Here is a 71163-nt window from a genome sequence, read left to right on the forward strand (position 1 = left end):
AGAACTTGCTTCAATCCTTTCAAGAGAGGAACTCCATTGGAGTTAGCCTTCCCTACTCCTTTCTTGCTGTGGGTTGCAGCACATCTAATCCTGTCATTGAAGTCACTCTGGAGAATCAGTTTGTTTCATGATATGGTCCAGGATTTTTTCAGGGTGAGAGTAGGAATCCTCTTAGGTATCATCCAAAGCTTCTAGGATTCAGGTGTGGGCACCAATGACCATATAATATTGGTTCAATGTTAGAGTCAGCAAATGGCCATCAGATATAGGTGGAGATGGGTGGTTCCTGAACTAGCTCATTCTTGATGGCAAAAGTAACTTCATAAAACAGTGTTCCTCTTCTGTTTATCTCTCCAAATTTGGTTTATTAAATAGGCCATATTAGAAATATTTGATGCTGCAGTTCTCCAGTGATGCTGTTACTCATCATGCACTAGCTGGGTACTTTTACTATTGAGCACACACCACCAATGGAACTGGATCTCCTTGCTGATATTATTCGTTCAACCCCCCTGAAATAAATTAACAAGTTAATTATCTAATTTGATGGGTGTAGGACACTGAACAAATTACTAATTTCATATTGTTTTGAAAATCATTAATTGAGTGCAAAGTATTTAGAGGCTTATAGATGTTCTTCTCACAAACTTCATGTGGTTTTGGACTGTGATAAAATATAAAACATTTAATGAGTGAATGTTGTTCACATATTGGTGATTATTGCTACAAAACACAGAAAATTTAGCAAATTCTACAGAGATAATTGGTCTTTTTGCACAAAGTGTTTGAGCTATTCTATACATTTTTCATCCATATCTGCTTGTAACTTGTGTCAAGATTAGAAATATGTTTACTCAGGATTTAAAAACTGGGATATACATAGAACCAGAGTTTGAAAATCTGCTTTACCAGATCAGCAGCGAGAGATTGATTGCTTTACTGGATAACATTGTTACGAGTACCAATCTTGGCAGCAGTTGCTCTTCTCTCCATCGCTGGCAGTGCAAAATCAGGCAGTCAAATGACGTGATATTGCTGCATTTCCTCGTGCACTTCTTTCAGGGCCTGGTCCAAGGTCAGTGGTGGTGATCTATGATTTCTGACATACTATGCAAGGATTGGTACAACGAGTTAAGATGGCATAGGTTTAATAATTGGCAACATAGTAAGTTAAAGAGTAAATAAATAAAAAATATTTCCCCTGCATGTACCACCTTCTCCAAGTTGGTTATTTTTTAATGAATGTATCTGAACATGTTCCTGTGATCAAGATAGCTGTTGTATTTTTTGCATTACATCAGTGACTACATAAGTATCTAAATATTTACATATATTTGTGGATGTATTGACGTCATATATAAGATGCTATATAAATGCAAGTCCTTTTCTCAAACTACTGCTCAGCCTTTAGATCCCAACATTTCCCATCAGTGATGCCTTGCAGGCAAGCCACATTATCTGCCTAGATACCAGATTTTGGAATGTATTTCCCATTCTGCTTTTCCCTCTTTCTTTAACATCCAACTCTCTGAATCCTCTTCCTAATATATTTCCTTTGATTTTTTTCGGTGTACTTAAGATTGTGGCTGAAATATATTATTTCCAAATCAAAGGTACTAAACAAATGTAAGACAAAATTATCAGACTTAAAATTAGTCTATATTGTATAATCCATCTCTCCTTCAAATTAAGCAGAAATGATTCTGACTGATTGAGAGGAGGAGGGTGGCCTGCTTGCTTACCTCTTTAGTTTCTTCCAAAGTCGTGTAATGATATTTATCCTGTTCTATTGAAGCAATAATGGTCAAGTAGAGATGTCGATTGACTTGCAGAAACTGGCGAGTGAAAGAGAGCTGCTGTTTGAGCAAGTCATTCAGCGCTAAAGTGGCAGGACTGTATGCAGTCAGTGCTGTGGATTTGACAAGCAGAGGCACATTATACTGCAGTACAATAATCCATAATCATGCAGTCACCACAGGACAGGTAGGTTTCATTTCCAGCACAACTCATTTTATTATTTAAAAAAAATATGATGCTGTGTTCCAACTTGTTGCCCAAAATGTAGTTCATCGGATTATCGAGTCACTGATTAACTGATTATCAAGTCACGGATTAAAATTAAAGTACCAGTGATCAGCCACGAAATGCATCACAGAGTTTCAAATTCCCAAATCAACTTTAGCCTCTTCATCCGTCCCTTTGATTTATCATGCCACCCAATCTACTAGATTGCAGGATGTGTGATGGTGCCACCTGCGGCATTTTCAGCTATCTTTTTATTTAAATTTTTGTGTTTAAAAACAATGAGCGAATCAAACTTGAATTTTTAGATTCCCAGAGGTAGATTTGCATGCTGCACAATATAATTCCACATTTTAAATACAATGTGCCTGGTCTTCATGAAACTGTTTTTGAAGATCATAGCAATCTGAAGTATCATCTGATATTACAACAAATAACTTGTTACACGTTTCTTGATGGATAGAGGAATTGTGATTGAAATCATCGAGAAAATCGTATATTTAAGATGCAAAGTTACAGATAAGGCACTATATTAATTATTTATTAATTTGTCTTTAACAGACATGTGGACAGGACATGGATATGAAAGGATTTGAGGGATATCGCCCAAACATAGGTTGGCGGGATTAGTGCAGATGGGGCATCTTGGTCATCATGGCAAATGGGGCTGAATGGCCTGGTTCCATGCTGTATGATGACTACATTAGTCTCCCACGCAACTGCACTGCTGCAAATTATAAGCAGTTTACATCAAGAGCCTCAATTTGAGAATACTGCAGTTTAATGTGGATAAATGTGAGATTATCCATTTTGGTGGCAAAGACAGGAAGGAAATTATCTAAATGGTGTCAGGTTGGGAAAAGGGGAAGTACAACGGGATCTGGGGGTCCTTGTTCATCAGTCATTGAAAGTAAGCATACAGATACAGCAGGCAGTGAAGAAAGCGAATGGCATGTTGGCCTTTTTAACACGAGGAGTTAAGTATAGGAGCAAAGAGATCCTTCTGCAGTGCACAGGGCCCTAGTGAGACCACATCTGGAGTATTGTGTGCAGTTTTGGTCTCCAAATTTGAAGAAGGACACTCTTGCTATTGAGGGAGTGCAGTGTAGATTCACCAGGTTAATTCCCGGGATGGCGGGACTGTCATATGTTGATAGAATGGAGGGCTGGGCTTGTATACTCTGGAATTTAGAAGGAAGAGGGGGATCTTATTGAAACAAACAAGATTATTAAATGTTTGGACATGCTAGAGGCAGGAAACATGTTCCCGATGTTGGGGAGTCCAGAACCAGGGGCCACAGTTTACGAATAAGGGGTAAGCCATTTAGAATGGAGATGAGGAAAAACTTTTACACAGAGTTGTGAGTTGTGAGTCTGTGGAATTCTCTGCCTCAGAAGGCGGTGGAGGCCGGTTCTCTGGATGCTTTCAAGAGAGAGTTAGATAGAGCTCTTAAAGATAGCAGAGTCAGGGGATATGGGGAATGGGGTACTGATTGTGGATGACCAGCCATGATCACATTGAATGGCGGTGCTGGCTCGAATGGCCGACTGGCCTACTCCTGCACCTATTGTCTATTGTCCCACATATTAGATTTCTAACTTCCCAACCACAGCTTTCATCCCTTTTTCACATCAACTTGCTCAAATGAGTACAGATTTGATCATAATTGTTTTGTACCTCATTAATTCTACTATTCTACATCATTATTCAGCTTCCTGTTTCTCAGTTGGCATAATTTTTTGATGATTAATCTACCTACTCAGATTCTATTTTAAGAAAGTAATATACTTCATCCGATCAGCTTCAGGTGCATAGGTTATTTCAATACACCTTTGCAATTTTACACACCATTACTAAGCATCATTTTCCATTCCAGATTTGCTAGATGTTGCACACTTCTGTTTAGTATTCTAACATAAAGTTACATGCAAAATATTTACCTTCCATTGCCTCAGGGCTGATAACGTGACTGGCAATAGGGGTAGGATCCACATATGCAGCTCCAAGAGATGTTCCAAGTACTGCCAGCCCTTCATCTGTGAAAAGAGTAATGAATTTAAGAGACACAAATCTATCATTATCATAGAACATAGAACAGTACAGTACATGAACAGGACATTTGGCCCACAATGTCTGTGCCAGACATGATGCCAAAATCATCACATCTACCTGCACATAACCCATATCCGTCCATTCCCTGCATATCTATAGGCCTATCCAAAAGGCATGAGACACCACTAGTTTCCTCCTCCCTGATTCTCAGTCTGATGAAACGTCACCTATTTCTTTGCTCCAGAGATGCTGCCTGACCCACTGAGTTACTCCAGCATTTCATATCTATCTATGGTGTAAACCAGCATCTGCAGTTCCTTCTAATGCAATCCTCCCGAATAGTTTCCCTGCCAGTGACGTGAGGCTCACTGGCCTATAATCCCTGGATTCTCCCCTCTTCCCTTCTTAAATAAAGGAACAATATTCCGAATTCTGTATTGAAGATACTCAATAACCAAGTCTTCACAGACAAGAGAAATCTAACGAATTGTGAAAATATTGGTGAAAAAAAAAAATCTGAGTCCTTAAAAACTGATCGCTCATCTCTGAAAAGAATGGCCATTCCTGACAATCTCAAGAAAATGACCATTGTGGCCAACCATAAACCAGGAGACAAATCTGACTTTGGCAACCACAGAAGGTTTTTTAATTCTTTTATTCATTTATTCCATGTAATGTATGATCTGCATCTTTTTGAACAGTCTTCTAACCATCACTAGTAGATCCTCCTAGAAAGGCAGTATGCTCATCTTCATGTTGCTTTCTGTATATCTGGCTGCCATCTTACACTTCTCCTGAGATTCCCTCGGATATAAGCATTGTGTGGGCAATAAATCTAATCTTTGTTGTTTCTGGGCTTAAAAAAAACTCATGACCAAGGTTATTCTCAACCCTCAGGTTTGTACATTTGCTTAGTTTGCAAATGGTTTACAAAGGGTTGTAAATTCCTTCAACGTTTCTGATAAAGAACTTCTGTCATTGAATGTCAACAAGACAAAGGTCTTACAATAACATCCTCTAGGCAAAATGAAATATCTTGTGTCATTTAAAGAGATGGATCTGGAAGATGTGGAACACTTTCTGTACCTCAACAGGCACTGCTCCCTAGACTGGCAACAATTAAAAAATCTAGTAGTGGGTCAACTGCACTGGCGCTGCTTTCAACAAGCTGTGTCAAATGTCTTCAAAAATGTACATCTTTGAGAGTCAATGAAGGTCTTGGGTTATGTGAGTTTGATGCGGACTGACTATTTTGCTGCAGAGAAACTTGAACCATCTACCCATAACAAATTAAACCTTTGAGAGCTACCACCAATGTGGCTGAATCAAATCCTGGATTTAAATGAGAAGATCACCTGCAAAGACCCTGTGTAAAACTGTGTTCATCAGCAATGAAGCCTTGCTTTTGAAAAAATAAGGTCTGGTGGATTACTGTGTCCAGATGCCCAAGATCCTCTCCCCTTCCATGTTCCCCTCAGCTCTATCCATATATCAATTGCCAGGCTTTGCCCTGCCCCCACCTCTTTTCCAGCTTTCTGTAAATGAAAATAAAAATATTCATAGACTAACCTCTGTGCCACGTGTAGTGAAATCCAGATGGTTGTGTCTGTATTGCTGTATCTTTTACAGCCACTTTGGATAGTTTTAACTTCATATATCTCACTGAATAGGAGGACTCTGTGCAAGTTGCTAGATTGGATTGGTCTGGTGTTGGGGGTGAGGATGTTGAGTAGAAAGTGTTATCAGAATAATCAGTTCTTGACTCCTCTTCAGATGACTGCTGAAAATGTGATTCATCCTGATCCATTTTTACCGATGGCACTTCACAGTTAGAAGTTTCAAAGTCTTCTGAGTATTTGGAACACATGGTGCTCTGATCATCTACTTCTAATTGGTCTGGCACATTCCCTGGAGATTTTCTTCCCTTCTTTGATACATTGGAATCTTCATTTAAACATTCAGAGATTTCACTTCCGGTTGCATCAAAATCTGCCCAGATCTCATTTTCCAAGTTATTTGCATTTTTCTCTCTTGAAAGTTTAGTGGGTTGGGAACATGAACTGATGACCTCATTTGTCATGTTTAACCTTGAATTGTAGGAAACTGACTGTTTACTTTGATCACCCGAGTGCTGACTCTCTTCATTCTTTAAAAAAAAAACAGATCAATAAACTGTCTTTATAAAACATTCCTAAACACTGAAGTACATATAAGTAACTAGTGATATAAACATATTACTCAATTAGTTGCTTAAACATTAATAGCATATACTATATCTCCTTGATCAGCCAAAAGATCCATAAGTCAATTTACTTGTCTCAATTTCCTTTATGGTTTCTCAAATTTACCAGAACTGTAAGTCCATCTGTGACAATGGCTCCGTTTTCTCTCCCTAATAGCACTGCCAGACTAGAACACTACATTTTGCAGCTTTTACATCCCTTTGTTTGTTTTCTCACTCTCATATTGCTCATATATCACAGATTTTATGGTCCTTTGTTCAGATTATCTCTCTCTCTAACCATCCCCATTAATCCATCAACCAGAATTATAGATCATCCCCTTGCAATGGTATTATACTACATTTCTCCTGTCCACACCTGCACCACGTTTTCTGCAACTTAAAACCAACATGCTTTCCCTCATTCTCAATTCTGACCAAGGGTTTTTGACCTACAAAGTTAACTGTTTCTCATTCTACTAATGCTACGAGACCTATTGCGTGTTTCCAGCATTTTCTATTTTTACTCAGATAATTAAAGTTAGTTTAAAGGTAGAGAAACAAAAATTACAACGTCCTCAGAAAATGTAGTGTTGATATGAATTATGTGTAAAAATCCAATCGAGTCCGGTAATTACACTAGTCATTTCCAACGGTGTGGTCACCAAGCGTGATTGACTGCAGAATTACCCATTCATCTCTTTCTGATTTTGGGACGATCATTACATGTAGTAAAAAAAACTCCAGTCCACTTAACACTGTGTAATATTGGTAAATGTATTCAAGAGAGAGTTAGATATAGCTCTTAGGGCTAATGGAATCAAGGGATATGGGGAAAAAGCAGGAACAGGGTACTGATTCTGGATGATCAGCCATGATCATATTAAATTGTGGTGCTGGCTCGAAAGGCCGAATGGCTTACTCCTGCACCTACTTTCTAAGTTTCTATGTTTAAATAACTAAAAACATGAAGCCTAATTCAAATAATTCAAAAAGGAATCCTTCTAATTACCCTTCCACCTTGCAGCCATTCCTCTCCAATCAATGAATAGGATTGCAGTTCCCGCACCAAGTCTAAACTGTTGCAGGCTCAGTGGTCACATTTCAGAAGGTTGTGCTCTGCCACATGATAGTCTGGGGCAGGGTGGGGTCCAACATTGGTGTGCAGCCTTGAACTTGCCATTTTCCAGCTCAAACCAGAATAACAAGCCACTCACCAACTTTGATTTCTTAATAATTTTCAAACAGCTACTGTATTATCCTTCTTATGATTATCAATGTGCTAAATGTTAGCTACATGTATTGTCTGTTTATTATTTCTGAACCGATCAGGAAAGATCCAATCAGACTAGAAAAAAGCCAGTGCAAAACTCGTATTGGTGCAAAATTCTGATTACTGACCCTGTCACTACGACTGGCTTAAGCTTCATTGTGACATTTAAGTGAGCTTTTAAAATATTAGATTGGCAGATCACCCATTTGAAGATAAGAAAGTGCAAGTTATTGAACAAATTTTAAACCTTGTAGCCACTTCCAGGGGCTAATGCTGAATTGGATTTGACATGACATAGTTCAATAGTTAGACTGTGAAAAATGTTAGAACCAGTTACCTCCAAAGTCAGTGATTTGTTCATACATTTTTGTTCCACAAATGGAACCAAATCCTCCAGAGTCAAAATATTTAGTTTGAAGTCTGAAACAAACAAAGAATAAATTAGAACGTAACACCGTATTTAAATTACTATTGTACAAATAGCTATTGTACAATCCAGTTATAAAATGCAGCTACTGAAATAACACCTCCCAATTACAGCATGGGAAACATAGCCTGGTGAGTTTAAGGGGTACACAGGAAATAGAACTAGGAATGTGGTAAGCAGAGGTCCAGTGTTTTTTATAAGGAACATGGGCCCCAAAAGGCTTGAAGTGAGATTGGGAATTGGAGCCCCAATGTGTTAAAGCATAGGTCCAAAGCGTTAAAGGGGCATGGGAATTAGCAACTGGTATTGAACAAGTGAAAAAGATATAGAGTTGTAATGGATGTTAGTAGCTAGCCTATCTGCTGAGATAGAGATAGTGATATCCAGAAAAGGAAGTGGAAGAGTCAGTGATTGACCGTGAAGGTAAGGGCAGGGTGGAAATTAATAACAGCAAACGGTAATGAAATCGTCATGTTCTCATGAGTCCAGGAGAGAGCCACAATGCAGTCATCGATGTACCAGAAAAAGATTTGAGTGGGCCCGGGTAGGACTGAAAGAAAGACGATTGCACGTATCCCACAAAAGAAAAGCTATAGCTTGGGCCCATAACTACACTTTTGATCTGGAGAAAATGATTGGAATTGAAGTAGTTCAAAATGAGGACAAGTTCAGCCAGAAGAATTATTGTGTTGGTGGAGGGGAACTCGCTAGGTCTTGGCTCTAGAAAGGAGTGGAGGGCACTCAAACCATTCTGATGTGGTAATGCCCATAGTAAAGACAAGCTTTTTGGGACCGCAAGGAACTGGAAATTGTCAAAGGCCTGGCTGAAAAGGTGACATGATAGAACTCCAGGAATCTAATTTACCAGCTTGGGATGAGTTCAAGAAACAATTAGATATTTCAAGAAGGAGTGGATAGATGAAAATCGTGAGGTAAATGTGCAGCAGAGATCATTATTAAAAAAAAGGGGGACACATTTATTGATCCAAAAGACCCTTTCCTATTGCTACCATTTTCAATGTAACTGTAGTTATCATATTGTTACATAGCAGGAATAGATACAAATCGAAAGTGGGGATCATCATAAGAAAAAGGTGAAGAGCAGATTCTTTATAAAAGTATCCAATTTTATGTTTGACCAATTCAAATCAGGATGTAAATAGGTACTTACCGTCAATGGTCTCGTCAAGACTTTTGACATCATCAGTAATAGAGGCTTCAGTAAATAACTCGTCCAGAGATTTAATCTCACTTTGTTCAGTTGAGGAAGTTGGGATACGTTTAACAAATTTCATTCTTGGAGACAGACTCAGTTGAGGGGAGCCGACACTGGGTGGAGAAGGCATTCTTAGGTGGCCCCTTGGATAGTTTCTCAAGACAGGCTACAATTAAAATGGAGCAGCAGTCAAAACGAGACCAGTATGACCAAATATTTAAATATTTGCAACAAATAAGATGATAAGCTTCTTGATTTGGTTATTATTTATGTGCTTTCACCTAGACCAAGGAGTATGGTGAATTGAATTAAATCTCAGTAATTGAAAACCCCGGTCCTACAATGGTTCTTATTATTCTAATTTCACCAGTGTTCCTTTATGCCACACATGGTAAAATACTGCTATGATGTCAATGGCGGTCGCTTTCACTTTATCTCAGGAAGTCAGTTCTTTCATCCAGGCTGTAATTAAATCTGGAGCTGAATGATCCTGGTAAAATCCAAACCGAGCCTTTGGTAAGATGTTATTGGTGAATAAGTGCTGTTTGATAGGACTGTTGATGGCATAGATGATGTAAGTAGTGACAACCAGCTGGATTGGATCTGTCCTGCAATTTGTTGGTTTGACCTTTCTGGGCAATTTTACCAGGTGAATGATGAGATGTGCAGGAAAAAACAGAAAAGAGGAGACAGTAATTTCAAGAATTAGATTTGGACACACTGGTCTGAACAGTACACTTTTTTATAATAGGCAAGCATAATACAGGCAGATGTGAATACTGTGGGCAAGAAGAGACAATAGAGCATGTCATTGTACATTGTGAGAGGTATGAGGAGGAGAGAGGACGGATGAGTGAGCAGTTCAGAAAAGAAAGAGTACAATTTGATTTGGTAGATATTTTGCAAGGGAGTTCATATAAGTGCTATCAAACCCTGTTACTTTTTCTTAGGGTAACCAATTTGTTCAGAAGGATATAGGTTATTAGTATATGTAATGGTGTTGTTTGATCCACACTCCATGCCAGTTGGTGGCAGTAATGCACCAAAAAAGTTGTTTGCCAACCGCCAAAAAACACTACATAGAAGAAGAAGAACCAGGTGAATGACAGTCTTGAAATGCTGGGAGTAGAGGCATGGCTGCTCTCAAGTACAAACCTTCAGTACCACAGTCAGGATGTTGTCTGGTCTTGTACATTTATCTATAACCAGTGCTCTCAGCCATTATATAAATATAATTTGGCATGAATTGAATTGACTAAAGCCTGGTTTATTTATGCTAAATACACTTGAAGGAATTATTGAATATGGTACTGAATGAAGATTGTTACAAAATTTAGAAACATAATACCAGGAAGTGACGCCCCATAGACAGAACATTAGCTGACTGATGGAAAGCAAACAAGTAAATGGATGTTGTTCAGAAAGGCAATGATGTTTCATCCCTTCATTCCATTTACTGTTGGTGGCAAGGTCAGCATTTATCATCCATCTCTAAAAAGGAACAAAGTGGCAGTTTCAGAGAAGATACAGTACTCTCGATAATGTTTGGGACAAAGACCCATCATTTATTTATTTGCCTCTGTACTCAACAATTTGGCTTCACATGCATTTGTAATTGCTGAGGTGTGTTTAATTGCCTCCTTAATGCAAGTATAATAGAGCTCTCAGAACCCAGTCTTTCCATCACTTTTAGAAACGTTTATTGCTGTTTATCAACATGTGAACCAGTTGTGCCAATGAAAGTCAAAGAAGCCATTATCAGACTGAGAAACAATAATAAAACTGTTAAATATGTCAGCCAAACCTTAGGCTTACCAAAATCAACTGTTTGGAACATCATTAAGAAGAAAGAGAGCACTGGTGAGCTTACTTATCGCACAGGGACTGGAAAAAGGTCTCGTGGACAGATGAGATGAAGATTAACATTTCAGAGTGATGGTAAGAGCAAAGTATGGAGGAGAGAAGGAACTGCCCAAGAACCAAAGCATACCACGTCATCTGTGAAACATGGTGGTGGGGGTGTTACGGCCTGGTCATGTATGGCTGCTGAAGGTACTGACTCACTTATCTTCATTGATGATACAAATGCTGATGGTAGTAGCATAATTAATTCTGAAGTGTATAGATACATCCTCTGTCCTAGTTCAAACAAATGTCTCAAAACTCATTGGCCACGATTTATTCTACTGGTCTATTGATCATTGTACATGGTCAATTCTTGAGTGGCCGTCAATCACCTGATCTGAACCCAATTGAGCATGCCTTTTATATGCTGAAGAGAAAACTGAAGGGGACTAGCCCCCAAAACAAGCATAAGCTAAAGATGGCTGCCATACAGAACTGGCAGAGCATCACCATAGAAGACACCCAGTAACTGGTGATGCTCTGCCGGGCCTGTAGGCAGCCATATTTAGCTTATGCTTGAATCGCAGACTTCAAGCAGTCATTGCAAGCAAAGGATATGTAACAAAATACTAAACATGACTACTTTCATTTACATGACATTGCTGTGTCCCAAACATTATGGTGCCCTGAAATGGGGGGACTATATATAAACACAGCTGTAATTTCTACATGGTGAAACCAAAATGTATAAATATACCCTTTAATAAAATCTGACAATGTGCACCTTAACCACATGTGATTTTTTTCTATTACAAATCTCATATTGTGGAGTACAGAGGAAAATAAATAAATGATAGGTCTTTGTCCCAAACATTATGGAGGGTACTGTTTGTGAATCATGACTGATAGGTCAGATAACATATTTCCTTTCCCAAAGGAAGTAAATTAATTAGACGGTTATTATTTATGACAATTTCATGGTCACTATTAGTGATACAAATAAATCTGAAGTCGGGCATCTCAGGGGTGATGGCGTGATACTGACTGTTGATATAGAACTGCACAAATTAGGGATATTGAGCACAATCTTAGAATTTTTTAATTACACAAAAGTGTTTCACAACCAGTGAGAAGGTCTGTGAAAGATGGAGAAAGTGGAATATGCAAAAAGTAACAGATTAATTGATAGTTAAGTGAGAAGCAATAAATGTCGGGAGGGAGAAAATGAAATAAAAAGGGGTTTAAATTCACCCTTGGCCCTATTAAACGCGGAACAAACTAGGAGCTGTGCATTGTACTGCACTACCAAAATTCAGTTCCTTTGCCATCAACAGAATTGAATTTCTGAAGCAAAGTACAAAGTGCAGCTGTTACTATGGCAATGGGTTAGTGCAAGTGATTAAAACCATTTTCTAACCCTTTGTGTATACAATCAATGAAAGAATTCTGAAAGAGTTCAAAAATATTATTTCAAGGAAGTGTAAATGCAGGTGTACAAGTCTGTAAAAAAAGAAAATCAATGGCAGTGTGGGTTTAACCCATTGGAGCACAGTGTACATGCATAAAACAAATGTGTATACAATATTAATTAGATTGTAAGTGGTGGGCACAAAATTATAGCAAAGTTACAGGCCGAGTACAAAGTAATTTAATCAAGGTAATGTCAGTGATAGGAAACCATGGTTATACTAAGAGTGGATTTATACTGTGAAAGATTTTTTGGTTTATGCAGTGTTTGAGGTGCTTGCTCCATTGACCTGCTGGTAAAGATACAACCACAATGATCTCAAGTAAGGGGCCCCTGGATTCAGATCCAGCGGTAATGAAGGACTGATTATATTTTTCCAAGTCAGCATATTACATGATTTGAAGGTAAAGTGGCTGGTGATGAAGTTCCCCATGAACTGCATCCCCTCTCCCAGCTTGTCCTGCATGGTGTTCGAGGTCACAGATTTGGTGAGATGGTGGTAGGAGTGGGTGGGGGTGGGCCGTGCAGGATGCTATCAGAGTAGATCGCATGAAAAACTGCAGCGCAATTTGTAGATGGTACATACTACAGCCACAGTGCACCAATAGTGAAGGGCATTAATGTTTTGGGTGGTGGATACAGTGTTAAATAAGTGGGTTGCTTTATCCTGGGTGGTGTTGAGTATTATTGTATACTTCGGCTGCACTTACCTATCACGCTTTTGTTTTATGCCTTAATGACGGTGGTTAGGCTTGGAATGTCAAAAAGATACTTAATTCATCACAGGATATAAAGCTCTTATAGTACAATATTATCCATTTGTGTTTCTGGTCAAAGGTAACCTGTGGGATATAGATGGTCGGGGGCTGAAGATAGAAATGCCATTGAGCATCAGGGATAGTCAGAATCTCTCCTGCTGCAGTTGGTCATTGTTGAAGGGGCCCCTGGAGTTAGTGATGGGAAAAGTGCTTGCCACAGTTCCGTGCTGTATAGCTCTATGACTCCATTTCATCAACATTCAAATCCATACTAAGGAAGTCATGGGCCAATTTCCTCGAGGCTCATCCCGTACATGCTGTAAACTTTGAAGCCTTTGGGATCCAGCCGTTACCTCAATTGCCAAGAGTGCCAAATATGTGTCCATTCACTCAACACCAACTCTCGCCTCATCCTCTTCAATATTCCTGTATAACTTGTGCTTTTGATAAGGATCAGCCTTTGGTAAATTCCTGATTAACATGCTTAACACATGTTCATAATCTGCAGAATCTGATTTTTTATTAACTTAACAAAATTATTAATTCAAATAAAGTAAAAATATTCTGTGTACTGACTCTTCAAATTGGTTTTGTACAGCTTTCCATTTTCCACCCCCCATTGACCATTACTGTGCATCTCTAAACCTCTTTTGCTCTACCATTGGTGGCTTTGCTTTTACTTATCTAGCCCAACCTAGAATTCCCACCTAAAGTGTCTTTCATTACTTTCCTTAAATCCTATTTATTTCAGCAAGCTTGTGGTTATATATGTCCTAATATTAGTTCATTCCTCCTAATATTGCCTTATGTAGTTTGGTTTCAAACTTTGTCTGACAAGGCTCTTGCAATGGGTTTTAAGGAGCATTACTGCATTAAAAACGAGTTACAAATGTACATTGGCATTGAAATAATAATAGTACCTTTCTGTGCAATTTGGAGCCGTGTTGTGGGCTCCCTTGTGATCTTTTAAGAAGTTCACTTTCATCAGAGAGTTCTAGGGAGCCTCCTAACATCTTTTTCATTTCTTCCTCATCACTATCAATAATGGCCACTTCAACTGGAGTCTGAAGATATGCATGAGGCAGGTCTTTTTTTGAAGCTTCGTTATTCTGAAACTCAGCTTTTAAATCCTGTTTCGCCACAGTATTCATTGTTCTCTTCAGGAACCTGCTCCCTTTTCCACTCAGCTCAGTACTTGACTTGGGGGAAATTTCTTCATCATCATACATCTGTAAATTTTCATCTGGATTGATTTGATGTTTATTCAGCCTTCTGTTCATGATTTTGTTTTCTATTTGTGCCAGTCTGGCCAGCACAGTATTGGAGGACCCAGCCCTTGCTGGTGCAGCTTTAAGGTTTTTCGTGTTTGCTTCATCGACTTTTTTCAATGCACAATTGCTCACTTTCAGATTCTGTGTTATTGCCAATTTGTCTCCTTTCTTCAAGAACTGATCGTAAGTCAATAAATGCTCACTGATGCCTTCTGCTGGCCTGATAGTGGCTGCAGTTATTGCAGATTGTTTTCCTTTCCATTCTCTTTCAACTGTGTCCTCTATTGAAAGATCACTTAGGTCACTAATTTCATTGTTGAAAGGGCTAACCATCAGGGCACTGTTTTTCTTGCAGCCAGTCATATAGTCCTGCAAATCAAGATATTAAAAGAATAAAACACTATTACAGTTATAATTTCAAAGAGAAAGCACATAGGTTCATGCAACTCCAGTAGTAGAACCTAACACATTCAAATTTAAATATCATTTGAATGAAGGGGAAGAGCCTTGAGGGGAAATCAAAGTTATTCCCGTGATAGGCATTGCCTGAAATACTTAGGAGGTCAGAATCAATGCAAAATGGGAAGAAAACAAAATAAAAGGAAAAATTCCAGAAACTAAAGATATTGTTTTAAAAAAAAATAATTTTCATTACCTGAAGTTCATCTCCATAGACATTTAAACTTTCTACCATTCTTCGCCCAGAGAGCTGGGCCTTGGCTCTTGCTAGGGCAGAACCTTCAAGTCCACTTCTACTGAACATCCTAACAAAGGCACAATACCTGGTCAGGAAAGAGGATTGATGACAGCCATTCTTTCAACAATAAATAAATAAATGAATGTTTGCGAACATATTCCCATCTCTGCCCCCAAAAGAGCCACCTCTAGCATCTCTTCCAGTTTTAAATGGTTGGCTGCTAGCAATAGATAGTACAATTGTAACCGGTCCTTTTCAGTCTCCAGTCCACACCATGACATCTGGTGTTGCCCTTGGACCTATCCTTGGCCATCTCCAATTTCTCATCTAGGGCAACACGGTGGCGCAGAAGTAGAATTGCTACTTACAGTGCCAGAGATCCGGGTTCGATCCTGATTATGGGTGCTGTCTGTACGGACTTTGTACGTTCTCCCCGTAATCTGCATGGGTTTTCTCCTGGTGCACTGGTTTCCTCCCACACCCCAAAGACATTAAAGATTTGTAGCTTAATTGGCTTGGTGAAATTGTAAATTGTCCGTTGTGTGTGTAGGATAGTGTTAGAATGCGGTGATCAATGGTCGGCACTGACTTGGTGGGCTGAAGGGCCTGTGGCCACGCTGTATCTCTAAACTCAACTAAACTAAACTAATCTACACTGACAGTATATTTGAAAACATAATTCCTGATGACCAGAGTTGCAAACCAGGTACAACTTATTGCAGGAAACATAGACCCGAATGGCCCTTCTGATAAACAAAACATCCATCACCCGGGTTGCTTAATCTGTGGGCTGCTGACTGATCCTATCATTCAGATCCTTTTAATGCCTGTGGCAAACCCTTTCTATAACCAAAAGCTGAAGGCATTTATGACTTTGGTAGTTATTATTAAATTTTGGCTAGCTGATCCATTCAGCAGCTGTTTCAGCAGGCAGGAAATGTTTGCAACTACCTGATGTAAGAATCTGAGACACTCGACTCTGACATGTTGAGGAAGCTACACAAAAGTGCTGGAGAAACTCAGCTGAGTTTCTCCAGCATTTTTGTGTACCTTCGATTTTCCAGCATCTGCAGTTCCTTCTCAAACAACATGTTGAGGAAGCTTATCTTTTGCAAGTAAACTGTGCAAATTGGATATATCTTCCTTCAAACTGTATTCTCTGCTAATCCTCTTCCACTGGGAGCTGCTGCAAGCTGCAACTGTACTGTTTGGATAGGTCAGAACTTCAAGAAGTTGATCAGCCATAATGACCTTTCAGACAAGTACTCCAGATAAAGCCTTCTACATAAGCAAACAGAAAAGTGGCTATTAGGTGCCAGCACTTATTGGAACAATTCTCAGTGACGTTGAGCAATAGAGAATGGATCCTGATAAGCATTAAGCATTCTCTGTAATTTTTGTAATAAAAAAGACCAATAATAAACCCATCCTAAACACAATTTGATGAAAGACAATTTTAGATGACCAAAATATAAAATTTGAAAATACAAACCTTATTTAACAACACGTCAACAAAGAGCAGTTTACAGTTTGAAGATAGACAGTTTAAAGAGTTGGTCTACACAGGCAAGACTAAGTGTAGGCAACCTGACAGTTTCGTAAAACATTTGCACTCTCTGCCAAGGTCTGCTGGAGTACCCGGTTGCTAGCAATTTTAACTACGCATTTCCATACCAATCATTCTGTCCTTGGCCATTCCACTGCCAGGGTGAGGCCATATACAAAATGGAAGAACACCGCCTCATATTCTGTTTGGATGGCATTCAAGCCACGGGTATGAACACTGATTTCTCCAATTTCAACTAATGCCACACCACTCATCCTTCTCTTCCCAACTCTCCATTGCATACATATTTCTTAAACCAACCTCTGCATCACCCTGTTCTTTCCCCTTCCTCTTTAGGCTTATTTCCCACCCTTCCCATGTCCCTCCACCTGGCTTTACATTTCGCATCACTTATCTGATGCCCTTTTGATCTTTTGCACCTCTAGCCTTTGTCACTATCTCCACTTATCTACCAATAACATCCTATTTTATCTGCATATCACTTTCCAGGATAGATACAAAATGCTGGAGTAACTCAGCGAGACAGGCAGCATCTCTGGAGAGAAGAAATGGGTGACGTTTCGGGCCGAAACTGGAGAAAGGTGTCGACCTGAAACGTCACCCATTCCTTCTCTCCAGAGATGCTGCCTGTCCCGCTGAGTTACTCCAGCATTTTGGGTCTATCTTCGATTTAAACCAGCATCTGTAGTTCTTTCCTATCACTTCCAGGCTTTACCCCAACCCCGTCTCTCGTTTCTAGCTTTCTCGTCCCTACTCCATCAACCTGAAGCTGGAGTAACTCAGCGGGACAGGCAGCATCTCTGGAGAGAAGGAATGAGTGACGTTTGGGATCGAGACCCTTCTTCAGACCTTCATTGGTCTGAACGTGAGCAGCAATAACCGAACTTTACCTCATCTGCTCCCTCCGCAGCTGTGTGTATTTCTGCTACACAAATGGAGAAATTAATATTTTACATAGACATAGGGTTTTTGATCGAACAAACTGAACAAAAGAGTAGGACACAGTTTGACAGTTACCTACCTTACACTATGGGTCCCGTTTCCGGTGTTGCTTAGCGACCGTCCCCAGTGTTACGCGGTAATTCCTCCGCGTCCCGGTGTTACACGGATTTGTTTCCGGGCTGTTCGCCGCCAGTGTGAACACGTTATGAAATGGTTTATAGTCTGATGGTACCAAGTGCGATCCCTGAGAGAATCGAAATTAGGATCTGCTATATAAACACAAAATTCCAGAGTAACTCAGCGGGACAGGCAGCATCTCTGGGGAAAAGGATTGGGTGACGTTTTGGGTCGAGACCCTTCTCCAGACTGAGGGTCAGGGGAGGGCAAATATTATAAAGTATAATTATAAGTATCTTTGGGAGAGGGGGAGACGAGATATGGAAGGATCTGCTCTGTTGTCAGTGAACATCAAATCAAATATTGTCGGTCGTTGGCAGGAGTTTATATCTAAAAAAAAGGATGCATGCGTAGGCGACCGTGATCACAAGATCACAAGGTAGGCAAGAAAAAACATTTGGTCCAACCATCCGATAATCATAGTCTATCAATTCAATATACAATCTTTTATTTAATTCGGATTTTCATTTTGATGATGTGTGGGAGCCTACAATAAAAACTTTTGTTTTCGAAAATTACGTTTTACAATCTCGGGATGGTTCAAACCATTCACAAGCAATGAGTTACTGTTGGCGGAATCACACACACATTAATGAATGGCAAATTCCAAGCGACACAAGTTAAATAGTTTTAGCCTAAATTCCCAAACGACCTTTTCAAAATTGGCTTCTTCTAATTAGGATTTATTTATTTCTATGCTGGTGTTTATAAATATATCTGGAAACGTCTATATTTAATCTATCTCCTTTCTACCAAAAGTTACTGCAGGCTTTCCTTTTTATTTTCTTATCATTTATGTCATATTTTGTGATATATTTGTAGTATTCGTCTGTGTGCTGGATTAAATCCACGTTGCCTAATAATTTTGCTTATGCACTACATATATTTATAATGTATATTCTGTCCAACTCTGAGTTAAACAGGCTAGTAGCCAATAACGCAACACTAGCGGATTATACTTTAATTCAAATTTCACTGAATGTATAGAACGAAATTCTGCCACCCTGATAATGATCTCAATTCACTATTTGTTGATTTAGATAGGTTGGTATGACATTATCAAGTGAATGATCAGGTTTTTATACCATACAAGAAGATAACATATATTGTGTGTAGAAGAGGCTGGTTGAATCGAGAGATCTTTGAGCGTAACTACACGGGATCATCCAGAACGGAAAAACGTGGTTGGAGCTGATTTGCGGGGCGGTTGCTGACTGCGGCCAATGGGTTAAGGCCGTGTGTAGAGAAGGGACCGTCCCCAGCCAAGAATCATCGTGTTGCTGCTGTAGGATCTTTGGCTGCTGCTGCTCGTACACCGCTGTTTCCCTGCCGATTGCTCAGCACGATCACAGGAACCCCCGGCCTGGTGTAAATGGAAATGCTGCTTCCGCTCTTGCTGCTCTGCTCGGCGTTCGGCTCCACACAGCCTGCAGTCTATTTCACTGAACAGTTTAAGGACGGAGGTGAGATTGTCAAAATTCAGACCTTTCGCTAACTTCCCGGGTTTACAGAACCTTGATTTGCCTAATGCACTCGTTAGCATTGCTGACTAATTAGTAAGATAACTGACTGACCACAACTAACTAGCTAGCTAACTGACTGTTAGCAACTAACTTGCCATCTAGATGCAAGGAACTGCATAAGCTGGCTTACAAAAAAAAGACACGAAGTGCCGGAGTAACTCAGCGTGTCAGGCAGCATCTTTGGGGAGCATGGATAGGTGACATTTCGGGTCGGAACCCTTCTTCAGACTGAAACTGCACATGGATATAAGCGATATTTGTGGTCGTGACGGGGTCCCGACGTGAAACTTCAGAGATGCTGCCTGACCTGATTTACTCCAACAATTTTTTTTAAAATACTGGTTAGTTAGCTAACTAGCTCATGTTGGTTTTAAAAGACTAACTTTACTGATTCTCCTCAACCAGTAGAAGTTGTTGTCCACTGAAATCGCTCTGCCAGATCGGTTGTTTGAACTTCGACGAACCTAGTCCTGTCCTAAGAATTTAGTTATGTTATGTTATTACTTCTGCGAGGGTGAAACTTGCACTGTCATTACTTTTTGTGGCGATTTACGTTTTGCTTTCATTTCTAAATCGCGTAGGTACCTGAATCTCATGGTGACACCATTTTCTGGTTAATTTAACCCATCATTTACTCGTGTGTTTCTATTTTATGAAGTGAACATGCAAAACAAAAACTACTCAGTGATGTTAATATCCGAACCAATGTTTCTGTTGCGGGCTCGGCATGATTGGTTGTGGGATTTTGCATTGTCATCGGGCACAATACTAATCGCCAGTGGACTGCACTGACATGACTGTTTCACAGACCTGTTTAGTTCTTGAGTACAGTTCTTTCGAGTAATGAACTGGAAATCTTTCTTGCTTCTACTCATGAAACGGGGAAAAAAACGTTATCTATGTTCCATCTCATAACCTCAGGAAATGCCACAATATTGGATGGTGGAATAAGTGCCTTTGAAGCACAGGCTATCTGGACTACACTTCTTCCCACCCTGGCTATCAGGACTACACTTCTTCCCACCCTGCTTCCTGTAAGGACTCCATCCCCTACTCCCAATTCCTCCGTCTACACCGCATCTGCACCCAGGATGAGGTGTTCCACACCAGGGCATCGGAGATGTCCTCATTCTTCAGGAAACGGTGGTTCCCCTCTTGTACTATACATGAGGCTCTCACCAGGGTCTCTTCTATGCCCCGTAACTCTGCTCTCACTCCCCATCCCCCCCACTCCTAACAAGGGCAGAGTCTCCCTTGTATTCGCCTTCCACCCTATCAGCCATCACATATAACAAATAATCCTCCAACATTTTCGCCACCTCCAACGGAATCCCACCACTGGCCACATCTTCCCATCTCCTCCCCTGTCTGCTTTCCGCAGAGACCGTTCCCTCCGTAACTCCCTGGTCGATTCGTTCCTTCCCACCCAAACCACCCCTTCTCTTGGAACTTCCCCTTGCAACTGCAGGAAATGCTACACTTGTCGCTTTACCTCCCCCCCTTAACTCCATTCAAGGACCCAAACAGTCTTTCCAGGTGTGGCAGAGGATCACCTGCACCTCCTCCAACCTCATCTATTGCATCCGCTGCTCTAGGTGTCAGCTGCTCTACATCGGCGGGACCAAGCGTAGGCTTGGCGATCGCTTCACCCAACACCTCCACTCAGTTTGCAATAACCAACCTGATCTCCCGGTGGCTCAGCACTTCAACTACCCCTCCCATTTCAAATCTGACCTTTCTGTCCTGGGCCTCCTCCATGGCCAGAGTGAGGCCCACTGTAAAGAGTGAGGCCCACCGTTGGAGGAGCAGCACCTCATATTTCGCTTGGGCAGTTTACACCCCAGCGGTATGAACATTGACTTTTCTAATCTCAGGTAGTCCCTGCTTTCTCCTCCCCTTCTCAGCTCTCCCTCAGCCCACTGTCTCCACCTCTTCCTTTCTTCTTCCCGCCCCACCCTCACAGAAGGGTCTCAACCCGAAACGTTGCCTATTTCCTTCGCTCCATGGATGCCTCACCCACTGAGTTTCTCCAGCATTTTTGTCTATCTTTAAAGCACAGGCAATCATTTGTGGGCAACAGTTAGATGATTTCCCAATCACACTGCCTATTAAAATGACTTTAATTTTGTTGAGTCAAACCATTTGAAGAATCTTAATCTATTCATCTACAGTCTTCCCCTTTCACACCCTCTTAATAACTCCTGCATTAGTGCCTCCTATAGTGCAGTAGTGACAAGGCTTAAGAAGGAACTTATGCTTATGCTTAAGAAGGAACTGCAGATGCTGGAAAATCGAAGGTAGACAAAAATGCTGGAGAAACTCAGCGGGTAAGGCAGCATCTATGGAGCGAAGGAAATAGGCAACGTTTCAAGTCGAAACCCTTCTTCAGACAGCAGAAGGCTCTCGACCCGAAAAGTTGCCTATTTCCTTTGCTGCCTCACCCGCTGAGTTTCTCCAGGCTTTATATGTGATAGGTTGTAAAGCCTCTTATAATATCCTGAGGTCTGAAAAACACAACAAGATAAACAGTAGAACATTCCAAGGTGGAGACACAAGGAACAGCAGATGCCGGAAACTAAACACGGAGTGGTGCAGTAACTCAGATTCCAATGTATTTGATAATGTCCAAGGGGCATTATCAAAAATAACTTGATTTGCAGCTCCAATCAGTAAAGCCATTGTAGGTCTTTGACCATTATCGACTCTTGCATTTACTGTATTCACACTTCCATGTTGTTTGCCATATGCTTTCAATCCCTGTGGTTCCAAAATCAATAGAAAATAGGTTAAAGAAATGTTAAAAAGGGAGATAGAGGCTTAGAGGGGAATTTCAGAAATTATGACCCAGTCTGCTGAATGGCCAATTATTGACCCAATCAGTGGTGACCAATTATTTCTGAGCAGAAGTGAAAATTGATTGACTGTAGGAATTCCTGAGGTTTGCTGATTTAAAAAAAATAATAATGTGGGAGGATTTTGAGTTGAGGATGATATCTTAAAATAAGGCCGATGATGTAGGATCCAGCGTAAGTTGGGGCCACAACTGTAATTGGAGAATAGGACCTAATATGAGGATCACAATTTTTGGTGAATACAAATATATGAAAGATGGAAAAATAGGTGTCTGGTCAATATAGTACTGTAGTAAGTAAGTGTAGAGGTAACAAAGGCACAGATGAGGCAGTGGTGCAGCTGGTTTAATAGGGTTGAGGTAGAAAATGGTCATATTGATACTGTTGGTGTTTGACCAGAAACTAATCTTGGGTCAGTAGCAGTTTGCAAAATGTCTGGTTTAACCTCAGGAATAGGTTGACTTAGGAATGGAATTTCTAGTGGACTTTAATACAGTGGATTCTGGTTATCCCAACATTTAGTTGTAGAAATATTTTGTTCTTGTAGTAGTACTGGTACTTTATTTAGGGACAGCATGGATATCTATTAGAGAATGATGAAATAAATTTGAGTATCAAAATTGTAGGTGAATCTGATTTTATTGAATGATATCTACAAGGGATGAATAGTTTTAAATTTAATTTTAGTTTTGGTAGTTGAGGAATAGGCTGGGTGTAGATCTTATGAGGGTGCCAGAGGAAACGCCTCCGGTGTAGGTTGAGAAATTTCTAGTTACAACTTAATTGCAGGATTGCACCCAAGCTGGAAGCGACACATCGTGGAAAAGTGCTTTCCAAAATCTATAATCTTCCAATACTTGGCCTTTCATTTTCTTAGTAAGCTTATTGGAGGAAGATGTTTCTCCTTTAAACAATGGGGTGTTATTTAATTAGTTTCTGATTATAGGAATAATTATTTTACAAAGTAGAAGTGCAATATAATATGTACTTGTGCTTGGACTGAAATGAAACATTTCAAAATTGCTTACTATGATTTTTTTTTTGTACAGAAAAAAAAGTTATTTTTACACTATGGAAATAGGTGTAAGGAGAGAGGTTTCGTTAAGAGAGATTTTAAGAAGTAGAAAGAGGCATAAAATTCCAGAGCTTGTGGCTAAAGGTTAAAAATTAATCTTCTAAGTAGGAAACCCTTTCCTGCGATTACTGCCTATGCAATTTTCATTACTTGCAGAAATAAAATGTCCCATAAATCTATTTGAAGAACAGTTTCTCTCCAGTAACCGGAACAATAGATATTTCTCAATTCGGAAGTAAAAGGTGACTTTTTGGTCATTATCTCATTACTATTTACTGGACTATGCTGAATGAAAAATACTGCCACGTTTTTGCATTCCAACAGTGACAGTTCTTTAAACCACTTTGCGGTGTCCTGAGATTTTATATGGTGCTGAATCAACACCTGGTGAATTAATTAGATAATTGATGATTTACCCCTTGTTATATCTAATTTCAGATGCCTGGGAGAGCCGATGGATTGAATCCAAACATAAATCGGACTACGGTAAATTCAAATTGACAGCTGGAAAATTTTATGGGGATTCAGAAGAAAATAAAGGTGAGTTATCGTAAAACCATATGACGGAAACGGAATTGGCCATATCAAGCCCTTCTTGCCGGCACTATAATTCTGTAAAATCTATTGAACTGTTCATGGTTTAAGTTTCCCTTTATTTCCTTCTCTCCAGAACTCTTCTTTCCTGGCAGAATGAAAGTCTGCCTGCCTTGGCCTTGACTATTCTGAATCTATGTCCTGGATTTCTAGATTTCCTCTGGGGGGGGGAAACATCCTCTTGGCAGCCACTTTTATAAGCCCCTTCAGGACCTTGCGTTTCACTCCTCATTCTTTTAAATTGCAATGAATATAGGTTCAATCTTGCCTTATAAGCCAACACCACTAACATAGTAATCAATTTCAGGAATTTTCTATAGTTCTGTAACAAGACTCTCCTACTTTTAAAATTATTTCTCTTTGTAATGGAGGCCAGCATTCCACTTGCCTTTCTAATTGTTGTACATACTTGTTAAAAGGTTCAAGGTTACAAGACGCTCAGATCCCTCGTTATCACAGCGTTCTGTAGTTTCTCCCTATTTAAACAATTACCTACCTATCTACCAAGTGGACAACATCCAGTTTTATCTAGTATACACCATCCTTCAAATTTTTGCTCAAACACAGAGTCAATCTATATCTCTTTGTGTACACTGCATTCTCCTCATTTGGTTTTCTGTGGTGTCATAAGTAAATGTGACTCCAATGTGCTTGTTTGCAGCATCTTATCCATTAACATGTAAATTTCGTAGTGCCAGACTTTTTTGTGGCACCGAAAAGTTGCAGTTTTCCAATCTGAAATATTATTTGGCCTGTTTTCCGAGGCAATCTTGCACCCATGTAATGTACAGGTGCACAACCTTTTATCCGAAAGCCTTGGGACCAGACACCTTTCGTAATTCAGAATTTGTCGGTCTTCGGAATGGAAATTTTTTTGCGTAGATTTTAATGGCTGGCTCAGTGGTAGAGTGCTCGGCTCATATCCGCAAGGTCGCGAGTTTGCGCCTTGATCCCGGCAGAAGAAGTTGGAGCGGGGCTGGGCTGGGCTGGGCTGCTGCTGGCTGTGGGTCTCTCGGTTCTCCGTGCTTGCGGTGGGCCTGGTGGTCGACGTCCAATTGGTCCTGACATCTCCGGTGACTGCACAGACCTGCAGCCATCGCTGTCGTGAAGACAGTACAAAGCCCCCACGCCGGTGCAATGAGCGGGGAGCTGGGGAGGGAAGGGGTCACACACATGGCCGGGAAGCAGAGGGGTGTAGGTGGGGTGAAACTGAAGGGAGCGTCACCTCTGCGGGCCGCCCTCGGTGAACGTTTTCAAGGACCTTTCTTCAAGGACCGAAAAAATGTCGCTATTCGGAGGTTTTCGTTATTTGGATCGTCGGATAAAAGGTTGTGCACCTGTAGTACCTCCAATATCATGAAGTCTTACTTTGTGCAGTAATGTATCAGATGGGAACCAACCTCATCTCTTCTCCCCCCCCCCCCCCCCCCCCCCCCCCCAATCTTCACCTCGATCTCTGCAACAAACCTCATGCTACTGGTGGGTGGGATATGTACTTGGCCTTCACCTGATGTAGTTCTGTCCATGTGTTGCTTACATTCTTGCATTATCTTGATAAATTTTGAGATTAAGTTGACATTGTTTAAAAGCTGATGACACCGAGATCGCTTGATTCCTTATTCATAGGGCCAGACTACCTACCAAACCGCTACACATGAATATGCATGTAACCTCCCTTAACTTGTAAAATATCAGGAGGAAATTCACAGAGGCCACTTTTTCGCAAAGTTTCTCAGAATCAGCCTTTGTGTGATTGATCACAAACTGTCATTAGGTTGTAGTGTGCACTGATATCATTCCACATCATAATTTCTGTCATTTTTCATTGGTGCGTTCATGTCATTTTATTCCTGAATTGTGTTTCTGATGTTTTAGAATTGTCTATGAACTTAAATTCATTTTGTTTCAATTCCTTGCAGGTATTCAGACCAGTCAAGATGCTAAATTTTATGCTAGGTCTGCAAAATTTCAACCATTTAGCAATGAGGGGAAAACCCTTATCTTACAGTTCACGGTGAAACACGAGCAGAAGATTGACTGCGGTGGAGGTTACATTAAGCTTTTTCCAGCAGATGTGGATCAGGAAGCCATTCATGGAGAAACTGAATACTATGTCATGTTTGGTGAGTTCACTGAGCCTATTGGCAAAGACGAAACATTTAGTGGAGATGAAAACAGAAAATATTGGATAGGCAGGATCTGGAAATAAAGGGAGGGGGGGAGGGAGGGATTGCAGAGTGATGATCTTTGCTTTCTCTCATTGAACAGTTCCTGACCCGAGTGTCATCAGCATTTGTAGTGTTTTACTTTTGTGACGAAGTAAGTTAACTATAAACTGATTGTATCATAATCAAATAGATTAGAATGAAAAGCTGTCAATAAATCATGCTTGAGTTGGGTGACTGGCCAGAAATGTGTTGGGTGACTGGCCAGCTAAGCTCTCCCATAAAGCCTTAATCATCTGTCTTAGTTTGATATATCCCCACAAAATCCAGGAGATACCCAATCACTTGCATTGCATCCAGGAAACGCCTACAAGCTCCTTTTACCTGCACTTTCTGTTGGAGAACTGTAGACCCACAGTGCATTGCTGTCCAATGGACAATGTGGGTACAGCACTCTTTGTGCCACACCGTACAGTATATTGAAGGCACGGCATTCTTTGGGCAACCTGAACATTTCAAAAGCACTTGGAATCTAATAAACTACTTTCGTAATTACTAGTGCATGAGCATATTTATAGACAGTAAGTTTTCATAAACAACAGATGTTCTAATAAATGTAAATGAAGCATGTTCAAATCTTTTTTAAGCAATAGTGAAATTGAACCTGAATTTGTCTATTTACGTGGTGTCCTAGGTCCTGATATCTGTGGATATATAACAAAGAAAGTACATGTAATTTTGAACTACAAGAGCAAAAATCATCTCATCAAGAAGGAGATTACATGCAAGGTGAGTAATTAAATTTGTTATGTTCTATCATTTTACCATAACAGTGCATTTTACAGTCATTTGAGAGAAACTGACTATAAAAGGATTACAAATGTTAACCCAATGCTTGATCAAGGAAGCAAATGTTATGAACGAGGATGGAATTCTGAGATGGTACTTTGGATCTTGATGTGTCTGAAAATTAAAGTGGTGAAATGTACAAGAAGGTAGAGATCATATGGAATATTTACAAGTGTATAGAATTAGAGAGATGCAGCCCCGAAATTAGCCCTTCAACCCACCTAGTTTGTGCCAAACATCAATGCCAATTTCACTAATCCTTCATTAATTCCATTTTATATTCTGCCCAGCTCCCTCGAGTTTCTACCACTCACCTACACACTTGGTGGTCAATTAATCCAGTAGCCTGCATGGCATTAGGATGTGGGAGGGAGCAGGAGCACCCAGGGGAAGTCTACATGGTCATGGAGAGAATGTACAAACTTCACACAGACAACATTAGAGGTCATGATTGAACCTGGGACTCTGGCGTTGGCAGTGGCTCTACTTGCTCCATCACTGTGCTGCTCCTAATACCATTAAGTGTTAGAGAAAGCTTTATGTCACAATTTTTATATTTTAGAAATTTAACTTAAATGATTATTGAAAGGATAATGCAGGTTTTAACAAACCACCAGAATTAGTTCTTTAAAGACTTTTAAATATGTGTCAAACAATTCTGGTCTGTGTTCGGTATTTGTTAGTAGAAGGGTGGGGGTCACTAGCAGACATGTAAAGCTTTTATTCTGAGGTTTGGGGTGTGCAAATTCTCTTTACATTTTCATTAGGTAGTGGTCAGCCTCACAGCAATTTTAATGAAGTATGGGAATTGGCCTGTGTATCTGGTTAAAGAACCTTATGTGATCCAGAAAACCCACAAGTGAGAAATATTAAAAGGAAGTTACATGAATGGGGATGAATCCCAGTTTAATTTCCAATTTAGATTGAACAGACAGAGGCCAGTTGAAGGACAAATGACACAAGGGTGCTATATCACAAACTGTGTTCATTAGAGAACATAATATTTTCTCATCTGCTGCCGTCTGTCAGTGACAATTTTGCCCATATTTTTTACGGTATTCTACCTAGTTCTTAACTAGACAGATCTGGCTGCGACTTGACAGATCCTTCTATAAAAGAAGAATGCAGGCATAAATTGGCACTCAGGCACTAAATTAGTATTGATCCAGAACTGGATTTTGGAAAGATTTGCTTGAGTCACCACGCAAACACTATTTATTGTTCTTGGCAGGACGATGAGTTAACCCACCTCTATACATTAATCCTCAAACCTGATCAGACGTATGAAGTTAAAATTGACAATGAAAAGGTGGAGTCAGGTACTTTAGAGGAAGACTGGGATTTCCTGCCAGCAAAGAAGATCAAAGATCCTGAAGCTAAGAAACCAGAGGACTGGGATGACAGAGAGACAATAGATGATGAAAATGATAAAAAGCCAGAGGTAAGATCCGATAACTATTGTTCCTGTTCTGCAGGTGACAAATGTACAGCTTGCTAAGATCTTCCATTGAGCGTGGAGGTAGAAGGTCTGAGGGCATTGGTGTGCTTGTTTTCTGGCAGAATTTAAGTATGACTTAGCTGGTTACTGTAAAACTGCTTTACTTGGATATACTTTACATTATCCGGTCTCCTTAACTTTCTCTTGGAGGATTTACTGTAATATTATTTACAGTGGCGGCGCTGCCCTAGCAGCTGCGGCTCGCCTCCAGTCCGTTTGTCTTTTTTTTGTTTTCTTTTTGTCCCGTTATTACAGTTTATTTCAGTTTATTTTATTTGTGTACGTGTGGGGAGGGGGTGGGGTGGGAGAAACTTGTTTTAGTCTCTTGCGGAGCTGGCGGCCTCCAACTGGGACTGACCTCGAGGCTCCGGAGGCAGAGCCAGCCAGGACTTACCAACGCGAGGCTGGCCGACTTCGGGGCTGTGGTGGCGTTGCGGCGGCGACCCCGACTTCGGGGCTGTTGCGGCGGTGACCCGACTTCGGAGGCTCGGCCGCGGGCCCAGTGGACGACATCGTCGGGAGCTCTTAGGTCCCAGGATGGTGACCTGTTTTTTCTGGAGCTCCCGCAACAGCTTCGTCCGCTGGACTGGAGGGTGGCAGCTTCGACCTCTCCGAGCCTCGGAATTTGAACCGGCCCGTTCGCGGAGCTCGGATTCAGCTGCGGGACGTACCATCACCCGGCGGGGTCACAACATCGGAAGCCTGGATTGCCTCAACGCAGAGGGAGAACAAGGAGGAAGAGACAAGGACTTTAAGACTTTTGATTTCCATCACAGTGAGGTGGGCCTGGTGGACTCACTGTGGTGGATGTTAAATCTGTGTTTCTTGTGTGTTTTGTTATTTTTGTTCTATGTTATGACTGCAAGGAACAAAATTTTGTTCAGACTGAAAAGTCTGAATACTTGACTACTTGACTTGATAAGGGGAAGTTTAAAAAATCCCTGACCTAGTGACGAAGTGAAAAAGCAAGGTTTCTAGAGTTGCAAAAGGTATTTATAAGGAATGCCAGTTCAGAGGCTGTTATCTGATCAAAGCACCTCTCTTAATAAATGCAGGATTGGGATAAGCCAGAGAATATACCTGATCCGGAGGCTCAAAAGCCAGAAGACTGGGATGAGGAAATGGATGGTGAGTGGGAGCCTCCAATGATCCCCAACCAAGAATACAAGGTATGGCAGCTAAACCTTTTGATGAGTGTTATCATTATGTAAAATCTACAGCTCATAAACAGACCATACAACCCAGATGCGCTACTATGCTGTCTGTATTCCAGACAAATTTTATTTTGCATCCTTTAACTGTATCAACATATTATTTTATTATGTTTCCCTTAAGTACTTAGCTTTTCCTGAAATCCATTTATAGATTCCCTAAGCAATTCCATGTGATAACATGTCACACATACTACCATCTGGCATTGAATACAAAATCCAGGATATTTTGTTAACCTTCATTTACATTTGTCATGTCTGGCTGGCTGACTTACCCTGCATACCATACTTCAAGCAGGGTGCAAAAGCTTTGAGGCTTCACAATGGAGTTCCTAGAATGCTTCCAAGGAAAATAAGTTGCAGTTATGTGGATAGACTGACTATTTTACCTGGACGAGATTTTAAAAACTGATAAAAGGTGAAGGATTTAGAAAGCATAAATGAAAAGAAAGTTGTTAGGCTCAGAAACCAGGGGCACAAATTTAAAGTCTCAGGCAAGTGAATGAATGGCATGAGGAAAACATATTTGTTGAAACAAGTGATTGGTGTTTGAAATGCACTGCCTGATGAGGCATTGGATTCGATCTTATGCAACAAGTAATTGGATAAATACTTTAAAAATGAGGATGTAGCAGGAGAGTGTACAACTGAATTGGACTGGGTAGATGCAAGTGAAAATGTGCTGTCTAAGAGTAGTATTGTTCTGTTTCAGAAAACACATTTAAGACATTTTACCTGATTATCTTATTGCATTTATTGATGACTATATTTCTGGCTTTTCATTGTGGCCAACCATCTATGGGTCTATCCTATCAAACCATTCACAGTTTTAGACCCTAAAATTATAAGGGAAAGTTAAAAAAAAAAAATGCTGACCTAGTGATGAAGTGAGATAACCAAGTGAGAAAACCATCTAAAACAAACAAGCTCATATAAAACAAACTGCTGGAAGAGCTCAGCAGGTCAGGTAGTAATGGACAGATGACATTTCAAGTTGGGATCCTTTCTCAGTAATTTATGGGGTTTTTTTTCATCATGATTCCAGCATCTGCAGTCTCTTGCGTGTCCAGGTTATTCCTTTACTTTTCTAGAAGAAATAATCTGGTCCATTTCTACTGTATTATAAGGTCAAATCTGACATAATACTTGTTAGTCTTATGTCCATTCATTAGTGTCTTTATATACATTTTATAAATTTGGAGATGAGAATTATGTAGACACCCTCCACTTTGACCAGAAATCAAAGGCACCATCTCCTCTCCAAATCGTGTAAATAGAGTGGTGCAACTTATACTTTTTGTTCCTTTTTCTTTTACCTAAATGGTTTTATTGTTACTCCACAGTCATAGCACAGTGCCCTCCATAATGTTTGTGACAAAGACCCATCATTTATTTATTTGTCTCTATACTCCACAATTTGAGATTTGTAATAGAAAACATCACATGTGGTTAAAGTGCACATTGTCAGATTTTAATAAAGGTTATTTTTATACATTTTGGTTTCATCATGTAGAAATTACAGCTGTGTTTATACATTGTCCCCCCCATTTCAGGACACTTTTCTGTTTGGGACACATGGCTTCACAGATGTTTGTAATTGTTCAGGTGTGTTTAATTGGCTCCTTAATGCAGGTATAAGAGATCTCGCAGCTCCTAGTCTTTCCTCCAGTTTTTCTATCACCTTTGGAAACTTTTATTGCTGTTTATCGACATGAGGACCAAAGTTGTGCCAATGAAAGTCAAAGAAGCCATTATGAGACTGAGAAACAAGAATAAAACTGTTAGAGACATCAGCCAAACCTCAGGCTTACCAAAATCAACTGTTTGGAACATCATTAAGAAGAAATAAAGCACTGGTGAGCTTACTAATCGCAAAGGGACTGGCAGGCCAAGGAAGACATCCACAGCTGATGACAGTAGAATTATCTCTATAATAAAGAAAAATCCCAAAACACCTGTCCGACAGATCAAAAACACTCTTCAGGAGTCGGGTGTGGATTTGTCAATGGCCACCATCTGCAGAAGACTCCATGAACAGAAATACAGAGACTATACTGCAAGATGCAAACCACTGGTTAGCTGCAAAAATAGGATGGCCAGCTTACAGTTTTCCAAGAAGTACTTAAAAGAGCAACCTGTCGTAGGCCCCCCTCGGTCATGATGACCATGGGTGATGAATCCTAGTTGTTGGCTGCTTGTTCGAAACATCGGCTAGAGCAGCATCGCTTGTGGCTGAAGAGACCAATGCAGGAGTGACAGTCTCTGTGGCAGCGGTCACATTTGTGTGTGGTCTCTGGTTTGTTGAAGTTGCTGCGTTCCTTTCTGCCTGCCCAATTGTCTGGCGCCGTGTTCATCAGTTTCTCTTCCCCCGTTTTGATATGTTGGTTCCGGGTACCTCTCCACCTTGTGCGGTCAGCTGCAAGGCTCTCCCAGGACTCCACATTGATGTCGAGCACCTTCATATCTTTCTTGCAGACATCCTTGTAATGAAGCTGGTGGTGGCCAATGGTTCTCCTCTCAGATGACAGCTCCCCATAGAGAATATCTTTTGGAATACAGCCATCCTCCATGTGGTGGCAATGGCCCAGCCACCGCAGTCTGCGCTACCTGAGTAGAGTGTACATACTGGGAAGGCCAGTGCGAGACAGGAACTCGGCGTTGGACACTCTGTCTTGCCAGGATATGCCCAGGATACAGCGGATGCTTCTACGGTGGAAGGTGTTGCATCTTCTCTCCTGTCTGGCATATGTAGTCCATGTCTCACTGCCATACAGCAGTGTGCTGTTGACACAGGTGTTGTAGACTGCTATCTTAGTCTTCACTGTCAGCTTTGGGTTGGTCCACACTCGAGTTGTGAGGCAAACGAGAGTTGTAGCTGCCTTCCCGATCCTCTTGTCAATCTCTGTGTCCAAAGAGAGGTAGTCCGTGATGGTGGAGCCTAGGTACATGAACTGATGGACGGCATCGAGTTCGTAGTAGTTGATGGTGATTACAGGCGGTACCTTAGTATCCTGCCCCAGGACATTCGTCTTCGGTACTTAAAAGAGTAACCACAGTTCAGGAAAGAGGTCTTGTGGACAAATGAGACGAAGATTAGCTTATATCAGAGTGATGGCAAGAGCAAAGTATAGAGGAGAGATGGAACTGCCCAAGATCCAAAGCATACCACCTCATCAGTGAAACACTTTGGTGGGGGTGTTATGGCCTGGGAATGTATGGCTGATGAAGGTACTGGTTCACATATCTTCATTGATGATATAACTGCTGATGGTGGAATTCTGAAGTGTATAGATGCATCCTATCTGCTCAAGTTCAAACAAATGCCTCAAAATGCATTGGCCGGCGGTTCATTCTACAGCAAGACCATGATCCCAGACATACTGCAAAAGCAACAAAGGAGTTTTTCAAAGCTAATAAATGGTCAATTCTTGAGTGGCCAAGTCAATCACCCGATCTGAACCCAACTGAACATGCTGTTTATATTCTGAAGAGAAAAGTGAACGGGACTAACGATCACTAGCTGCAATACAGGCCTGGCAAAGCATCACCAGAGAAGGCACCCAGCAACTGATGATGTCCATGAATCGCAGACTTCAAGCAGTCATTGCACGCAAAGGATATGCAACAAAATACTAAACATGACTACTTTCATTTACATGACATTGCTGTATCAAAAACATTATGGTGCCCTGAAATGGGGGGGGGGGGGGGGGGGGGGGGGGGGGGGGGGGGGGGGACGAGTATGTATAAACACTGCTGTAATTTCTACATGGTGAAACCAAAATGTATAAAAATGGCCTTTATTAAAATGTGCACTTTAACCACATTGTGATTTTTTTTTTCTATTACAAATCTCAAATTATGGAGTACAGAGGTAAATAAATAAATGGTGAGTCTTTGTCCCAAACATTATCGAGGGCACTGTAAGTAACAGATGCCTTGGCATTTAAATTCAAGTAGTCACGCAATGAATACCGCAAACTTCTCTTTAACTGCATATTTAACTGTATGCTGCTCATTTTAGTAAGTTATGAATGAAATAAAGATTTCCACCATAGTGTGAGAATGCTAGTTTGTAGTGCTGTATAATTACAATTATAATTAACCCTTGTTTCCTGCTAAAGATATTCCATCATTCCACACTTTTCCCACGATTGTAAATGAAGTTCCTTCAGTTGAATCTAGAAATAAGCAGAATTCACTATTTTGACTTATTAAAGATGGTTGCTTTTCACAGCTACTAGGAGCAGAATAGCAACTGACCAAAACTGTTTAAAAACTGAATGCATTGAAAAGCCAGCTACTGCTTGTCATAACGTGTATTAATGTTCTACTTTAAACACTTTCAAACTTGCATATTGCATTAAAGAATGGCAGGTTGGTTGGTTGTTGCTATAATAATTTCATTGATTTATTATTGCCCTAGGGTGAATGGAAACCAGGACAATTAAAAAATCCCGACTTCAAAGGTGCCTGGGTTCATCCAGAGATCGACAACCCCGAATATGCTCCTGATGACAACATGTATAAATTTCAAAACATTGGTGTGATTGGCTTGGACTTGTGGCAGGTCGGTAATTGCGGGTGTTGCTAACTAATTCAGGAAAGAATGTAACAATTGGCATCCTTCTTTACCTAATCTAGTTTGAATGTGAAGTGCTGATAACCTAATCTCAATAGGTGTCTTGGAGTCGTCCTCATTACCATGAAGGGGAGAGATTAATTTACTTTGAGTAAACTGCACATTTGTTTAATTTAATGCAGCAGTCAGGATTCTGTTGCTATCTGATAGGGGGAAAAAAAGTCATCAGATTCAGTATGCTTGATGGCTCTGGTTAACTATGATGCAAACAGACCGATTAGTTCCAACTCTGTCTAATGCTACAAAAAGGGCAGGATGAAAATTGGGTAGCAGGTTAAGCTACCCAATAGCTCCTTCAACCTGCTCTTTCATTGAATAAAAGCATGACCAAAGCTTAGCCTAAATAGCAGTATTGTGGATTGTGCAATATTAAACATTTATTGTTTTTTTTTTGGTCTGGTCCTACAGTGTTTAATGTGGTTTTTTTTCCCCTCACATATTCGTTCTTTTGTTCCGAGCATATCACACCCCTCTGGCAACTCCATAGTTCTCCTTCTCTGTTTCTTCTGTTAAATTTGATTAGTGTGATATGTTCACTACTCGTTTGTAAAGCCTCTGGAAGTAAGGCTCAGGTCATGGGACCACTGTGAGGGGGGAGGGGAAGAACAATGAAGGACCCGGGGTGGGGGAAACTGCCGTGAGGGAGGTAGGGGGAGAACAATGGACAATAAGGGGGGGACCTGGGGTGGGGGGGGGGGCTGGGGGGGGGGGGGGGGGGGGGGGACAAAAGGGGGAGCCGGCATGTTTGGTAACTTTGTCAGCCCCGTAGGTGGCTGCTATTTGTATACATTGTGTACGCAAGCAAAGAATCTCTGTGCCTAGTCACATGTGACAACAAAGTATTCCTATTCCTAATTCCACTGAATAAAATCTAACGGTCCTCGGAGAGACTTGATCATAATTGTTCAGTTGATCATAACTTTTCAAAGGTTAACAACTATATTTCAAAGTTAAAAGAACAATTGACATATGATGTGGAAAACAAATTTCACTTGTGTATTGAGTCTAGTTATAGTTTTTAGAGATATGCCACACAAACAGGCCTTCAGCCCTCTGAGTCCATGCCGACTTTCGATCACTCTTCAACACTAGTTGTATTTTATCCCACTGTCTACACATGGAGAGCAATTTTAGAGCCAATTAACCTACAAGCCCGCATGTCTTTGGAATGTGGAAAGAAACCGGAGTAGCTGGATGAAACCCATGCTGTCACAGGGAGAATGTGTAGTCACCACCGCGGCTCTTCCAACTGCACCACTGTGCTGCCCTGAAGTTTTTCAGATTAAGTTTGGTCTGTTATTCCAAAGCTGACATTTTATTTTCAGAAAAGAAAGCCTCCCTCCCAAGTGCATTGAGGAGAGCACTTCCCTGTCGATTCTTTACCTTGGGCAGTCATCCTTGTCTCAGTATTGGCGCCTGCACAGTTGGATGGTTTTGGATGCACTCTATATAATGTACCGTGAGGGTCTGCACCGTGGTAGTATCTTTCAGATGTTGACATCTGCAGTAGTTCTGATAGACTAGAATATTAAAAGTAGAATCTTCTGTCTATTCCCAGCACCTTTTTATAATCGTCACTATATATTATGATAATGCTGAATTTTGGATTGTCTGGCTTATGATGTGCCTCCTTGAAAACTGGCCAAGTACCAACTTTGAAATCTGCAATACAAAATGAAATTGAAGTGCATGAAGATTGGCATACAGCAAGTTCATGCTCACAACTGCAGCCAATGATTTTACTCCATTCGTTTTTTTTTATATAGGTAAAATCAGGAACGATTTTCGATAACTTTCTGATTACTGATGATGAAAAGTATGCAGAAGAGTTTGGCAATGAGACCTGGCAAAAGACCAAGGTGAGGTATCTGTTGGTTGAAGTTGGAATGAGTAAAGTTCACACAATCAGTTAATTAATTTTATTGACACGTTGGTTCTGTGGCACATTTTGTCATAAAATTTATTCCCTGGCCACATACAACTCCATTGATATTGCTTTATATCCCGGCCCCATACAACTGTGAACTCCATTGGTATGGCTTTATTATTGACACATACTGAGATGGCACAGAAAAGAATGTTATTATATAACACGTACAATCAAACCATACACGTGCAAGATAGTGCAAAGAGAAAAATACCAGGATACAGAGTATAGTGTTACTGTGTTTAAGTGTTACATTTACAGAGAAAGTACAAATTAAAAGTAAGATCCAAAATGAGGCATGTTGGGAGATCGGCACTATTCCTTTAGCCAAGGGAAAATCGTTCAGCCAACTGAACAGCAGAAAAGAAGATGTTCCTGAATCTGGTTGTATATGCTTTCAAGCTTTGGTATCTTCTGCTGATGGGAGTGGGGAGAAGAGGGAATGACCAGGGTGTAAATGGTGCTCTGAGACTTTGCAAGTGTACTAATTTGATATTTGGAAATAATGATTAGATCTCGGTCGCCTTTTCTTAAGAGCCAACTGATGTCAATCATAACTAGAGTAATCAATTGTGGATATTTATTTAAGTAATGGGCTCTTTTATATTAAAAATAAAAAATAAAATAAAAAGGAGCAAAAGAAAGGTGTTAACGGTAGAAATCCCTGCCCCGTCTTATCGACGTTATCAGATTTTTTGTTGTTGTATAAATCGTATCTTCCCCTGGCAGTTTTTTTTTTGGACAATATTACAACATTTGCATCTTAATCACCTGGTCTGAATGATGGACAAACCCAGCACCAGATCAGAGTTAATTTCATGGTCTGCAACTATATAAAAGTGTTCCTGGAAGTCTTTGCCACTAACCACAGTCTAGATGGAGTGATACCAGGTTAAAAGAGGAAATGTCCTGCTGATTACCACCTGGCTTCTGTCAGTTGCTGAATCAGTTATCCTTCATTTGAACAATACTTAGAACAAACACTGGAAGTAGTCGGGGCAGAGAATTTAATTCTGACAGGGAATAAAATGTAATTTACTAAAATGGACAGCACCGCCACTGCCTGATTCAGCTGGGTCTTCACTTGCTTTGTGGCAAATGGTCAGGATTATTTAGAGTTGTATCTGATGAGTGAGAGGTTTCACAACATCACAAATGAATTACTGTCAAATCTGTATAGTATCTTGTTGAAATAAAATAGCTTAATCTGCTAACTTTCCAGAGGTTTTTGCAGGTTTTACTCAATGAACTGAGATACTCACTTTAATTGGGTAATTTTTATCTGTTCATGACGAAAATGTGTGTTTTGTTCAAGTGTTAACTGAATTTAGATCTGGCTTTGAGTACAGTGTCATTCAAGCTTCTTGATGGTTTCATTTAGGACTCTGAGGAGAAAATGAAGAAAAGCCAGGATGAAGAAGAAATGAAACGCCATGCTGAGGAGGAGAAAAAGAATGATGGTGAGGAAGAGGAGGATAAAGAAAGCAAAGATGAGGAGGTAGAAGAAGAAGAAGAAGAAGAAGAAGAAGTAGAAGAAGAAGAACAAGACAATGAATCAGAAGATAAAACTCTGAAAAAAGATGAATTGTGAGATCAACGTACATCCAGACCTCCCTAGTCATCACTTTTTTTCCCCCCTACAATTTAACCTTTTCAACAGTGCATTCCCATACAAAATTTCAAACTGAAATGTTTCCTGCAGTTTAAAAGCTTCTTTGTTACATTCTTGAAACTACCAGCCATTATACTACAGAATTGTCTTGTCTTAGAACAACTTCAACACAATATAATTGTGTTGTTGGTGCCCTGGGAGATTCCAAATAGAAAACTGAGCCCTCTGTTTGAGAATCACAACTACTTTTTATGCCATCGTATTTAATGAAACCTTGAATTGGTTACAGTTTAACCTGCTGATATACATGGTCTAAACATGTGCAACTGTGGCTGCGATTTGGCTTGGTGGGTGTTCCTTATTATTTCCCAAGCATTCCCCATCCTCCTCCTTTGACCCTGTCCATCCATCATTTAAAATAAAACATCCCAGCATCTAAGGTTTCATTTGGTTGGGGAAAACCAAACTTTTCATCCTGTAGCCATCAAAATTGCAGACCAGAAGAATCTCCACAGCAGATAGTTTGTGTTGCTACTATGGGTGGGGAGAATGTTCTGCAACATTTAAAACATTATTTTTTCCAGTGCTGCTGCATGTCTTGTCAGACATGGTGAATGTATCACCTTGAATTAAACAGTCTGTGCTTGACCCAATAGATTGGAACATTAATGCTGTCTCGCTTCCAAAGACCAAGGGTGAAACAGTGACCTTTTTTTTTAAATAAGGTGTGACTAACCAATATTGTCAATGACATTATGTGGTGTGTAAAAAATGACCTTTTAATCAAAAAGTTTAGTTGTACGTAAAGGATACTGGAAACCAAAATCAAGAAGAGATTTTTATTGGATTGATTCAGAAAATCAGGAGTATGTTTCATTTTAATGAGAACTGATGAATAAATAAACCATCACATCTGAACTGCATTTAACATCAGTGCCTGATGATACATCCTACTGTCAAAATATTGTCAGGACTTGGTGTAAATAATTGCAATCTGAGGTCCCCTCTTTATTTAGTTGAGGCCTTTTAATTTGGTACATTTTTATATTGAAAAATGAAGTTTGTCTTTAAATGATTTTGTAGAATCTGAATGTATTTCCAGAGAGACAGTTCATTTTAATAAACCTGTACAAAAATGGGCAATAGAATTATGGTGGATTCTGTTCTCCCTGCAGTGGTACGTGGGCTTCAGTACAGCACAGATTACTTAACATTCACCAAAAAGGAATAAACTAGAAATCTGATATGATAACAAGGGTGAAAATTCTCAGCAAATTGGGCAGCACTTTTTAGGCAAGGAGCAGAATTAATATCAAAGTCAAAGTAGCCTTTATTGTCATTCAGACCTTATGGTCTCAACAAAATGTTGTTGCCTTGCAGTCCTACATATAGTAAAAATGACAAAAACACACAATAAACACAAATTAACATCTACCACAGTGAGTTCACCAGGTACCTCCTCACTGTGGTGGACTGTCTTAAATATTTGTCTCATCCCTTCTTATTCTCCCTCTGTATTGTAGGTTTTTTGCTTAGGATTCTAGCATCTGTAGTTTATGTCTACAAATAGTGGCCTATCTTTCTCAAAATATCATAATTGCCATGGTACAATGTTCATCTTTCCTTAACTAAAAGAAAGGAGCACTTGCCTCCCTAAATGTTTATAACTAACAATATTCTTCTGTATCAAAAATATGAAATAGCAGAAATCCATGAATAAAGAGACAAAATGAGGGAAACTCAGCAGACCAGGTAGCATCTGTGGAGTGAGAAACAATTAACGTTCCAAGTCTGGGACCCTCTGTAAGAACTGGAAAAGAGAGAAAACAAGTTAGTTTTAAGTTGCAGGAGGGTGGGAGAGTGATAGATAAGTCAAGGGGATTATCTCTAAAAGGAAAATACTTGCAATGTGGGGAATCATCTGTGGAGAAAAATAAAGTCAACATTTTGGTTGATAACTATTCATTGAAACTTGAATCTATTTTAGTGTAGTCATCATTGCAACACAGGAAACATTGCAATATACAGACCCCAATTATATAAAGAAATATGTTTTTTTTTTTTAAACTCAAATATGCAGATATGGTCTTGTTTTATGTTTGATCTCTCAAACAATGCTTTCAACTGCTTAAGTATTACATTGGAGTCAACTTTGATATTGTGCTCAAGTTGCTTGAATTCAGATGGTATTCATTTAGCAGAACTGATATTTTAATAGATTCTGGGGAAACAAAGTGTGGAATGCACACAAATAGGAAGATCCATTGTGATTTTTACAGAGTGGAAATGGGAAATGTAGCATTTTCGATATATGTTTTGGAAAAGATGATGTGTTGTCTCTCAGGATGCTGGAGGCTGTATGAAAGTTAGCAGTGTTGGGAGAAAATGAAAATAACAGATAATGGAAGAGGAAGCTGAATTTAGCAATTCATAAAAGCTGAGCAATCATCATGATTTAATACCACACACATCCAAAGCACTGTATACGTGAAGATCAATGGTGGTAGCTCAAATTTCCAAGCTATTTTATGAGGCAATAAGTAAAACATATATTTAATGCTGCACACTTCTCTTTGATTTTGATTTTTGTTACATCTTTATCCAAAGGATTTCAAATTATTACATTGTTGTCGGAGCTGCAGGAATTAACAGAATGAGTGAGGCCATGGAAGGGAAATTAAAACATGGATATAATTTTTAAATCAAATGTGTTTCTTAGCTAGAAGCTAATGTGGGTTAAGGGTGAATGGGTCTCCGTGTGAATTAGAGCAGATACTTCCAGGTAATTAATGTTGGAACAAGGAGTCTGGCCGGGAATACATTAGAACTGCCAATTCTAAAGTATTCTAACATAAAGCGGTGAGGGGGAGGGAATTGTAATTGTTTCAGGTTGAGAACCCTGCATTCTCCACAGATGCTGCTTGACCCCCATTCAACAGTTTGTGTTTTGCAGCCTAGTTCAGCCACAGACGGCTGATAGTTATATTTTCTAGAAAAGCAGTTTATGAGATATAATCAAATATGTTTTGGACTTCCTGATGAATATTTTTCCTCACCCTAGTGTTACCTCAATAATATCAAAAACAATCTGCACATCAGAAACATATGGCAGCACGTCTTTGGGACCACATGATTCTCTGACCACAACTGGATAGAAAGTGATTGTTCAGGCAACACCCCTCCCAGTTCTAAGTCAGTGGAAAATAATTTGAGGAGGATTTGTGATGTCAAAGGTTACAAAAGGTCAAGAAGGGGGCAGTATAACATTTAATACCGAATTACACTTTTTGGCTTAGCTGAGCCGTTTCTGTATTGTGGCAGAGGTGGAGGTCTAATTTGAACCCAGACATGGAGAACAGTGGGAAATGGTAGATTCAGAAGGCAACATATTCAGGAAGAAAAACTCAAGATTGGAAATAGGACACTAGTTTACAAAGTTGGATTAGGTCAAGGATTGTTTAATTGAGAAGAGATGTAATGACATTTATGGACCATGGTGAGGCAACAAACTACCAATTATATCAGCCATCAAAATAATTAGAAAGAGAATGGAACCACAAGAAACTGCAGATGTTGATTTATACCCAAAATAGATACAAAATGTTGGAGTAATGCATCGGGTCAGGCAGCATCCCTGGAGAAAATGGATAGGTGATGTTTTGAGTCGGGTCCATTCTTCAGGCTTTCCAATTAGAAAGATAAGTTGTCTGGTGTGCATTTTAACAAAAATATGAATAAAACACCAATCAACAAACTAAATGCAATTTTACTTTTCTTAAAGTAAAAGCAGTAGGGTGCGGACGAGCTTAAGGTACAGAAGGAGCCATCTGGTCAATGCTGGTTATCAGTGGAGTATCTTGATAGTCACATTATCTTTTATTTAATGCTTGTAACCCCACCCATATGTCAATCGACTACTCTAAGGTTATTTTAGTAGTTGCCTCCAAAAATAAGAAATTTACAGCTGCCCAGTGTAGATCAGTCACTATTCCTAGTCCATGTCGGGTGTTCGTACAGACCGTTCCTGTAGTATGTTATCTGGCGCATGTGTGCCACCCAGGAGAGGTTCTGATGGGGAGCACCGAGGTGGAATGCAGGGGCTTTGTCAGTAGTATGTATGCCTCGTGGCCATTAAACTTTTTATATGAAATTAAACAACTTGTCATTATTTCCACAACTTCATACATGGTGTCAGAAGTTTTATTCCGGATCTTCATCTGCTTGAGCTTTGAGTTTTTCTCTCTCTATTTCTCAACTAGAGAGATCGAAAAGTTTGTCTGCTAATCGAACATGGTAGGTAGTCATGCAGCAAAAAGAAAAATGTCCAGCTTTTGGTCAACAATGCTTTGCCTGTAAAAAAACCTAATCATTTCAAGAGATGCTGCAAGTCCACACAACAAATTCACAGCAGGCAGAGACCTAAGCAGCCTGTTCACCAGCTGGAATCAGATCAAACTGACAGCAGTCTAAGGAACCTGTCTGTGTTGATGTAATACTGCAAATGGATTATTTTGATGCACAGAGAGTAAAAAATGACAAAACTTGGTCACGGTGCAGGTTAATAACAGTTCAGTTGAAATGAAAGTAGACATTGGTGGTAAGTTTAATGTGATGCCGAAAAAGTAATTTATGCATCTACAGGATAGCGAACAATTAAAAGCATGCAGTAAAGCCATTACCCTAATTGCATATGGTGGCATAAAATCATACCTGTTGGAATGGTAAAGTTGCAGTGCCACCTAGGACAGTTATACACACTACCATTTTATATCGTTAAAGAGGGTGCTGTGTCACTGCTAGGGCTAGTGCATGCAAGCAAATGGGGCTGGTCTTGTTCAGCAAGGATGTTCACCAGTTGACCCCCGCTAAAGATGATCTATCACACCGATTTTTTTGCGGAATACAGCGGTCTCTTTACTGACGAGCTTGGAAAGCTACCAGTAACCTACTCGATGACACTTAGCTCGGATGTGAGACCTGTTGTTCATCCTGCACATCACATTCCTATGGCAATGCAGGACAGAGACAAAGCTGAACTAGACAGAATGCAGGCATTGGGTGTCATCACGCCTGTGACGGAGCCAACCGATTGCGTGTCATTAATGGTTGCCACCAACAAAAACAAACAAGAAATCGAATATGCATCAATCCAAGACACCTGAATGCTGCTCTGAAAAGGTCACACCACCCCATGCGCACGGTGGAAGAAGTGGTTGCACACATGGCAAACGCAATGACATTTTCTGTGTTAGATGCTTAAAATTCCTTCTGGCAGATTCCGCTTGACTATAAGCCTTCAATGCTAACCACTTTCAGCACTTCTTTTGGCCGCCACAGGTTCTTACGGATGCTGTTCGGACTCAACTCTGCCAGTGAGGTGTTCCATGGAACAGATTTTCGAAGGTTATCATTGACAACGACATCATCATTGCAGGTTAAGACGTTGAAGAACATGACTGAAGAAGGGTCTCGACCCGAAACGTCACCTATTCCTTCGCTCCATAGATGCTGCCTCACCCGCTGAGTTTCTCCAGCATTTTTGTCTACCTTTGAAGAACACAACGCTAACTTAAGAAAAGTGCTTAATCGTGCCAGAAAGGTGCACTTGAAGCTTAATCCACTCGTGCAAGTTCCAAGTGAACCAGGTCAGCAATGTTGGACACATTTTTACAAGCGAAGGCCTTAAAGCCGACGCATCCAAAACGATGGCAATCAGTGAGATAATGGCACCGGCAGATGTCCCCGCTCTGCAACGGTTTCTGGGGATGGTCAACTACCTTGGAAAATGTATTTCCAATTTCAGTCTGCTGTTGGCTCACCTGTGCTAACTCGCACAGACACTGCTTGGACGAGGCACGAGCAGCAAACGGCATATGTCTTCCCCACCTGTTCATCTTACTATATCAATAAGCCAGTCGCACTTACCTGTGATGCTGCACAGTATGGCCTTGGTGCAGCATGTTTGCAGGAAGTAAAGCTTGTTGCGTATGCTTCACGGACAATGACGGACACTGAAACTAGATAAGCTCAAAATGAAAAAGAGCTGTTGGTGGTGTTTTTTGCGTGTATCTATGGCAAGCCAGTGACCATAGAAACGGACCACCAACCACTGGTCACTATACTGAAAGAGCCCATACATACGGCACCAGCAAGACTTCAAAGGATGATGTTAAGTACAGCATTACCCTCATTTCCAAATGTGGAAAACAAATGTACCTGGCGAACACTCTGTCTCGGGCTCCCAGGAGATCCACAGCCCAGCATGCAGCCGGGAAAGACAGTTTTGATGTCATGGTGGTCAATCACATTTCCTCTTCTCGCTTAGAGGAATTGGTGTTACACACAGCGGATGGCGTGACTTTGCAGACACTTACCACTATCATCAAACATGGATGGCCCAGCAAACAATGCATGCTTCCGCATGCTATTCGCCCTTATTTTCCTTTCAGAGATGAATTAACCATTGAAGATGGGGGTCATCATGAAAGGCCACAAAGCAGTTATCCCTGTCTCACTACAAAAGGAGTATGTTGGCATCATGCAGAGGGCATCCTGGGGCAGAAGCCACGGTAAGAAGAGCAAGGGGCATCGTTTTCTGGCCTGCAATGATGGATGATATCAACCTGGAGGTACACATGTCCGTGTGCAACAGTACAAAGTCACACCAGCAGAGGGTACCACTTCTGCTGCATCCAGTTCCAGAATTGCCTTGGTCCATGGTGGTAACAGACATCTTTGAATGGCATAATCAATGATACTTGGTGTTAGTAGACTCATATTCCGGCTGGTATGAGATTGACCTGCTTCGCACTACTACTTCAGCAGCTGTCAATTTAAAACTAAACAGGCACTTTTCAGTTCATGGAGCACCACATACTCTCATATCAGACAATGCTGGGCAGTTCACGCCAGTGCTTTAAAGACTTTGCCATACAGTGGGACTTAACTCATGTTACCAGCAGCCCTGAGTATCCACAATCTAATGGGTTAGCTGAACGAGCCGTCCGCAGCGCGAAACAAGTCATGGAGAAATCTTAGAGACCGATCGGATGTTTTCTTAAATCTCAATCTCAGTATTGTGCGACGTGACACAATGTTTGGATCTCCAGCACAAAGACTAATGTCAAGGCAAACACGTACTACCCTCCCAGTCTCGAGGAAACTGCTTGAACCTCACATGTGTAACATTCAGGCGGTTCACGCCCAACTTCTCAACAAAAGGCTGTCACAGAAACCGTGTTATGATCAATCAAGGCGAACATTTCAGCCTTTGATGGAAGGACAGGTTGTCCAGTTACAGACCCCACAAGGCTACAACCGAACGGGCATGGTAAAGGAGATATGCCAGGAGCCTAGATCTTATATTATTCACTCAGAAGGAAAGTTATACAGGAGGAATTGCAGACACATTTTGCCTGTCGACGAGCTTGCACCAACATAGCAAAGTCCATGTGATGTTGCCATTGATTACCCGGATACTGGAATGGGGTCAGAAAGCGAGAATGTTCTCACAAGGAATGGACAAGAAACAATGGACTTTGAGCGGTCTCAGGTTCAGGTGCCTGTGCCGGTGGTTAAATCACCTTTGAATGCCACTGAGGGGATTTACAGGACATGCTCAGGTCGTGTCAGCAAGCCAAATCCTAAATACAAAGACTGAATATTTTCTTTACGAAATTGATTAATTGGTATAAGCGTTGCTTTGCCGTAGTTATTAGATAGCACATCATTTTATATAAGCTTTGCTAGAATTATATGTTTGCTTTAATTCATGCAGCATGAGCTAAAGAAAGAGGATGTAGATCAGTCAGATTTGTAGTCCATGTCAGGTGTTCGTACAGACCGTTCCTGAAGTATGTTATTTGGCGCATGCGTGCCAACTAGGAGAGGTTCTGACGGGGAGCACCGAGGTGGAATGCAGGGGCTTTGTCAGTAGTATGTATGCCTCGTGGTCATGAAACTTTATATGAAGTTAAACAACTTGTAGTTATTTCCACAACTTCATACACCAAGTAACACACAAGCACGATTCTCTGATGTGGGCAGAAATACAGGGAGAAACCAATTAGATCACAGAATTTCTCACGCTTCCAGAACTCCTCCACGCTCTGAGTGACTCACCAATGAGAATAGTTTTCTGTCGGTGGGTTTCCCGTAAAGAACGAGCAATTTGATTTGGCTTAAGCCCATCGCACACTAATCATGGGCGGACATCCTGTCGGGGATGTTTTGAGAGGTGGAGGACAAACCCCCCCATGTTTTGTGTAACATGGTCCAGCAAAACCGAAACCTCCTAAGTCGAGTCACAGCCGCAATGCCACCACAGCCTCCGAAGTCCGCCAGCACTGTGATGGTAAGTCCACAGGCTCTGCGACCGGAGCCCTCAAGGTCGATTCCAGTTGGAGGCCGCCAGCTCCTAGAATCTAGAATCTCCCAGGACTAGCTGCAGTTCCCAGGTCGGCTTGCCTGTCCCGGGACTGGCTGTAGCACCCAGATTGCCTGCGTGCCCCGGGACTGGCTGCAGTTCCCAGGTCGCAAAAACTAATTAAAAAAAAACACGCATGTGCGTATTTTGGGTTATGTTGCAGACCCCTGTCCTAGATGTTAGGCCTCATTCGGCTCATCATTGGACTTTGGTGAATTTAGAAGTTCCACGGCTTCACAGACAGTGACTTTGCACAGTACGCATTTTGTTTATGATTACTTTGTTTATTTATCTGTGAAGTGAGCGTGTATTAACTTTATTTTCGGGAATTAAGTTTTAAATGGGCAGAAACAAACTAAAGAGGTATCAAGTTAGATTCCCAACTTCTAAGCTTAAGTTAAACGTTGTAGCTTGTCGTAACTTGTCGCGGGTGGACATAAGTTTACTTCAATTGTCGTAGGTTGTCTCCTGCGTGGTAGTAGGTTGTTGCCTGTGTGGTCGTAGGTGGACGTCCCAATTCGCGAGGAATTGTGTCGCCGGTCGACGTAGCTTGTGGTAGCTTGACGTCGACTAAGTGGTAGCATGTCGTAGACATTGTCGTGGAGTGGGTCCAGATTTCTCACTCTCAACTCTCACCCAATGTTGGCAGGTCTTAAGTAGTCATTGACACGAATAGTTCCATGACACGAATAGTAGTTAATGGCTGAATGCAGGAAAGGAGGTAAGGTTTGATCACAGCTGATCCAAAGGGCCCTCGCACCACCGGCTGCTGCTGACGTCACGCTGGAACCCCTCCCTTCCCGCTTCGGTGACGCCAGAGCGCCAGCCACTTGTGACGTCATGCCGGTATCTGCCGGCAGGCGGCCGCGAAAATACAACTAGAAAATGGCCGAGTGCTGGCTGTTTATCCAAAAGTTAAAGCTGCTCGTTTCGGCGGTTGAATGGGAGACTTTTGCTTAATTTTTCAACACGCCAAGGAAAGGTTTACAAACACCTCGTTACGGTCCCGCGCCAGGAAGACCGAGAGACTACATACTTATCCAAGCACTAACGGTCTCCGTCTCCAAGATGGCGGCGGTGTGTCGATCACGTGCTGTGTCCGGACCGCGGAGCGGCGAGTCACAGGTGACGTTGCGCTGAGAGCGCGTTGGACGCTGTGCGTGCTCGCTCCCCGCCGACGACGTGCGGCTCTCGTGGCGGCGGAGGTGCGCACACCGCGGCGCGAGGACACTTACCCCTCCTCTCTCGGTTCCAGCGTGATGACGCAGAATTTTGGGCGCGAGGACGCGTGGTGGCATCGGGAGCGCGCACGTTGACACTCTGAGTGACTGAGCGGCTGCAAGGGGTTAGACGGACCGAGAGCGGGAGAGGGAGACGATGCAGATCACGCTGAAGACCCTCCAGCAGCAAACCTTTCGCATAGACATCGACTCTGAGCAGACGGTGAGTCCATGTGGTCTGCACTAGGCCCTGCCTCTCGGCCTCAAGACGCGTGAAGTCGGAGTAGAGGGCGGGTGCAAGAAGAGACGCGGCGCATTCGGACCAGGCCGCGGTAGCAGATAGGAGAGCGGCGGTGTAGGCCTGGGCCTGGATCAAAAATGGCCAGTCTATTGATGGAGTGAGGAGAAGACTGCAAGCGTTGGACTGGCTTACAGCCCGTGGGAGCGGCTGGCTGAAATTGGACCTTTCGTTCACCAGGGGTTCGGGGCGCGTGCATCCATAGGATACTTCGGTGATTCTGGGGGCACCAGGCCTTCGAAAGTCAAGCAGACTGTTTCTCCCCCTGCCACAAACATTAATGGGTCCATGCGAGTCTCCCTTTCCTACCCCGCGATGCTTTCTGAGAACAGACAACATATTCGTGCCCATGCGGCCAACAAAATGTCTGTTTCCTCGCTGCAGGGCCAATATATCTGCTGTGTGGTGATGGATATACGAGTAGTCTTTAACATGAGTAGAGGGGAGAGACTTTCCAGCTTTGGCGGGTTAATACACCTCTTTTTGACGGTCTGGCGCTCAGCACGGAAGGTGAAGGATAGGGGGATTGTATGATGCATCAAATTAGAAAGACTAACGTTAAACGTGCACTGGCAGCAGATCCGAAACAACCATGACACAGCAATGTAATACAGGTTTGATGTTAAGTATGCGGGGCCAGCAGAATCTGAAGCCAACATAACTGCATTGACAATAAACATGGGGAATTCTTACTAAAAACAGTTGTTGCTACCTCCAACCTAGTCTTCTGAACTGCAAATATAATAACGGAGGACAGGAAATACTCAGTGGGTCAGGCAGCATCAGTGGAAAGAAAATAGTTAATCTTTCAGTTTGAAAGACATGTAATGAGCTAAATGTAGGCTTTGTTTGTTTATTGCCACTGAAAACACATTTTTTATCTTAAAATATTTAGCGGTATTGAGAGCAAGCAAGTTTTTTTAATGCAATGTTACAGTATTTAAAATATTAGGGTTGTGTGGGGATTAAATGTTGGTAGTCTGATCCCAGAATAAACATATTGTTCAGAACAAGTATTGTAAGGAAGTTGTGTTTCAAAATGAGTATTGAAGTTGTTTGAGGCATGTATGAAACCATATTAATCAGGAAAGAGAAAATAATAAGCCTGAAGGAATGAGTTTGGGGAAAGGTGAATTCAAAACTCGTTAAAAAAAATTTGAAGTCAAACCAAACTTTGAAGTAACATATCTATGTTTCTGGTAATGGCCTATTAATACATTCAATTTGGCTCTTATAACAACTTGCATTTATTCGCTGCTCTGTGTGAGAATGTGATAATGCTTCACAAGAATGTAATCAGCAAATGTTGTTATTGAGACAGATTACCAATGGCTTGGTCAGGAAGGTGGGTTTTAAAGGAGGGAAGAGCAGGACTTGGACCATACATTGTGCGTAAATGGCTTTTATTGATTTTGCATTCCCTGAGAAACAGCTTTTTTGAAGTGGTTTGAAAAAATATAATTTGGATCAGTGGCTGTATTAAAGCATTTTGAGTAGGGAGCACTTTATGGTTCAATTCCTGGGTTATGGTGTATCTTATCTCAACTTGTGTAGCATTTGGAGTCCTGCAATTGATATCAGAAATAGGAAGGTAAGATCTGAGGCAGCACTTCTCTATTACTCTCCAGTGACCCCTGCTGGAAACTATGCCTCTGGCAACAGGATATAGGCACAGCCTTTCACCATAGAGGCTCATGTGATGGAGAATGATCATTTTAATACGGTAAAGGTTCATATATCAGCGAGAGTTGGTTCTTTCACTCTGATCAAATTACTGTTACAAAAAATGACTTTAATGTTACCTTATTGTACTTGTGTTGTTCTTTGCCTATTGATCCTGCCTTTTGTTTAGATATCATGGCACTTGAATTAGCAGGTACTTGAATAGTTGATGGCTAGAATTCTACCAAATGCAGAATCATATGTTTCTCAAGTTGATAATATTGTTCAGACACTATTTCTGTTTTCCCTTGAACTTGGAGAATTGTTTTTGGAATAGTTACATATATAATTTGTGTGATTTCTTTCTATTTTGAATGTCATTCTAAACTTTATAAATCGTAAGGTTAGTAGGTAGAGAGGGGTGAGTATTTCATATGTACCTCCCGTTGTGGATCACTCGGAGTAAATTTTAAATAGTGGCAGATTGAAAAGTGCTATTTAGAGGTTTCTAGGTGTTCTTAGATCATTAAAATGCAGATACAGCAAACAATTAGGAAGGCAAATTTTATATTGGGCTTTATTGCAAGGGGATTGTGAACGTGGTAAAGATGTCTTGCTGTAATTTTACGGGTCCCTGATGAGATCACACCCAGAATATTGTATGCAGGTCTGGTTCCTCACCTAAGGATATACGTGACAGTGAGAAAATTTAACCAGATTTGTTCCTGGAATTTCAGAGGGCGGTTGGGAGTGACAAAGCAGCCTGGGCTTACTCCCTTGGGTTTACAAGAAATATGCTAAACTTTAATGGGTCTTGACAAAGTTAGCTTGGGCTGTTTCCCCTGCCTGGCTATCTAGAGAAGGGTCACAATCACAATATTCAGAGTAGGCAGTTCAGCACTGAGATGTAAAGAAACTTCTGAGAAGATGATGAATCTTTGGAATTCTCTATTAAACAGCCGTGGAGGCTATTGTTGTTGAGTATATTTAAGATGGGATGCAATAGATTTTTTGATATTATGTGAGTTGAGAATAAGACATGAAAATTGCATTAAGGGAAAATTTTAGTCATTATCTTATGGAATGGTTATGAAAGCTCAAATGTCTGGGTTAATGCTATTTCTTATCGGTGCTTACTAGAGGATGGGCATGTAGTTCATTGTGAATTTTGAGAGTGGGCAATTGAATAATTCTTCTCCAATAAGAATGACTAAATGCGAGCATAAAGCAAATTAATTAGATTATCTTTTGTGGGTGGTTAGTGAGTTCTCGTCTTAGAATTTAGCAAGTATAAGTCTTCACTGTCCAAAGCATTGAGATTTAAACTTGGTTTCAACTGTGCAGTCAGATTAGCTTCAAGTACATAATATTTCGGTGACCCCAGAGGAAGATAGTACTTGGTGTGAATTTAACAGATGTGAAAGGCTTCCTGTTGACCTCCTACTATGTTCTTGTTTTTAATATATACACATCCCATAAAGGCTTGCTGCAGAGGTGGTTCACTGGTGTAGCCAATTTGTTTCTCTTTTTGATAAAGTCCAGATATTCAACTTCAGATCTGTAGTATATTGTGTGAAATTGAAACAGATTTTTGAGTTAGTTATATAAATATGATGGCAAAAATGTCCCTAATTCTACAAGTCCTTTCAAGAGGATGCTTCCATGCAAAGCATCTGGCACAAATGGCATACCCGACCGAGTGCTAAAGATCTGTCCGGATCAACTGGATTCATGGAAATCTTCAATTTCTCATTTTTGTGATTTGAGAATTCACCTGATTCAAGAGGGCATCGATTGTACTTGTAATGGTGCCCAAGAAAAGTCAGATAACCTCCATCAATGACTACCATCCAGTAACACTTGCATTCGCTGTAAGGGAGTGCTTCAAGAGATTGTTTATGATGTGAATCAACTCTTGTCCCCAAAATGACCCTGATCTGCTTCAATTTGCCTATCATAAGATCATGTGATAGAGTAGAATTAGGCCATTGGTCCATCAAGCCTACTCCGCCATTCAATCATTAGTGCAGGCGTTCCCACCCTTTTTCGGGTGAGTGAAAGGGAGAGGGGTGGTGTGAGTGGGTGGATCTAATTGGATCGAGGGTCTGAGACTGAGCAGGTTATCTAATTAGAGGATGTAATGTTCATGCCGTCAAGTTATATGTTGGAATAATGAGGTGTTGTTTCTAATTGGAATTTGGCCTCAATCTGGCACTGGAGGAAGCAGTGAGCAGATAGGTGGGAATGCAATGAGAATTGACATTGGTACCAACCGGGAGCTCCAAGTGGCCGTGGCAGAAAGAGGACAGGTTGCCTAGTCTTGCGCTTGGTCTTGCCAATGTTGAGGCCACAGCGAGAGCACTTAAAACATTGGCTGAGATGGATGGCGATGCATGTGAATCTCTGCATCATTTAGAAGGGGTGTTTAGTCCCCTGAAATGCAGTGAGGGTGAAGGTGTAGGGACAAATGTTCCATTCCCTATGATTGCATGAGGTGGCGGAGAGATGGGTGAGGAGGAATGAAAGAATCAGGGAGTCATGGGGAGAGTGGTTCCTGAAGAAGGTAGAAAGTCGGGGAAGATGTTGATGTGACAGGTGGTAAAATTGTGTTGTAACTGTGGAAATGTCCGAGAAAGATCAGAATATGTTAAGTAATAGATTAAACCCACTTTGGCCACTGCCAAAGGTTTTACACACATGCCATTGTTTTCAACCTCTTGCTCTTCATGAAAAATTAAATTGACTTGATCTCTGCCTATACTGTTTCTAAATTTGTCCCTTCCTTTACCTGTACCGTTGAATGTTATAACTTGGTTTATGCTGTGTTCCATTTTTATTACCAGATTTTTCTATCTCTATTCCCATCATCAAACACCATCCTTTTTTCGTTTCAACCAAGTTTAGTCATATGTCTGATATTCCTAAATTATGAGCAGCATTTCTTGGTTAGACGTGATATATAAATGTAAGGTATTGACTTCCCATTAATTTGATTAATAATTTACCTGCTGTAGGCATTGTATTTTGAATGGTAAAATCTTATTGTTGAATAGCCAATGTCCACTATGAAAAAAACATGGACACAAAATGCTGGAGTGAGGCAGCATCTCTGGATAGAAGGAATGGGTGACTGTTTCGGGTCGAAACCCTTATTCAGACTGAAGAACGATCTTGACCCATAACGTCACCCATTCTATCTCTCCCGAGATGCTGCCTGTCCTGCTCAGTTACTCCACCATTTTGTGTCTATGTTTTTAAACCAGTATCTGCTGTTCCTTCCTATACATGAAAAAACATGTTACTTTGGCGGCAAAAACAAGGGAGCAGATTATTATCTCAATGGGGTTAGGTTAGGTAAGGGGGTGGTGCAGCGAGACCTGGGTGTCCTTGAACACCAGTCACTGAAAGTTGGCATGCAGGTACAGCAGGCAGTGAAGAAAGTTAATGGAATGTTGGCCTTCATAACGAGATGATTTCAGTATAGGAGTAAAGAGGTTCTTCTGCAGTTGTTTCGGGCTCTGGTAAGATCACATCTGGAGTATTGTGTACAGTTTTGGTCTCCTAATTTGAGGAAGGGCATCCTTGTGATTGAGGCAGTGTAGCGTAGGTTCACGAGATTGATCCCTGGGATGGCAGGACTCGTATGAGGAAAGATTTAAAAGACTATGCTTGTACTCACTGGAGTTTAGAAGGATGAGGGGGATCTTATAGAAACATATAAAATTATAAAAGGACTGGACAAGCTAGATGCAGGAAAAATGTTCCCAATGTTGGGCGAGTCCAGAACCAGGGGCCACAGTCTTAGATTAAAGCGGAGGCCATTCCAAAGGTTCATTTATTGTCACATTTAAGACTGAGGTGAGAAACTTTTTCACACAGAGTTGTGAATTTGTGCAATTCCCTGCCACAGAGGGCAGTGGAGGACAAAGCACTGGATGGATTTAGGAGAGAGTTAGATAGAGCTCTAGGGGCTAAGTGGAATCAAGGGATATGGGGAGAAGGCAGGCACTGGTTATTGAATGGGGACGATCAGCCAGGATCACAATGAATGGCGGTGCTGTCTCGAAGGGCCGAATGGCCTCCTCCTGCACCAATTTTCTATGTCTTTGGGATGTGGTTTTGCAATAGAGTTAAGGGCTGGAGTCATCTTGGCATTAATGAGGAACTTTCCCACAGATATGTTTTTGTACATGTTGAATACAATAGATGACGGCACGCTTTTACTCCAGTTTTCTTGAGTGAGAATTGCCGTGCATTGAGGAACAAACTAGGATCAGCTGCTGTCCTAGTGATCTGGCAGCAGCTGCTTTCCCTGTTACACCAGACTTAATATGTGACAGCCCTCTTTGTTTGGTCGACTGTCTGGTCAGGGTAGAACTAGTTGTGAGATGTGATCGATAAATGTCAGGAATTTTGCAGCAGGAGGGATGAAGACAAAAAGGAATACAGCAAGTGGAGTGTTCCTTGTTGCTTTTTTGGTCAAGTTTTTTGTTGTTGTGCCATAGCTTTTCGGGGAGTAGATGTACAGCATTTGTCATTTCATCATTAGAAAACGGATTTGCTACCCGAACATTGTGGTTAAATAGTGCTATGACCTATACATATCTTACAAATAAAATAAATCGGCTCCTCTCAGATGATCAACTTTTTAGACTTATTTAAATTTCTGTGCTTGTTTTTACATGTATATTATTTGGACCAGTCTAATTGTCCAATTGTGTTCAGAATCATTTTGTATTTCTATTTATCGTGTTCAGAGTTTTGTTAAAGATTATGTGAACATTTACTTGATTTCTTTGAATCAAGACATTTAAAGCAAACAGCAAGTACTTCCATTGGAAAAGTAGCCTGATGGTATTCAAATTACATTGGATGATATGAAACTCCAATTGTGGCACCCATTTTATTGAATCTAAGTTAGAAGTAGTACAAAAACTGGCTGAATAAATCTAACTATCAAGGAGTGGTTGAATCAAATACACTAATTTGACAAAACCGGGGGTTTGCATTTATTGATATCGTGGTCCATCATGTACCATCAGTAGGAACAACCAAGTATGAAGTGTTTGGCCTGTCAAATAATAATTTCGTAATTAATTTGATATTTGTACGGATCTCGAAACAAGTGATTTCAAACTAACACCACTGAGAAGATTTGGTAAATCTGTTAATTTTGAGGACAGACATTAGAAAAATCATGGAAGCTTGTTTTAAAAAGCAGACCAGTTCATGTTGCACCACAAAGTTGCCATAATGGTTTTATATTTCTTCTTAAATTCAGACGTGTTCAAATCAAACATTTGTTTGAAAATTAAGTGAAAAGTTTTAAAGTGAAAAGGAAATGTCGTAACAGTTGCTTTAACTTTGACTTTTTCCCTGTAAGCTTACTGCAGATATTGAAAACCTGATCTCTATGTACTCACTAACTTGAAACGCCTTTTAAGACTAGTGGGTATGTAGAGAAAGCAATCAATCATTACTTTGGGACGATAATGTTTATCACCCAAGTTGATAATCTTGGTTCTCATCTAATATCTACACTTGAAATGCATGATCTATACTGTTCCACATTTTTCATATGTTGTACCTTAACGAGTCGGAGAGGCAGATCATTCTAGAACTTGGATCTCGGACACTGCAGCTGGGATGTCATGTTCTATACTGTGCCATCGTGGTCTGCCTTTACTTGGTGTTAGTGAAATTCATAGGCCTGGCTGGTTTCTGTGATGATTACAATCTCAGGAGGAAGTGGAGCTGGCTCATCTTTTGAGCATTTTTGCCTGAATGTGCTTGCGAATGCTTCACCATTGTCTCTAATGCTTCCATGCTGGTCCTTGTATATACTCAGAACATTGTTCTTTATCTCTCCACATCATCGTCTATATTTCTCATTTCCCTTATCCCTAATCGGACCTGAGGAGGGGTCTCGACCCAAAATGTCACCCATTCCTTCTCTCCAGGGATGCTGCCTGTCCTGCGGAGTTACTCCAGCTTTTTGTGTCCATCTCTGAGTTGACATGTCTGTTCTTGAGTCTATTCAATTTAGCACAGCATAGCACGTAGGACTGTACAACTCGGGAAGAGGACCATCTGCACACAATGTCGGTGCTGTAATGTAATTTCATCTGCATGCACATGATCCATATACCTCTATTTCCTGCACATCTGTGTCTATCGAAAAGCCTCTTAAATGCCACTATCATTGTCCCAAGAAAAAAACACTGCGCACATCTTTTATTCTTTTCCTCGATTACACTAAAGGTACGCCCTGTCGTCTGACATTTTAACCCTGGGGGAAAAGATTCTGACTGACTACCCTAGCCGTGCTTCTCATAATTTTATATACTTCTATCAGGTCTCCCTTCAACCTCTGAGGTTTCAAGCTAAATAATCCAAGTTTGTTCAGCTGCTCCTCGCAGCTAATACCCCTTAATCCAGGCAGCATTCTAGTAAATCTCTTCTGCACCCTCTCCAAAACCTCCATATCGTTTCTGTAATTGGGTGACCAAACTCCATGGAACGTTCCAATTGCGACCTAACCAAAGTCTTCTAGAGCTACATCATGATGTCCTGACTCTTACTCAATTCACAACCAATGAAGGCAATCCATCTTTATCACTCAACCTACTTGTGTTGCCACTTTCAGGGAGCTATGGAGCTGGACCCCAAGATCCCTCTGCACATTAATGCTGTTAAGGGTCTTGCCATCAACCGTATACCTTCCTCGTACAATGAAGAAAGGATTTAACCCCATTGGTTAAATCAGTCATGATCATATTGAATGTCTGAAGGGCCGAATGGCCTCCTCCTGTGCCTATTTTTCTATGTTTCTGCTAGGACAATACAGTTGTTACTTTAGCAGATATTGGACTTTGTTTCAGGAACTGTGCACTCCATTGCTGAAAACTATATTTTGGATAATTTTGTGCAATTATAAATTTTCTGTTGGAGCAGAATGAAAGGGGTAAAAATATGTTTCTCTGTAGGAGCCACTTCAGTTATTTCCTATTTATTGCAGTTTGTCATGTGACCCTCAATTGCAGTGTTGGTAGGGAACTGATTGGTTCAGAGGCGAGTGGAACTGCTAGATATGCTAGTAATCATGGGTCAAGTGATGCAGTTAATTTATCCTGTGCATGAAGCTAAACTGTCAGTAGCACCGGAAAAAAGAGATACATTTTGCAGAATATTGTTGACTGATGAAATGCTGTCTCGTGGGTGGTTTAATCTGAGCAGTTATGATTGTATTGATGCCAGTTTTGTATCCATTTATGAAAAGTTTCAAATCTTCTGGGTAGTTGGCAAAAGACCAAAAGCAAGTGTGTGGTGTGGTTGCTGTGGCACAATTTCATCCTCTCTTTACAAGGCAAGTCTATAGATTTGTGGAAATAAGGGACTGCAGGTGCTGGTTTACAACAGACATAAAGTGCTTGAGCAACTCAGTGGGTTGGGCAGCATCTCCAGAGAACACTGGTAGGTGACGTTTCAGGCCTGGGCCTTTCTGCAGACTCATCATGGAGGGAGGGGAGAGGAAAAAAAGCTGGAAAAGGGGAGGGGCAGGACAAAGCCTGGTAGTAGCAATGTTACAAAATTTTGAGATTTAAAAAATCTAATCCCATCTGATAAAGCATAAAAATAAGTTTAATTTGACACCTAATTCACTTTCATATCTTCAGTGTTAAAAATGTTTTGGCCATTTTCATACTCGGAAATTAGCATCTTGTTCCCTATTGCTTTTCCATTGACTTAACACAAAAGCTGTGATCGAGGACAGTCAAAAGCCCATAACTTTCTTAAAAATTAAGAGAACTGAAAGAAATTTTCAGTTATTCTAGATTGAAGTATTCTGAAACAAATATGAAACAATCTTACTTAGATGACTTGAAATTAAAGCATATAATTAGTTAGTTACCTAATTGTAGCTAATTACAAAATTCAATTACTAGATCTAAACATCTATCAATTTCTTAAGAATAGATTAACATTTTTAAATAGCCTAAGTGTCCAAATAACATTCACACAAGAATTCACAATATAACATGATTTTTAAATCTCATTGTCATGGATTTATAGGCCAAATGGAAGGAATTTAATGTTTAATACCTGTAAATTAATGGCCATTTAAATCCTCTTGCGAGTGGGTTTTTCTGGAACGCGATCATTTGGAACATTGCGGTTTGCGGTGATTTAGTCCCCATATCGGCAGGAAAAATATTATCGGTTCGTATGGGGACTAAATCACCTTTTCGCAACTTAAAATGTGAATTAAAGGCATTTTAAGGACCACTTTTATACATAAAATAAACGGCTTTCTTTTACCTGTCCCGTACCTGAAATCCGTCGGCGTTGACGGCTTTAGAAGCTGATTTTAAAATTACTCCAGCGCTGAAATTGTCGGGTGATTTATTTTAAAAAAAAACCACACAGAACGACCGTCGGAACGATTCTTCAGCAAAAGCTTGCACTCCAACCAAATATATTCCAGGACAAGGTAGGAAAAAAACACATTTTAAACCCCCCCCCCCTCTCAAAGGCGCCAAAATCGCGCACACGGCCAGTGGCAGAATTGCAGCGCCGCTGAAGGTAAGTATTGTAACATACCTACTGGTAGGTAATAGGGGTAAGGAGGGATTTTTGATATTTAGATGGTTGGACAAAGGCCAGAGCTGAAAATAGGTATGAGATAAAAAGTTGTGAATTGTGAAGCTCGAAGAAGGAATGTAGGTGGAAGGGAAGGGGCAGGAAGAAATAGTTGTGAGTCCAGCTGGGGTGCAGGGGAGAAGGGCGCAATATACGAGGAAAGAGGAGGAATGTAGCTACCTTGGAGAATTCAATGTTCATACCGTTAGGTTGTAAACTACCCAGGAACAATGAGGTGCTTCTCCAGTTTGTATATGGGTTCACTCTGGCAGTGGAGAAGGCCAGTCTTTAGTTTTGGTTTGCTGAAAGTAACAATAATGAATGGCAAAGAAACTTGCATAGCAATCTCTTACCGCCTTTTCTATTTTTTCTTCAGGTAAAGGCACTGAAAGAAAAAATTGAAGCAGAGAAGGGAAATGATGCTTTCCCAGCTACTGGGCAAAAGCTAATATATGCAGGTAAGATGCACCTTCTCTAGTTCCTGAAAAGGTTGGGTGTTCACATGCTTAGCTATTTAGAATGTATTCACATTGATGAAAAACTAGATGTGGGGCTGAGGTACTAAATACAAGGTGCTTGTGAATGATTGCACATTCTGTACTGACATGTCTATTTCGACATGAGAATCTTGGCAGTCTGGAAATCTCTCAGAATACCGTGGTTGCTTTGGGAACACGTTTAGTTTCAGGTTGGCACAATCTCGCCAAGATAAAATAATAATAATAATATCTTTTATTGTCATTGCACGTCAGTGCAACGAGATTTAGTATGCAGCTCCAACCGATGAAAAAGAAATAAATATAAATAAATAAGCTGTGTGTCATGACCATCCGAGGGAGACAGTCCGTGGGGGGTGGGGGGCACTCAGCAGGGCCGGTTCAGAGCCACTATAGCTCTTGGAATAAAGCTGTTTCTGAGTCTGGAGGTTCGGGCGTAGAAGGCCTTGTAACGTCTGCCGGAGGGAAGTACTTCAAACAGTCCGTTACAGTGGTGTGATAAGTCTTTATGGATGCTGACGGCCTTCCTGAGGCACCGTGTGTGGTAGATGCCCTCCAAGGCTGGTAGCTCTGTCCCAATGATCCTCTGCGCTCTGTGGACGACGCGCTGAAGAGCTCTCCTCTCCGCCTCCGTGCAGCTGAGATACCACACAGAGATGCCATACGTTAATATGCTCTCTGTGGTGCAGCGGTAGAACGTTGTCAGCAGCTGTTGGGGCAGACCAGTCTTTTTTAATGTCCTCAGGAAGAACAGTCGTTGCTGTGCCTTCTTGACCAGCGCAGTGGTGTTGGTGGACCTCGTGAGGTCCTCAATGTGAGTGCCCAGAAACTTAAAGCTGGACACTCTCTCCACACTTTCTCTGTAAATGGCGATTGGGGCGTATTCTCCATTGTGGGACCTCCTGAAGTCAATAATCAGCTCCTTGGTCTTGGAGGTGTTTAGTGACAAGTTGTTATGTGTGTACCAGTCCGCCAGGTTCTGCACCTCCGCCCTGTATTTTATTTCATCACCGTTGGTGATCAGCCCAATCACTGTTGTGTCGTCTGCAAACTTCACGATGGTGTTGGTGTCGAATGCAGGAACACAGCCGTGAGCGAAGAGGGAGTAGAGCATGGGGCTTAGTACACAGCCCTGTGGTGTGCCGGTGCTCGGGGTGATAGTGGAGGACAGGTGCAGGCCCAGTCTCACTGCCTGCGGTCGCTCCGTCAAAAAGTTCAGGATCCAATCGCATATCGGCGAGCTGAGGCCTAGCTGGTGGAATTTGGTGGTGAGCTTGGTGGGGATGACCGTATTGAATGCAGAGCTATAGTCAACGAAGAGCATCCTCACGTACGTGCCCTGTCAGTCCAGGTGAGTCAAGACAGTGTGAAGAGCCAGAGAGATGGCATCCTCTGTTGATCTATTTGCCCTGTATGCAAATTGATGAGAGTCCAGTGAGGCAGGGATGCTAGATTTGATATGGGAGAGGACCAGCCTTTTGAAGCACTTCATTGGGATTGGAGTTAGGGCAACCGGGCGGTAGTCGTTCAAGTTAGTGACTTTGGACTTTTTCGGCACCGGCACCATGGTGGCTGTTTTCAGGCACTTGGGGACCGTTCATAGAGATAGATTGAAGATTCTCGTGAATACCTCCGCCAGCTGTATAGCACAGTCCTTTAGTACCCTTCCCTGTACTCCATCCGGGCCTGCAGCCTTGCATGGATTGATCCTACGCAGAGCGCACTGTACCTCCTGAGTGCTCAGTGTTAAGGCCTGTCCCTCCGCCATGGCCGGGGTTATTCCACTCCTGGTGGTGTTGCCAGTTTCGAACCGGGCAAAGAAGGTGTTCAGTTCGTTGGCCAGTCTGATATCATCCTGCCACATGCTTCTGGTGTCCGCGGCATTGAAGTGTTCTTCTACCCTTTACCTGTGGATGTCTTTGGCCTTTTTTATGCCTTTGTTCAGGTTCGACCTGGCCGCACTGTAGGCAGAAGTATCCCTGGATTTAAAGGCATTGTTGCGTGCCCTTAGCAGATCCTGAACCTCCTTGTTCATCCAGGGCTTCCGGTTTGGGAACATCTTTATTTGCTTGTCCACTGTGACAGTCTCCACGCAGCAGTTGATGTAGGAGAGCACAGTGGATGTGTACTCCTCCAAGTCTACCTCTGTACCACTGGTAGCCTGTTGTTCAAACAGGTCCCAGTCGGTGCGATCAAAGCACTGCAAATGACACTGCATGTGTTCTAGTGCAAATAGATTCACAACAGGAAAAGGAAGGGCAGTGCAGGGGAGTTGCACAGAGATCCAGTGCCTCTAGTAGTGCAACTGTCATTGGCTTCATTAGCTGTTAATAGCTCCAATTCAATTCTGACCTCCGGTGCTGACTATGTAGAGTTTGATTGTTCTCACTGACTGTGTGGGTGTGTCTCTGGTCACTTTCCTCTTGAAGATGCCCTAGTTTTTGGATTATGTTAAAGTTACCCCTTCTATAGATGATGGTAAGAAAAGTGATTGGTGCCAGGGTTTGTTTTTAATAAACATGTATGACAGAAAAAGTTAGAACAAAGTGGGGCAATGATATTGCTCTCAGACATGAAGGGCTGAATGTTGCATTTTCATATTGTAAGGAATATGAAATAAAAACAAATCATGTAAAGTAGATAAACGCTTGCCTTCAGAGGAAATATCTCTCTTGACTTTTGGTGATGTTTTAAGTGTTTCTACATTTTGTCTTCAGTCCCAATACTGATTGTAGCCAAACTACATTTACTTGGGTTTAGTCCTAGGCTTCACAAAAAATTATATTTATCCCATAACACGAGATCATCAATGAATCATATTGAAGTTTATGACCACCCAGCAGTTTTTTCTTTTTAATGTTTCCATGCTGATATGTTACAAGTATATAATTAATTTAAAATTAAATTGGTGGGATTTGAACTCTTTGCTGTGTATTACATTACTTTTGAGGTCTCTGCTCTCTTTAGTTATACTTAGCTACACCATACATTGTGGTATGTTTGTGCATGTATGAATCTGTCTTGGTTGTATATTGTGTCAATTAATATTTAAGCTCACTTGACTGATTGTTGCAGGTAAAATCCTCAATGATGACACACAACTAAAAGATTACAAAATAGATGAGAAGAACTTTGTGGTGGTTATGGTAACAAAGGTAAGCAATTTGATGGGGGTAGCATCTGGTTAGTGGAGTGCCTCATCATAAACCACAGTAGTATGTTTAGTAATTTGTATATGTGGATGATCACAGCTGCAACCCAGTTTGGGTCAATCATTGGGTACAGCCTTGAGGTTCAGTGGGCAAAATCACAGAATCAGTGATGTAAATTGCATTCAAATTGCAAGGATGTAAATTAACATCTTTTATTTTGAGTTCCTGATGAAGAGTTTCAACTTAATCTGTGGTGTGTTAGATAGTAAATGGATAGCAATTGAAAGGCAGCTGCCTTTTGTTTCTGATACAGGTGCAGCATATAATTAGAAAAACTGATAATATAATTTATTGCTTTGGGAATTGAATATCAAAATTACAAGGTTTTGTTCTATAGCGCGTTGATGAGATAATGGAATATTTTACAATACTCTCCTTATGCAAGGGAGAATATTACTCATTGGAAGCAGTTTGTAGGTTTATTAGACTATCTGGCGCAGATTGGCGGAGGATGTTTTATTTTCTGTGATGGAATCTGTAACTAAGTGTCACTGTTTAAAATTAGGGGTCAGCTATTTGGAACGTGGGTTTTTTTTTTCCTGGGATGAATCTTTGGGCCTTATGAGATAGTGGAAGTCATTGAACATATTTAAGGTAGCAACAGATAGATTGCTGATGAGTCAGGAATGCAGAGATGAGATTGCAGTTGGATCAGTCACGCGGTGAACTGGAGTTAAGGTGTCAAATGGCCTCGCCTTGAGCTTAATGTGCATGTTTTGAAAGGACAGGTGCACAACCTTTTATCCGAAGATCCAAATAACGAAAACCTCCGAATAGCGGACATTTTTTTTTCGGTCCTTGAAGAAAGGTCCTTGAAAACGTTCACCGAGGGCGGCCCGCAGATGTGACAGCGGAACCTCCGGTCGGTCCTCGAAGAAAGGGGAACTAAATCCCCATTCATAAAAGAGAAGGTGAGGGTATATTGTGCGGGAGGGTTAATAATTGACAATATGCTGCTGCCTGCCCGCTGAGTTAAAAAGTTCCCACGGTAGACTCACGATACACAGTGTATCGTGAGTCTTGCGTGGGAACTTTTTAACTCAGCGGGCAGGGAGCAGCAGATTGTCGCTCCCTTCAGTTTCACCCCACCTACACCCCTCTGCTTCCCGGCCATGTGTGTGACCCCCTTCCCTTCCCGCCCCTCTCCAGCTCCCCGCCCATTGCACCGGCGCGGGGGCTTTGCACTGTCTTCACGTCGGCAATGCCAGCATACAATGCCAGTCACCGGCGACGTCAGGACCAATGGGACACCGACCCCCAGGCCCACTGCAAGCACGGAGATCCCAGAGACCCACAGCCAGCAGCAGCCCAGCCCCGTTCCAACTCCAGAGGAAAACTGCAAACTGGCCGGAGACATCAGGACCACCAGAAGCCGCTCCCCGATGGGCCGCTACGGCGACAAGTGGCAGTTCGCCCACAGCCCGAGCTGTGCCCCCTCATCGGGACACCGACCCCCAGGCCCACTGCAAGCACGGAGATCCCAGATCAGCAACTCCAGCCCAGCCCCGCTCCAACTCCAGAGGAACACGCTTCCCCGTATGGGCAGAAGCTGATGGTGTGCAAGGTTCGTCTTGTTCTTGGGGTTGCGCAGCTTGGGCTGTGGGCGAACTGCCACTTGTCGCCGTAGCGGCCCATCGGGGAGCGGATTCCTCTGGAGTTGGAGGGGGAGGGGGGTATTGTGCTGTTTGATCGCCCCCTGCTATCCCAGGGACAGGGAGACAGGACGTTCACCGAGGGCGGCCCGCCTAGGTGACAGCGGAACCTCCGGTCGGTCCTCGAAGAAAGGGGAATTAAATCCCCATTCATAAAAGAGAAGGTGGGGGTATATTGCGCGGGAGAGTAGGAATCCCAAGACAAAGTTGAGTGAGCGTTCACCGAGGGCGGCCCGCAGAGGTGACAGCGGAACCTCCGGTCGGTCCTGGAAGAAAGGGGAACTAAATCCCCTTCATAAAAGAGAAGTGGAGGGTATATTGCTCGGGAGGATATATCGCCTACCTGGAAGAAACCGGACATTTTTTCCAGGATGTCGTCTGCACACCAAAGCTCACGTTTGGCGCCAAACGCACGTCGCCTCTGCTGCACATGGATATAAGAGTGTGAAAATGTCGCCTTAGGCCGCCTAAGGGCATGTAGCCCCGCTAGGGTGACATGATTGCGAGAGGTGATTCAATGCTGCGGTCACATTTACAAATTCAGGAATTCATTCAACGCACAGCATTTCATACAGACATTTATTCTGCAAGAAAAAACTACATTGAAGACTCAAACTCGCGACCGAGGAACTGCTGGGATCAAGGCGCAAACTCGCGACCTTGCGGATATGAGCCGAGCACTCTACCAGCCATTAAAATCTACGCTAAAAAATTTCCATTCGGAAGGCCGACAAAATCCGAATTACGAAAAGTGTCTGGTCCCAAGGCTTTCGGATAAAAGGTTGTGCACCTGTACTAGAATGTGGAGGAGGGGGAGTTATCTTGCAGATGTGTATGAAAGGAATAGATAGAGTGAATACACAGTCTTTTTCCCAGGGCAGGGAAATCGGGATCTGGGAGGCACAAGTTTAAGATACAAAGAGAAAAATTTAATAGGAACATGAAGGGTGACGTTTTCCACACGGAGGATAGTAGGTATAAAAAAAACGCTGCCAGCAGAAGTAGTTGAGGTTTGTAGAATAACATTTAAGAGAAAGATTTAAAAGACACTTCGACAGGTACAGTGGGAGGAAAGGATTCTAGAGATATGTGGCAAATGGGACTAGATTAGATGGGGCATCTTGGTCAGCATGGACAAGGTGGCAGAATGGTCTGTATTTTGCCGTGACTCTATGACTATGCTAGAAGATTCCCCTTACACAGTGGATGAAATATGAAAATATGAATCCTGAAGATCATGTGATAGGAGCAGAATTAGGCCATTCGGCCCATCAAGTCTACTCCACCATGCAATCATGGCTGATCTATCTCTCCCTACAAACCCCATTCTCCTGCCTTCTCCCCATAACCTCTGACGCCTGTACTAATCAAGAATCTATCGATCTCTGCCTTAAGTATATCCACTTAGTTGGCCTCCACAGCCTTCTGTGGCAAATAATTCCACAGATTCACCACCCTATGACTAAAATTCCTTCCTAAAAGAATCTCTAACTTTAAAACTTTCATCGTGTGTGCGTGTGTGTGCAAAAACACAACGAGGTAACAGTAACATTTTTACAAATTCTGACACATGTTCCCCCACTAAGCAGTGAACAGCTTCATTGAAGATTTTATGCTTTATTTCACGACTTATTGCTGATTAAAGTTAAAACAAAACGTCCTTTTAAAACGACCAGCTTCCACTGATGACGTCATAATGAGGCGGGCGGGCACAATGGCTCGGGTGACATGGAGCCCATTTCACACACAGAATATTCCACGAGCTTCGAGTGGCGTCAGGGAGGGCCGCATTTCCAGAACATTCCTCAAACACTTCACCACCTACCCAACGGTCGACCTGGTTCATTCTCACTGCTTGATGCACTCCTTCATGCTTCATTCTGACTTCGATCTTTAAAGATATAACGTCACAATGAGGTGGGCAGACACCATGGCTCAGGTCAGCTCCCGTTTCACACAAGCCTGCCCGCAGCGTCGCCTGGGGTCCTCTGGTCCACACCCGCCCGCGGTCTAGCTCGGGTCCACGTCCACCTGCGGCCTCGCTCGGGTTCTCGGGATGGGGCTGTGACTAAGGCTGAGAAAGAAGCCGCCGGTGGAACTAAGGATGAGCCGGGGTCATGGATGAACCGGAAGATGAAGCCGGGGCCTGGCCTGGAGCCTATGTGGCGGCCGAGCTGAGGGCTGCAGTCTACGGCCAGGGCCGGGCTGAGTACGAGAACCAGGCCGGGTTCCAGGCCTTGGCGCTGCTCTACAATCCCCTCTCCCCTCCCCTCCCCCCCCCTCCTCTACCCCTTCCCCTCCGTCTCCACCCCCCCTCTACTACCCCCCCCCCCCCCCCCCCCCCCCCCCCCTCTCTAGGGGGAGTGCTAAGTATTGGGACCTATGGGTGAGTGGTGGAGTATTGCATTCGGGGACCAGCCCTCCCCTGTGACGCTGCTGGTCCTAGACTCTCCCACTAGTGGAAACCCTCTTCACATCCACTCTCTCTAAGCCTTTCACTATTTTACGTTCGGATGGCTGAAAACGTGTTTAATTTAATACAAGGATTAAGTTGATTGAATGTGCAGAGGTGCTTGGCTAATTGTCTACATATTATTCTGTACAGCTGACCTAATTATTAATACTTTATTTTTAAAAACAGCCTAAAGCTGCTCCGGCATCAACACAACAAACAACACAACCTGCTTCAGTGAGTACCACAGCAGCTGCCTCCACAACAGCAACTCCAGCTTCAACGACTCCAGCTTCGTTTCCAACCTTAATTGCAGATTCAATTTCTCCTTCAAATCAAGCTTCTACTCCTAATCCCGCTCCAACCTCAGCTGTGACCGCTCTTGTCCCAGCCTCTCCACCTGCTATAGTTCCAGCATCTGATCCTACTAGCACAGTCACGGAGGAAAGGCCAAAGGAGGAAGAATCAAAAGAAGACACCAGTGGTGCTTCAGAAGGACAAAACCCAAGGTATAATAAAGTTGAGTAGGGTAGAGCCTGAACTTTGCAAACATAATTGTACAGCTGAAGTTGGGCATGATGAAGAAAAAGTCCCGCTGGGACTTTCCACCTATGCCGGTCAACAGGTAGCCTGCTCTTCTCCCTCTGCTCATCAGAGAATGACTGCACTCAGCGAATGCTCCAATTTTTCTCACGCATCTGAATTTTTTTTTTCCAAAGACTCGATCAACTCCATTGAGATATTTTGGGTAGTCTACTGTGAACCTCACAATTGCTTTTAAATTGCAGAATGTGAATGTACAGTTGAGCTTTATATATTATTTGAATTCGTTATTCACGTTTCAGAACTCAAAGTTACCACACTTTTGGTAAAATGTTTAAGAAGGAACTGCAGATGCTGGAAAATCAAAGGTAGTCAAAAATGCTGGAGAAACTCAGCGGGTGAGGCAGCATCTATGGAGCGAAGGAAATAGGTGAAGTTTCGGGTCGAGACCCTTCAGACTGATGTGAGGGTGGGGTGGGGAGGCAAGAAGAAAGGAAGAGGCGGAAATAGTGGGCTGTGGGAGAGCTGGAAAGGGAGGGGAAAGAAGGAGAAAGCAGGGACTACCTGAAATTGGAGAAGTCAGTGTTCATACCGCTGGGGTGTAAACTACCCAAGCGAAATATGAGGGGTTGCTCCTCCAATTTACAGTGGGCCTCACTCTGGCCATGGAGGAGGCCCAGGACAGAAAGATCGGTTTCGGAATGGGAGGGGTAGTTGAAGTGCTGAGCCACTGGGAGATCAGGTTGGTTATTGCGAACCGAGCGGAGGTGTTGAGCGAAGCGATTGCCAAGCCTACGCTTGGTCTCACCGATGTAGAGCAGCTGACACCTAGAGTAGTGGATGCAATAGATGAGGTTGGAGGAGGTGCAGGTGAACCTCTGCCGCACCTGGAAAGATGGCTTGGGTCCTTGAATAGAATCAAGGGGGGAGGTAAGGCAACAAGTGTAGCATTTCCTGCAGTGGCACGGGAAAGTGCCAGGAGAGGGGGTGGTTTGGGTGGGAAGGGACAAATTGACCATATTGGACGGCTGGTAGGGTGGAAGGTTGGGGGGACTCTGCCCTTGTTAAGGGGGGGGGGGGGGGGGGGAGGATGGGGAGTGAGAGCAGAGTTACGGGATTTAGAAGAGACTCTGAAGAATAGGGACATCACCGATGCTCTGGTTTGGAACACCTCATCCTGGGTGAAGATGCGGCTTAGACGGAGGAATTTGGAGTAGGAGATGGAGTCCTTACAGGAAGCAGGATGATCCAGATAGCCATGGGGGTCAGTGGATTTATAGTAGATGTCGGCCAGTAGTCTGTTACCTGCGATGGAGATAGTGAGGTCTAGAAACGGTAGGGAGATGTCGGAAATGGTCCAGGTTATTTGAGTGCCGGATGGAAGTTAGTGGTGAAATGGATGAAGTGAGTGAGTTCTGTATGGGTGCAGGAGGTAGCGGAGGTAGAGTTCGGGGATAGGGCCATGGCACGCCTCGAACAAAGATTGAACACAGCCCACTGTCTTCGCCTCTTCCTTTCTTCTACCCGCCCCTCCACCCTCACATCAGTGTGAAGAAGGGTCTTGACCCGAAACGTCGCCTATTTCCTTTGCTCCATAGACACTGCCTCACCCGCTGAGTTTCTCCAGCATTTTTTGGCTACACTTTTGATAAAGGTTTTTTGGTTAGGATTTTGTATTCTCGGTGAAGGTGCAGCATTCCACTACGTTTTATTCGTAGCACTAATCCTACAATTTCTTTTCACGTTACTTAAAGCTGTGCTGGTCAACAGGTAGCAATATGTGGGTGTTTCCGTAAATAAGGGACCAACCTGTGACATGGGTGGCCAAATTTGAAAGTTATTAAATCATAATGAAATACCACAGCATTAAAAATGAGCCTACCTATGGTCATTTTTTAGCTAATTTGTGATCAAAACCTACCAAAATTTGACCTAAATTTAATACTTTCAACATTTGAAGGGAAAAGACGAGATTTAAAATAAATGTATAAGACATAAGGGACACTTACTGATTTCTAAGCTCCCTTACAAAATGCTGGCACATAATCCACCACGACGCCCGTAGTTCACTCCAGGGTAATTATGATCGCGTTGTTTTAAAATTTTTTAAAAGCACGTCGAGTGCAAAAAAAAAATAGTTATGGCTCTATAAATATCGTTGACAATCTTAGACAATGGGAGGGACTACAGAATGAGACATTGCTAAAATAGGTGAGCAGACTAGATTTTTATTTCATGATTTTAAGTTCTATTCATTAAGTATTTCAATGGAAAGTTTAAACACAAAATATAAACAATAAAAAAAGAAACAAATATAAAAATGTTTACTCTGCTTATAAATCACACATTTGACAACGTGACCAAAGGGGCACTGCTACACATGTTCTGCTGCAAAAACTTGGGGCAGAAAACCATCTTATTGGGTGATATATGATATAAATCATAAGCATAAATCTGAATTTGGCTTGTACAGGGTTATTTAATTGCAATATTTAATTGCAAAATTAATATCATCTTTCTGGTATAAATTAGCCTAATGATTTGATGAAATCCTGCTTGAAACATGTAACCAAAAAAAGGCAAGAAAACACAGGGACATATCTGATATTTGTCTTTGTAAAAACAGATGTATTTATTTTTGCTTCAACTCATTATTTTAGCTATACACCATGATCTATACTACTTAAAATGCAGGATATGAAACAATGGGAATATTACATAAAAAAACAGGAAAATAACCTGGAAGTTTAGAAACCTTCAGTTTCACTACTGAGTACTGTATTTACAGAAACACCTAAAACTAAATAGCTTATCATTATCAAGCTTGTTGTTTTCCAGAAGTCAGTTTAAAAAAAGTACAGTCATGGCTAAACCAGTGTGTTGTTCCTTTAATTCTTCATGCCAACTATGCTATCAGGTGAAAACATTGGGTAACTTTTTCAAGTTACATCCAGGAAGGTGGAAAATGCTGTCAGCTTCTCTGCGTCACTCAAATGCAAAATCTGAAGTCAATACATGGCAGCAGCTGAGGAACAGGCTGTTCTGCCATAGATTTTGCATGTAGTGAGGAAATAAAATGTATTGCATGAGCATTTTAGATATTAATATTTTATGTTGGTGGTAATTTAAAATATTTTGCTCAATTTTCAGTAATTCCTGTCTATATTACAAATATTACAGGGTGCGTCCACTAGAATCAACTAATAAGTTTTCCTTCATTATTGAACACTTACACTAACATTTGCGGCTGTAAAATAATGATTCCGCCAACTTGGGCAATAGGTTCCAGTCGTTCTGTTTTTTAAACAAACCTTTCCCCTCGAATCCCCTTAAACCCCAACCTCTTAACTTAAACCTATGCTCTCTTGTTTTTGATACTCCTGTAAAAAATATTCTGATTTATCTGTGCCTCTTACAATTTTATATACCTTGATCTGATCACCCCTCAGCCTCATTTGCTCCAGAGGAAACAGACCCAGCTTGTTCAGTCATTCCCTATGACTTTAGTCTCTCCATCCAGGCAGTCTCTCCAATGTAACATCCTTCCTTTTAATGTGATGACCAGACCTGCACAGAATATTATAAGTACATTCTAACAAGTGTTTAGTAGAGTTGCAACCTAATGTCATTACTTTTATCTTGTATGCCCTGACGTGTGAAGGGAAGCATACCATGTATCTCCTTTATTGCCTTATCAACCTGTGTTGCCACTTTCAGGACTGCATTTTAATCCTTTGTGCTGTTTCATTTTCTGAACATGTCCTACCCCTATTTGACTTCCTGGACTGCATCTACTCACATTAGCTGGATTAAATTTCATTTGCCAAAGCTTTGCCCAATTTTTCCATCTCATTTACATCCTGCAGCTTTGGACAACTTTCTTTGCTGTCCACCAACGTCGTGCCATCTGCAAGCTTACTAATCAACTCTCTTATGTTCACATGAGTCGTTAATATATTACAAATGCCACGTGTCACAAACTTCCAATCGGAATAACTTTCTTCCACCACTGTCCTCTAGCCATCACCTATCCTTTCACCAGGCTAATTTTGGATCCAATTAACCAGTTTGCCATGGGTCCTGTGTTCTGTAACACCTGGGCCAACCTGCTTTGTAAGACCATGCCAAATTATTAGATAGAAGTAGACAATATCTTCTGCCCTGCTGCCTTCAGTTTTCTTTATTGCCATGTAAAAGGCATCTAATTAAATTACTGAGACAAGATTTCCCCAGAACAAAGCAACACTGACTATCCCTGATCATTATCTTAGCTTTCAAATATACATAAATCATATAGTTTAAGATTTTCTCCAGTATTTTTTAATAAGGCTTGTATTATCTAGCCCTTTAAAAAAAACCCCAAAAAAAACAACATTTGCTCTCCCCTAGTCTTCTGGCACCTTGCTTGTGGATAACAAAGATTCAAAAATCTTGAAGGCCCCAACTTTCTCCTCTCTTGCTTCCCTGTCGTATATCTCTATTTTCCTGACCAAACATTTAATGTCCATTGTCATTCAAGGTTTCTTAATCTTGCCATTTTACTGGAACATGCTGATCCTGAATGCTTAAAAGACTCAATTGATGGCAGTTGTTTTACCTGCAACTGTCCGCTCCTGGTCTACTATTGTCAGGTCCTCCATCAGTCTTGGCCCAGGACCATTTTTATCCCTTTCCACA

The 71163-nt window shown here is 41.6% G+C and overlaps 3 protein-coding genes across 8 annotated transcripts in view; 2 read left to right on the plus strand and 1 right to left on the minus strand.

Moving 5' to 3' along the window:
- Positions 1-766: 766 nt before the first annotated feature.
- c29h19orf44 (chromosome 29 C19orf44 homolog) lies at positions 767-18316 on the minus strand. 4 transcript variants are annotated; one of them, XM_055658729.1, is made up of 9 exons: positions 17840-18316; positions 15210-15318; positions 14204-14923; positions 9168-9378; positions 7907-7989; positions 5645-6221; positions 3964-4059; positions 1743-1909; positions 767-1107 (listed from the first exon to the last, which is right to left on the minus strand). In XM_055658729.1, the coding sequence occupies exons 2-9, from the start codon at positions 15315-15317 to the stop codon at positions 1018-1020; spliced, it is 2052 nt and encodes a 683-aa protein (XP_055514704.1). In that variant the 5' UTR covers position 15318; positions 17840-18316; the 3' UTR covers positions 767-1017. The 4 variants fall into 4 exon arrangements, with proteins under 4 accessions (XP_055514704.1, XP_055514703.1, XP_055514701.1 ...); XM_055658728.1 differs by having other exon boundaries at positions 15210-15336; positions 17840-17882; XM_055658726.1 differs by lacking the exon at positions 17840-18316 and adding an exon at positions 17709-17812 and having other exon boundaries at positions 15210-15336.
- Positions 18317-19162: 846 nt separating this feature from the next.
- Positions 19163-39025, plus strand: calr3a (calreticulin 3a). The gene is made up of 9 exons (XM_055658731.1): positions 19163-19400; positions 23826-23927; positions 25901-26104; positions 26841-26935; positions 28227-28436; positions 29549-29662; positions 34131-34274; positions 36113-36205; positions 37655-39025. The coding sequence occupies exons 1-9, from the start codon at positions 19310-19312 to the stop codon at positions 37862-37864; spliced, it is 1263 nt and encodes a 420-aa protein (XP_055514706.1). The 5' UTR covers positions 19163-19309; the 3' UTR covers positions 37865-39025.
- Positions 39026-47587: 8562 nt separating this feature from the next.
- Positions 47588-71163, plus strand: part of LOC129711232 (UV excision repair protein RAD23 homolog B-like) — a 40114-nt gene continuing 16538 nt past the window's right edge. The window contains exons 1-4 of one of the 3 annotated variants that reach the window (XM_055658744.1): positions 47588-47753; positions 58507-58588; positions 61703-61782; positions 66133-66452. In XM_055658744.1, coding sequence (XP_055514719.1) covers positions 47688-47753; positions 58507-58588; positions 61703-61782; positions 66133-66452 — 548 coding nt within the window. In that variant the 5' untranslated portion in view covers positions 47588-47687. Of the gene's footprint in view, positions 47754-47844; positions 48339-58506; positions 58589-61702; positions 61783-66132; positions 66453-71163 lie in introns of those variants that run through there. The other 2 variants (XM_055658743.1, XM_055658742.1) reach the window with 2 other exon arrangements.

This window comes from Leucoraja erinacea, chromosome 29 (genome assembly GCF_028641065.1).
Source record: "Leucoraja erinacea ecotype New England chromosome 29, Leri_hhj_1, whole genome shotgun sequence".
NCBI lineage: Eukaryota > Metazoa > Chordata > Chondrichthyes > Rajiformes > Rajidae > Leucoraja > Leucoraja erinaceus.

Coding starts and splice junctions, on each gene's coding strand:
- c29h19orf44 (XM_055658726.1), bottom strand. Junction 14,924..15,209: donor TCTATGGAGATGAACTTCAG/GTAATGAAAATT, acceptor CTTGATTTGCAG/GACTATATGACTGGCTGCAA. Junction 9,379..14,203: donor GCTCCAAATTGCACAGAAAG/GTACTATTATTA, acceptor TTTTAATTGTAG/CCTGTCTTGAGAAACTATCC.
- calr3a (XM_055658731.1), top strand. CDS start 19,310: ATGGAAATGCTGCTTCCGCTCTTGCTGCTCTGCTCGGCGTTCGGCTCC. Junction 23,928..25,900: donor GGATTCAGAAGAAAATAAAG/GTGAGTTATCGT, acceptor AATTCCTTGCAG/GTATTCAGACCAGTCAAGAT. Junction 28,437..29,548: donor AAAATGATAAAAAGCCAGAG/GTAAGATCCGAT, acceptor TAATAAATGCAG/GATTGGGATAAGCCAGAGAA.